At 40.2% G+C, this 72,089-nt stretch overlaps 2 non-coding genes across 2 annotated transcripts; both read left to right on the top strand.

Moving 5' to 3' along the window:
• Nucleotides 1-22,916: 22,916 nt before the first annotated feature.
• LOC130030006 (U6 spliceosomal RNA) lies at nucleotides 22,917-23,023 on the top strand. Its single transcript, XR_008793438.1, has one exon. It is a non-coding gene; the product is annotated as a U6 spliceosomal RNA (small nuclear RNA).
• A 24,262-nt stretch (nucleotides 23,024-47,285) lies between these two features.
• LOC130030001 (U6 spliceosomal RNA) lies at nucleotides 47,286-47,392 on the top strand. Its single transcript, XR_008793433.1, has one exon. It is a non-coding gene; the product is annotated as a U6 spliceosomal RNA (small nuclear RNA).
• Nucleotides 47,393-72,089: the final 24,697 nt, after the last annotated feature.

The following is a 72,089-nucleotide window of genomic DNA, read 5'->3' as shown; positions in this document are numbered from 1 at the left end:
ATGTTCCATCCTTGCCCTTCCCTGCCAACTTTCTGCCTTCACTTTGCAGAGATTCCAGCACTAGATATAGTTTGGGGACTCATAAGGGAAGAAAGCTGGACAGAATTCCTCAAATAGGTGAAAATTTATTGCATGAATCATAGGCAGGTACTTGGTGCCATATTCTGGCCAGAGCACATTTAAAAGAGCAGAAGCAGAAGAGCTGGTATTTTGATGGTACTTACTATCTGCAAAGCACTGTTTTAAGTATTTCTGAAGAAGCAAATTCTGCATTTTATCTTCATGACAGCTATTGAGATAGTTATCTGGGTTTTCTTTAAACAGAGGAAATTGTGGCAAAAGAGGTCAAAGAACTTCTCTAAGTCAACAGTGATAGTCAGACACAGTTACAGTTTGCTCCAAAGTCTGTACCTTATTACCAGGAATAACACAAAGTCATTAAAGCTTTCCTGGTGACAGAATCAAGATATCGCCATATTGATGCTCTTAGATACACTTATGGCATAACATGGACTAAAACACTTTCTCAGGGCAAGGTCTGTAAGACTCAGGAGCTCATAGCATGATATTTTTGATACTTCAAGAGCATTTCTAGCATTGAGAAACCCAGGAGAGAATTCTTAAAGATGAAATGCATGTCTTGAATGTCCTAAATTTAATCTCTGGTACCACATGCCTCACTACAGCACTAATGTGTGTAATCCTAATAACCTCAGCTCCACAAGATTCTATGTAGCAATGCATACTATGCCACAGCACTGAACAGTCTGGTTCACACTATGAGTTCCCCAGCTCCCTACTCTGGGCTCCAGAGAACAAGGGAAACTCTCTCTCACACACGCACACACACACACACCAGGGAGTCAAACACACACATACACACACACACACAAATAAATAGGACTGAGTCATTAAGAAGTATTTTTTCTTGTTGATGCTTTTGGGGGTTCAATCTTCAGTGCCTCAGAAAATAAGCAAAGAAAAAAAACCCTAAAGATCCTTTTAGTCGTTATTTTTCTCTTGTTTCCTAACTTTTCTGATAATGCTAAAAGGAAAGTGTAGTTGTCAAGGACATACTGACACTGACCATTACTTGCTAACCTCACTTTGGGCGAGTGAAAAATGACTCCAGGGACAGATTTCTCTGCTGGTTCAGATTCTGTTTCGAACTAAAGAACATCATCTTGTTTGTGTCATGTTTGTTTCTATTGCTACTTTATGTCATGGGAAAATTATGTTAGGTTTTCATTGATGACAGTAATACCATTTTAAAACACACTTGTTTAAGTAAAAAAAAAGTGAGCTCATATAGTCATTGGACAATAAATAATATTGGTGACATTTAAACAACCCAAAGAGAGCAAATGGCCAATAAAGGACAAGATCTGGGAAGATATGTTCTACAGAGATGGAGATCCGTGGTGGTGCGAAATGGGCACTGGTGGAGGGATGGGTATACGAAATAAACAAATAAATATAAAAAAAGAATATCTCCTCTTTCTCCTTCCCACTGATGACACAGAGTAAAGTGTTTCCAAGGCCTGTGATACTAAAACTGAAAGATGAAATAAGCCCAAGGAAGCAGTGAAGTGGAAAAAAGAGGGTGTTGGATCCAGTAGGCTAAGTAAGAAGTGGCCTCAACTGAGTAACCACCTTTAACACTCTCTGTTCCGTGTGCACTGGAGAAGAATGTGTATTCCTTCTTTTTGGGTTGTAAAGCCCTGTATAGGTCTATAAGCCCTTTCTCTTCTATTTCTTCTTTTAAAGCCAATGATTTCTTGCTGAGTTTTGTTCTTGTTGATCTATCCAGAGGTGATAAGGTGATGTTGAAGTCTCCAACTACTATTGTGTTGCCAGCAATGTCCTCCTTAAAGTCTGTTAGCAGTTGTTTTAAATATTTAGCTGTTCCCGCATTAAGTGCATATACATTTAAGAGTGTGATTTCTTCCTGTTTTACATATCCCTTGATGAATAAAAAATAACCTTCTCTGTCCCTTCTAATATTTTTCAAATTTTCAATATGAAATTAATTTGTCGGACACTAGAAAGGCCACCCCAGCTTTTTTTTTATTAGTGAAACACCATGAGGTACAGTTAGAGACTTACAAATTTTTGTGCTTGGGTTTCAGTTATACAATGATCAAGTACCCATCCCTCCACCAGCGCTCATCCTCCACCACCACGGGTCCCAGCATCCCTCCCACCCCCCATGCCTCCCATCCCACCCTGCCTCTGTGTTTTTGAAGGAGCTGTTTGCTTGCAGGATTGTTTTCCATCCTTTGACTCCACATCATTAATCATCAGGGAGATGCAGATCAAAACCACAATGAGATATCATTTCATACCACAGAGACTGGCCCACATCCACAAGAACAAAAGCAACCGGTGCTGACATGGATATGGCAAGAAAGGGACCCTCCTTCACTGCTGGTGGGAATGCCGAGTGGTTCAGCCCTTTTGGAAAACAGTATGGACGACTCTCAAAAAATTAGAAATTGAGCTCCTATTTGACCCAGCAATACCACTCCTGGGAATATACCACGGAGAGGCCAAAAAGTATAGTCAAAGTGACATCTGCACTTGTTTGTTCATTGCAGCACTGTTTACAATAGCTAGAATATGGAAAAAACCTGAGTGCCCAAGAACAGATGACTGGCTAAAGAAACTTTGGTACATCTATACAATGGAGTACTACGTAGCAGTTAGAAAAAATGAAGTCATGAAATTTACATACAAGTGGTAATACATGGAAAATATTATGCTAAGCAAAATGAGTCAGAAATAGAGGGACAGCAAGCGTACAAGCATCTAATCCTCTATAAGGGGCCAAGAAAAGTGAAGTGGAGCAGGGAAAGCCTCTTTAACAAATTATGCTGGCCAAACTGGACAGCTACATGCAAAAAAATGGGCTCAGATCTCTGCTTAACTCCATGTACAAAAGTAAGATCTAAGTGGATTAAAGACCTCAACATCAGACCAGAATCTATACATTGAGGAAAAAGTTGGCAAAACCCTTCATGACATAGAAGCTAATGGTGTCTTCAAAGATGTCACACCACTGGCCAAACAAGTGAAAACAGAGATAGACAAATGGGACTATCTTTAACTAAGAAGCTTCTGCACCTCAAAAGAAACATTGACCAAAATACAAAGACAGTCTACAGAATGGGAAAGGATATTCGCCAACTACATATCTGATAAGGGGTTAATTTCAAGGATATACAAAGTACTGGTTGAACTCTACAAAAAGAAAACATTCAACCCCATCAAAAAATGGAGAGATGAAATGAATAGAAATTTTCACAAAGAAGAAATCCGAATGGCTAAAAGGCACATGAGAAAATGTTCCACATCATTAATCATCAGGGAGATGCAGATCAAAACAACAATGAGATATCACTTCACACCACAGAGACTGGCCCATATCCACAATAACAAAAGCAACCAATGCTGGCGCGGATTTGGTGAGAAAGGGACACTCCTTCACTGTTGGTGGGAGTGCCAACTGGTTCAGCCCTTTTGGAAAACAGTATGGATGATTCTCAAAAAATTAGAAATTGAGCTCCCATTTGATCCAGCAATACCACTCCTGGGAATATATCCCAGAGAGGCAAAAAAGTATAGTCGAAGTGACATCTGCAATTGTCTGTTTATTGCAGCACTCTTTACAATAGCCAGAATCTGGAAAAAACCTGAGTGCCCGAGAACAGATGACTGGTTAAAGAAACTATGGTACATCTATACAATGGAGTACTATGTAGCTGTTAGAAAAAGTCACGAAATTTACATACAAGTGGTACTACATGGAAAGTATCATATTAAGCAAAATGACTCAGAAAGAAAGGGATAGACATATAAAGATTGCATTCATCTGGGGAACATAAAGTAATAAAATAAGAAACTAACACCCAAGAATGGCCAGATTAGTACCAGTAATTTTACTTCATGACTTGGAGGCCAACCACACATACTAGGGGAAAAGGGAGCTCAGATAAAGAGGGAAACACCAAATAAAGGTGTTGGGAGGATCCTCCCAGGATGGGAGAAGCATGGCATGCTGAAAGTAGACTATAGACCAAACATGATTGCCGCTCAATGTTTCTTTTGCAAACCACAACACCCAAAAAGAGAGAGAGAACAGAGGGGAATGCCCTGCCACAGAGAGAGGGTGGGATGGGGGGGATGGGGGTGGGAGGGATACTGGGATCTGTGGTGGTGGGAAATGGGCACTGGTGGAGGGATGGGTATTTGATCATTGTATAATTGAAACCCAAGCTCAAAAATGTGTAAGTCTGCAACTGTACCTTATGATGTCTCACTATTAAAAAAATTTTTAATAAAAAAAAAGAAAAGAAATAGAGGGACAGACATAGAAAGATTGCATTCTCTGGGTAACATAAAGTAACAAAATAAGAGACTAACACCCAAGAACAGCTGTGATAAATACCAGGTTGTTCACTCCATGGCTTAGAGGCCAGCTGCACACTCTAGGGGTAAAGGCAGCTCAGATAGAGAAGGGAGCACCAAATAAAGGGTGCTGGGAAGATCTGCCCAGGATGGGAGATGCCTGCTGAAAGTAGTCTATGGATTGAACATGATTGCCACCCAATGTCTCTTCTGCAAACCACAACATCCAAAAGGAGAGAGAGAACAAAATAGAATGCCCTGCCACAGAGGCAGAGTGGGATGGGGAATGGAGGGTGGGAGGGATACTGGGACCCGTGGTGGTGGAAAATGGGCACTGGTGGATGGATGGGTACTTGATCATTGTATAACTGAAACCCAAGCACAACAACTTGTAAGTCTACAACTGTACCTCATGGTGTTTCACTAATAAAACAAAACAAAACAAACAAAAAAAAACAATGAAATATTATTGGACATAAAAAAATAAGAAAGAGATAGACATAGAAAGATTGCATTCATCTGGGGAACATAAAGTAACAAAATAGGAGACTAACACCTAAGAATGGCCGAGATTAGTACCAGGAATTTTACTCCATGGCTTGGAGGCCAGCCACATATTCTAGGGGAAATGGGAGCTCAGATAGAGAAGGGAGCACCAAATAAAGGGTGTTGGAAAGATCCTCCCAGGATGGGAGAAGCATGCTGAAAATAGACTATAGACCAAACACGATTGCCACCCATTGCCTTTTTTACAAATCACAACACCCAATAGGAGAGAGAGAACAAAAGGGAATGCCCTGCCACAGAGGCAGGGTGGGATAGAAGGGATGGGGGGTGGGAGGGATACTGGGATCCGTGGTGGTGGGAAATGGGCACTGGTGGAGGGATGGGTATTTGATCATCGTATAATTGAAACCCAAGCACAAAAATTTGTAAGTCTACAACTGTACCTCATGGTGACTCACTAATAAAAACTAAAAAAAAAAAATCCTCTTGTTGAATTTCAGGCCCGGGGTGAAGCTTGGTTCTCTAAAGCCACCACCTAGCTACAGCCCCAAGTGTGTGACCCCTGCTAGTTATAGCACAGCAGGGGACGTGGCCTCAACATCAGGGGGCGTGGCCTCTACGGTAGTGGGCATGGCCTCATCTTGGCCTTAGTTATTTTTCCCATTCTGGGCAATCTGGAGTCACATCTCAATCTTCATCACCTAATTCCATGAGTAACATCCTAGCTATCTCAAACACAATAGGCCAATAGTCCACTAGTCTATTCCAATTTCACCAAAATACTAGTGAACACAAGAAGCTGTACAAGCCCAGTATAAAAGATCACATCCTCTGAAAGCTTCACTAGAGGCTCCACATAAGGCACAGAGGAACAACTGAGAGGAAGGACAATTCTAGGAAGGAATCACTGTATCACTGTATCACTGTCCTCCCGTTGTTCATTGATTTGCTCGAGCAGGCCCAGTAACGTCTCCATTGGAGACTTTGTTGTTACTGTGTTTGGCATATCGAATACATCATGGGTAGCTTGCCAGGCTCTGCCGTGCGGGCGAGATACTCTCGGTAGCTTGCCGGGCTCTCCAAGAGGGGCGGAGGAATCGAACTCGGGTCGGCCATGTTGGCTGCATGCAAGGCAAACGCCCTACCACTATGCTATTGCTCCAGCCCACTAGGAAGAAAAAAAAAGAAAAAGACTCTTGGTGAATTTCCTACTGACCCAGTGCCTCTCCTAGCTACATTTTACAGACCAGGAAAAATAAAGATCATCTCCATGTTCTTGTGATTGTTCAGTCATATAAAGGGGAAAATACTTTCTGGCCTACCTTGCTGGTTATTTTGATGTAGGTGACCTGAACTGCTCACTAATTAGTATTGGAGTGTTTGCTGTGTTGCCTAATGCTCTCAATAGGGTAACAGGATGGGTGGCAGGTGGTAGCTTGAGAAAGGGGGAGAGATACTACCTTCCTGCTCATTGTGCCTCAGTGTTTGTAGGGAAGTGTCTGGGGCAGGGCTGAGTGTGGGAGTGTGCAGGGCTGATAGGGCTGGGGGAGGGGGGCAAGCAGTTAGGACGAATACTGACTGCATTAACACCTGGCTGGCAGGGGGTAAAGTGTCCCACCAGCCCCATAAGACCACCATTAAGCTGCACCTAGGGTTCACTTGATCTGCTCGGCTCACAAACTAATTCTCACCACTGGAGTTCTCAGGGATCCCTAGCTCAAACTAGAACAAGGAATTGCCCTTTGTAGTAAAAGGAAAATTATTCCTGCCTGATCTCATTTCCAGATCAATCATCTACCTGCACCAAAGAATATCAGGAGGAGATGAACATGAAATAAGACAGGTTTATTTAAGGAATATTAGTAGAAGAGGAAAAAGGGGGACATAGGGAGACAGAGAGATAGAGAAGGACAGAGACAGAGAGGAGATGCATACTTCTCCAGGCCAGATAAAGCTCAGTGTATACATCCCCACATCCCAAGTTCAGAGATACATGTGACCCCAGAATAATATGTGTACCACTTACCTTTGCAAAGTTGGATCTTAATGAGTTTTCCCAAACTGCCCCACTTGAGAATTTCTATGTAGATCAGAGTGTGCTGCTAGGGCTTTGTCAAGAGGAGAGCTTTGAACTTTTGATGGGCTTCTTTCATATTCTTGGGAAGTTCATCACACTCATCTGTTCTTAAGGCTTCCTCCTGACTCTGTGCTGAGGGACCACCACCAGCACTGCACAGGGAACCTTATTTAGTGCTACGGATCAAATTCAGGCTGGGCACAAGCAAGACAAACACCTCAGTCACTGTACTATTTCTTTAGCTCCTTTTTTGATATTATTGCAGTCTTTTGTTTATCTAAGCTTCCCCTCTTTTTGAGGGGAGAGAGTTTTCTAGTCAGGCGTTGAGCCAGTTACATTCTTAGGGGTGTGGAGGGGAGGGGGAGAATGGAGCTGCCCCATATGGAATTGTCACTGTCACTGTCCTCCCGTTGTTCATCGATTTGCTTGAGCAGGCCCCGTAACATCTCCATTGGAGACTTTGTTGTTACTGTGTTTGGCATCATAGTGATAGCAGAGTGGTAGGGCGTTTGCCTTGCACTCAGCCAATATGGTCGACCCGAGTTCAATTCCTCCGCCCCTCTCGGAGAGCCCGGCAAGCTACTGAGAGTATCTCTCCCACATGCAGAGCCTGGCAAGCTACCCGTGATGTATTCGATATGCCCATATGGAATAACCAGGATTATTCCTGGTTCTGTGCTCAGGAGTGACCCCTTAAGATTCTGGAAGACCATATATGGTGCCAGAATCAGACTGGGGTGAGCCTATATTACTTTTTTTTTCTTTTTTGGAGGGGGAGGCATTCCTGGGCAGTGCTCAGGGCTTCCTCCTGGTAATGCACTCAGGAATTACTCCTGGAAGTGCTCGAGGGACCGTATGGGATGCCAGGGATCAAACCCAGGTCTGCAGTGCACAAGGCAAATGCCCAACTCACTGTCCCATCGCTCTGGCCTCTAAGCCTATCCTACCTTTCTGCAGCCAGTTAGAATTTTATCTGGCCTTCATTTCTTTATCTCAAAGCGTATCCAGCTTTCATATTTTGGACTGAGAACTTCTTTAATCCATTATCTTTGATTTTATACTTCCAATAAACTCATTGCCAAGCTATTCCCACCACCATCCACTGTCCCTTTCCCACACACACCTATAACTGCCTGCTTCGGATGGAAGGTCAAGCACTCATCCCACAAATTTTAACTACTCTACTGTGTGCCTAAATCAGGAAACAGTCTTAGTTTTATGCCTTGCTAAGCTTAGTTTAGTAAGAAATTAGCCTACAACTGACAACAAAAGAAACAAACTCAAAGAAATGTCATTTATAAAGGGTGTTGAGAGTATCCTCCCAGGATGGGAGAAGCATGCTGAAAGTAGACTAGAGACCAAACATGATTGCCACTCAATGTCTCTTTTGCAAACCACAACACCCAAAAGGAGAGAGAGAGAACAAAAGGGAATGCCCTGCCACAAAGGCATGGTGGGATGGGGGGATGGGGGGTGGGAGGGATACTGGGACCCGTGGTGGTGGAAAATGGGCACTGGTGAAAGGATGGGTACTTAATCATTGTATAACTGAAACCCAAGCACAAAAATTTCTAAGTCTACAACTGTACCTCATGGGTTTCACTATTAAAAATTAAAAAAATAAAAGAAATGTCATTTATGGAGGATATTGAGAGGATAGGAGGATAGGAAGCTGAGCAGATTTAGCTCAATTCCATGTTCTCCCCTTGCCTCCCAGGATTGCCAGACAGGGAGTCATTCTTCCCTTTGTATAGATGAGGATCCTTTAAAGGGATAAAAGAATGTAGAGAAGGCTGTGGAATGAATGAATGTCAGAACCAGGCCTCAAACCCACAGGTATCCAGGAAAATTGAGGTGTGGTGATTTTAACACATGGGATGTGTTAGATTGTGTACAAATATGTAAGAATGTGTAAGAATGGAGCAATAATAAAAGCTCTTGTAGAGTCTGCCCTGCATTCACCCCAGGACTTCGAGAATAGCAGGGCATTTACAGGAAAACTTGTTGGTACTTATAATCCTTGCTGCATTATTTTTAGAGTTAAATTTCCTCTCCTCCCTCCCCCCACCCCCCCAACCCCACTCCACACACACACACACACTCCTGCCCTGGGACCTCTGAAGTTGTCTGAATGGCATGCAAGCATGCAGGGGAATTCCAGTCCTAGAGCAATGTTCCCAGATCCTTCTCAAGGTTTTACAAAGGCAGGAATCACTGGAGGAATCTTATTAAGACAGATTCTAAGTCTGGATCGGGGCCTGAGATTCTGTATTCCTAATAAGTCCCAGGTCAGTGCGGCCCAGGCCTGTGCAACATCACTTAGAGCCCAGGGGATGTAGGTCCTTTCCACAGCCCTGTATCCCTGGGAAATGAGTAAGTACCAGAAAGGTTGCCGCACAGCTCAGCAGCTTCTGCTCAGAGGGGTGGGGTGAAGCAGAGGTGGAGCCTGCATCCTCTGTGTCCCCATCAGCAATTAGTCAGGGGGAAGGTGGCCTGAGCAGCCATTAGCATTTACAAGTTGCTCCAGTAACCTTAGCACTCACCAGAGGGCACTGCAAAGTGTTTGTGATTGAGGCTAATGAAAAAGCTTGCAAAATGCTCAGTTAAATTGCCCTTACAAAGAAACAGTAGGAAATAGCAAATGCCCAAAGGCAATGGAGACCAAGAACTGGAGTTCAGTAGCAAGTTTACCACAGGGGAAGAATGGTAAGGACCCTGGGACTGGGACTAATGTGGAGGGAAGCAGACTGCAGGAAGATGTGATGCTAGAACGTTTTATGTGTGAAATCCCAGAAATCACAGTTTTGTAAACCATGGTTCTCATCTTGTTTGCATAGGGCCCAGGTCTCTGAGGCATATGTTAATGCAGGAAGAACAGTGGAATCAAAGAGATGTGCCCGGAGCCGGAGGTTCTTTGTCCTCTTAGCTATTTCTTCGATGTTCTTGAAGGCATTCCAAGCCGCTCTCTTCCTCCTGTGCAGCTCGGGTGCCAGGTCATTTGTCATGTTGACCTCTCGACCTAGGTACACATAGATGAGAACGCTATTCGGGTCTCCCAAAGAAGAATAGAAAGAGCTATGCTTGGAATATCACGTTTCACTCAAATGAGAGAACGAATCCGGAGTTCTGACATCCGTTGACGATCAAGGATCAGGGACGCTGTCTCATTTGCCAAGGTGTCGAAAATCAGATGGGCTGGTCACGTAATGAGATTTAAAGACGACCGCTGGACTAGAGCTGTTACTGATTGGATTCCACGGGATGTCAAGAGACCGCGTGGCCGCCCACCTACCAGATGGTCAGACTTCTTCGTCAAGATCATGAACGATCGGTTTGAGGCCCTTCATGTTCCCGGAGCGAACAGATGCCATTGGGCTACACTAGCACGCGACAGGAACAAATGGAGACGTTACTGGCGCCCGCTCGAGCAAATCGACGACTAACGGGAAGTTAAGTGATTAAGTGATTAAGTAAACCATGGTGCCTAAATAAAATTAATTGCTGGGGCTGGAGACATAGTACAGAGGGTAGGACACTTGCCTTGCTTATGTCCAACCCAGTTCAACTGACCGGATTTGATAACAAGACATTCTACATGGTCCACCCCACCCCCACCACAGCACCCCCAGAGTAATTCCTGAGCACAGGAGTAATTCCTGAACATTGTTGGGTGTGCCCCCCAAAAGAACTTAAAAAAATAAATAAATTGCTAAGTGGTTATAAAATATTTTTAAAAGCATTATTCTTTCTAGGATGGCTCATTGGGAAATGGGCACTCTCTCCCCCGATAGTGTTCAGTTTTGCTTAGTTTCCGGATTGTTCCCCTAACTCAAGACGTTCAGAGGCTAGACTTGTGCATGTGGAACTGGAAGGGAAGTGGGTGTCTTTGATCGTCATCTACCCAGATTCATAGATGAGGATGCTGAACTTCAGACAAGTGAAATAGGTGATAACTCGGGTGCCACCCCAGGACTGAAGACTCCAAATTAAAGTCTGGAAATAGTGTGTTAGAGAGCATGAAGGTAGGCCACAAGAGATAACTGTTGTGAACTACCTGAAGTTTTACATGACATCATGTAGGTTATTTTTGAACCCTTCATTGTGAGTATAGTGGTTATGTTTCAGCACAGGTGTCTCAAGAGTCTCAAGTTCTACCCACAAATTCTCAAAGTCAGTTGTGTGTCTTCACCAAAGTAGAAGCTTCCCATTGAGAATGTACAACTAAAAACAGTGCATGGACAGGGTTCTCAGTAATAGCATGACTGGCTTTTACTGTCACATTTCACTGCATCCTTTCAAGACACCGGATTTCAGAACCCAGTGCCTGAGAAAACATGTAATCACAAAAGGAGCTCAGGGTTTTTTGGGCAACTTTCAAACTAGTTTGGATTCCACCCCCAAACTTAATTTTAATAAAGCACCATGACTTACAAAGTTATTCATAGTTTGGTTTCAGGCATACAATGTGCCAGCACTAATTCTACCATCAGTGGCAAATTTGGGTCTTTGTAATTACACCAGCACCAGGACTTACTTGGCAAATGGGACTAAGTGAATGTCTCAAATAATGTTTTCTTTCTTCTCCCTCTTTTTACAACTAGCAAGTGGCAGCTCTATGTCTAAAGTGACATATATTTCTACCTCCCATCCCAAACTCATTTCAACATAACAGCACTATAGAGTCTTCACAGTACTCAAGGTTCAAATGGATTTAAAGATCCTTTGCAAGAATTTGGAAGGCAGGAGAAATGAATCAAAGCTGAGTAAAGATTTAGAAAGTTGATTCAGTAGCCACCTTAGGTTCTCAGATTTCCCTCTGAGATACAAAAATGTGAGAGAGTAGAACAGTGATACAGAGGTATTGCTGTTACCAGAATTTTCAACTTCTGCTGGCATCATCAGGTATCACTTCATGTGTAAAGCAGTAGCTACTTCAAGGCTACACTAGAGTCTCTGTATATTCCTGCTGCCAAAACTCAGACCTGCTTCTTGGTGAATGTCAAGAGACTTTGGGTTTATTTCTGAGTCCATAACAACTATCCGGGTATCCAGAGAGAAAATGCTGGTAGAGATCTCCAGAGTAGTAGCAGAAGAACCAGTCATGCCAGAGTGATGATGGTTCTAGAGCCTGGTCTGCAGATTAAAACATCCCTGGAGCATGAAGTATGCTTGTGACATAGGCCTTGGCAGTGTCCCTCCAGGAGAGTGTCCTTGCCTCCTCTGAGGACTTACTCTAATGCTATCTCTCCCAACTTTCTCACTCTCCCTTTATCCCTTTATGAGTCGCCATCCTGTTCAGTCTATAGTCTACTTTCAGCACTCACCTCGCATCCCGAGCAAGTCCTCCAAACACCCTTTACTTGGTGTTCCCTTCTCTATCTGAGCTGCCCTAGCATGTGCTGCTGGCTTTCAAGCCAGGGAATAGGCCTCCTGGAACTTATCTCAAATATTCTTGGGTGATTGTCTCCCATTTTGTTACTTTATATTTCCCAGATGAGTGCAGTCTTTCTATGTCTGTCCCTCTCTTTCTGGCTCATTTCACTTAGCATTATACTTTCCATGTATAACCACATGTTTTCCAATTTCATGATTTCATCATTTTGAACAGCTGCATAGTATTCCATTGTGTAGATGTACCAGGTTTCTTTAACGGTCATCTGTTCTCGGGCACTCACGTTTTCTCCAGATTTTGGCTATTGTAAGCAGTGCAGCAATGAACATACAAGTGCAGATGTCATTTCAATTATACTTTGTTGCCTCTATGGGATATATTCCCAGGAGTGGTATTGCTGGGTCAAATGGGAGCTCAATTTCTACGTTTTTGAAAAGCATCCATACTGTTTACTAAAAGGGCTGAACCAGTTGGCATTCCCACCAGCAGTGAAGGAGAGTCCCTTTCTCCCCACATCCACACCAACACTGGTTGCTTTTGCTCTTTTGGATGTGGGTCAGTCTCTGTGGCGTGAGATGATATCTCATTGATGTTTTGATCTGCATCTCCCTGATTATTAGTGATATAGAGCATTTTCTTATGTGCCTTTTAGCCATTTGGATTTGGATTTCTTCTTTGAGAAAGTTTCTGTTCATTTCATCACCCCATTTTTTGATGGGGTTGAATGTTTTCTTCTTGTGGAGTTCAACCAGTATATCCTTGATATCACCCCCTTATTGGATGGGTATGGGTGAATATCCTTTCCCATTCTGTAGGTTGTCTTTGTATTTTGGTCACTGTATCTTTTGCAGTGCAGAAGCTTCTTAGTTTAATATAGTACCATTTGTTTATCTCTGTTTCCATTTGGTTGGTCAGTGGCATATCATCTTTGAAGATAAGTTAGCCTCAATATCATGGAGGGTTTCACCGATCTTGTCTTCATGTACCTTATGGATTCTAGTCTAATGCATTTTGATCTGACTTTTGTTCATGGTGTTAAGTCGAGGTTTAAGCCCATTGTTTTGCATGTGGTTGTCCAGTTATGCTAGCATCGCTTGTTATAGAGGCTTTCCTTTCTCCACTTCATTATTGCCATTATTTAATGTTCCCTAAGAATATTTGTTGAGGGTTTAAGAGATATAACTGTGAACAGGGAATTTGCCTTGCATGTAACTGACCTTGGTTGGATCCCTATCACCACATATGGTCCCCTAAGCCAGGAATGATCCCTAACGCAGAGCCCATAATAAGCCCTCAGTAATGACAGATATGGACCAATACTTCTCCCCCTCAAAAAAAATATTCTTTATTGTGGTGAAATACATACAATAAAATTTACCACTTAAATTGATATATAAAATGATTATATTTATATGCACTGTAGCACTGTCCTCCCATTGTTTATCGAGTTGCTTGAGTGGGCCCAGTAATGTCTCCATTGTGAGACTTGTTGTTACTGTGTTTAGCATATCAAATATGTCACGGGGAGCTTGCCAGGCTTTGTCATGCGGGCAAGATACTCTCGGTAGGTTATCGGGTTTATATATATATATATATATATATATATATTACATACATAGATACATTATATGTTATATATATATATATAACACATATTCCGTTTCCCTAAATGACTCGTTTTCTGCACAGTCCTTGTGGCCTAGCAATAAGGGGAGAAGAGGTATCCTGTGACATGCACCGAGAAAACATGTTCAGGGTCTGTTAAACCAGGATGCACCCATCAGACGCCTATTCAAGGCCACTGAGCTAGTGTGTACCACTCAAGAGGAGGCAGGCATCAGTAAATGATTTCCAACAGAAGACAGCACAATTGTCTGGTTTGCTTTTTCGCACTGCCAGAGCCAGATTTTCCTGTCATGTCATGACAGCTGGACAGTTGTTTCCAGGGAGGAGAGAAGAGGCGCAATCCAAGCCAGGGTCAGCCTCCCACTGGAACCATATGTGATCCGGGGTTGGCCAGGCCACTAGCTTGAGGTAATCAGGCCACACAGACTGTAAGCAGCCACTCCCTTGGGAGGCATTGCCAGCAGTTACAAAATAGTGTCCTCTGGGAACTAATGGAATAAGCCTCCAGGCTTTCCTGGTGATTTATTTTCCAAACTACACTTAGGGATCAGAGCAAGTAGATCTGTTTCCCCGAATCACCCTTCTGTTTCCCAAGCAGAGCTCTCATTGGAATTAAAGAAGCTGTAATTAAAGTAGCTTCTTTGGGAATGCTGTAATTAGTCACCAATTCAGTGTGCCATCAAACCTAATCCAAATATAAACACCAAGGCTGCAGGTGCCAATCCCCTGGGGAGTTCTGGGAAGCTAGTGAGCCCTGACTGCTTCTTTCTTAATCTGTCACCCCTGACACCAGATGAGGCAGAGATTGACCTGGACTGGAAGAGGCAGTCAGAGGAAATCTCTCTGCCCTAACCTTGGGAGCTGGACATCCAGAGAGCAGACTTTGTCTAAACTCCACATAGAGAAAGTTGGGGCATAAGCAGCTTCCTCAGTCTATTTTGAAGGGGGAAATATGGCTTCATGATTCAATTCGAGCTTTGGGATCATTTTTATCCACTCAACAAGAGTTTACTGAACAGTGCTTACCCACACCTCCACGTTCAGAGCAGTGGGACATTCATGAGGGGGGAAAGCAGAATGATCTGCTGGAGTTTCCACAAGGTGGAAGCCAAATCCTCAAGTTGTGTGACCTGTGTCAATGAGTTGACCTCTGAGACTAAAAATGCACAAGAGTACTGATAGCTTTCATCTCAGTGTTGTCTTAAGGACTAAAAGTGAGATGAAAATGTCTAGTTCCTTGCCCAGCTGAGTATGGAAAGTCAGTCTCTCTGCTTGCATGCAGCCCTCTCATTCTGATCTGCCCCAGTGGCTACCCTACCACCTTTGTAGCGCTCTCTAGTGAGAAGAGAAAAGGACAGAACTGGACTGTGAACCAGGGGTCTATAATTACTCCATCCCCATTTGGAGCTTAAGCTTTTTTGTAGAACAGAAAGGGTGTGAGGTCATCTCTTCACGTAAAAGGAGGATCAACTTAGTGTTAAGAATACCTCCACCTGACATTTTTATGGGCATGGTTATTTCAAGACCTTTCAATCCATGAGCCATTGCCCTGTCTTCTAATTCATTTTCCAGCTCCCCACAGAATCAGAGCAAAGCTCTGTGCAGAAGGAAATTGAGCTGCATTGCAGTAAAAAGGGAGCATTGGTTTGACTGAGGATGCATCCGAACATGTATTTATAGCACTTGAGAAACCTTTTTGTTCCCACTGAATCTTTTTTCCCACCTCTCTTATCCATATGGATATGGATTAGGATGACAGCTATGCTAGACACTGCCGAGATTGTTTTACATACATTATTTGATTTCTTGCTGGACACATGGCACAGTCGGCTGCTGTTTGCTGAAGGTACAAACCCAGAATTCCATTCTGTATTTCTTTGTCCTCAAGCAGCACATCTTATCAGTATGTCCTGGGGACTTGACCTCCACAATGTGGTTCTTAATCTGTCCACTTACTTCTACCTTCACAACTACATTCATCCAACTAAGAATTTAGTCACTGCCAAGTCAGGCTCTCTGCTTCAACTTACAGGACATAGAGGTAAAATGGGGAAACTTTGACAAAAATGAGGCCTTTGAGTTTTAATCCCAGCTCACCACTTAAGTTTTTCATCATTCAACCCTTCTCTTCCTCTTCTTTATACTTAAAACACTTCTATGTTCCACCCAGTGCAAACCTTTTTTAGACTCTACACTAAATCAAAATTTGAACAAAACCAGTAGCGTTGCTAGAGAGATCCTGTGGTCTGTAGAGGCAAGAAACTCCTCTCTCATCCAGAGACCGACAGAGAGCTGTCCCGATTAAGCTCAGCTTCACCACTTGCTGGAGCGATAGCACAGTGGTAGGGCATTTGCCTTGCGTGCACCCAGCGTGGCAGAGCCCAGCAAGCTATCGAGAGTATCTCGCCTGCACAGCAAAGCCTGGCAAGCTCCTCATGACATATTCGATATGCCAACGACAGTAACAACAAGTCTCAAAATGGAGACGTTTCTGCGCCCATTCGAGCAAATCGATGAACAACGGGAGGACACCACTTGCTTATTAAGTAAACTTGGAAAAGTCACTTACCTTGTCTGTGCATGTTTTCTTCAATGCAAATGATGTTGTAAAGATTATAGTAAAGATTATATAAATTAATATATGGAGAATACCTAGAACAATGCCTGATAAAAGCCAGATCAATTGTGTTTGCTGTTTATTATTTGCACATAAATATTTGACAGAATGCTCTACCCAATATTGAAAGGCCTCAGAAGAGAAAAATTGCTTATTGTATAATAAACTTATCCATTCCTTGAATTCTCTGATAAAATTTACAACACATGTTAATCTGCATTTCAGATAAACTATTGTTATTCCAAGTATATCCTATGGAATATTTGGGATATAGTTATATAAAAATGCTTGCTTTGTTCATCTGAAATTCAAATTGGGTAGTCTAAATTTTTAATTTTCTAAATCTAAGAATCTTATCAACTTGGTATCCCTTCGAACAATTCCAAACCATGAAAAATAGCACTGTAGTACTGTCCTCCCATTGTTCATCGATTTGCTCAACCAGGCACCAGTAACATCTCCATTGTGAGACTTGTTACTGTTTTTGGCATATCTAATACCTCAGGGGTAGCTTGCCAGGGTTTGCCATGGGGGCGAGATACTCTTGGTAGCTTGATCGGCTCTTTGAGAGGGGCAGAGGAATCAAACCCTGGTCAGTCACGTGCAAGGCAAATGCCCTGCCTGCTATGCTTTCGCTCTGGCCCACCATGAAAAATATCATAATTTATTTATTGCCATGGTTCCTTCACTAAAATATAAGCTCCATGTGAGCAGGGTCTTTTCCATCTTATATCTGTGTTCCCAGGGCTCAGGAGAGAACTTAGAATTTAAATTAAAGGTCACGTTGACTGAACAAGGAGGTCCCAGCTGGGCATAGGAAAGGAAGCCTTGAAAGTGCCCGCATCATGCTCTTTTGATCTTTCTCAAAACCAACTTTTTAAAAAAACTCTCCAAGGAGCATTTTCATTCATGTACCTTGGTCTAAGCTCTCTGTTCACTGTCTGGGGACATCAAACCTCAGAGCTGTGACATCGATCTGAGTTTCAGCATGAGGTTCAGAAACACGTTCTATTTTTCCTTTGAACTGTGAACAATCAATTCTCTGCATTCCAATTCTGTCACAGTCCTGGGCTCCACGGACTACAAGAAATGGACTTGCCTTATGCTAATGGCATTCCATTTATCATTATGAAGCCGAATGAGGGGAGACCATTAAGTTGAGTGTGATGTTTTATTAGTGTGTTTTTCTGAGGTCTGTGACTTTGCAGAACACAATGAATAAAAATGATCATGTTCTTACCTCATGAGACATTTTCTGGCTCCCCTGGTTGAACTGGAGGAAACTGAAGATGTCTTTGGTCTATAGTATCAGCCTTCAAGTTTTCCCAGGGCACGGGCAACTTTAATGTAATTTGACATTTAAAAATAAATTTGGTAGACATGCTGATTGCCCATGAAATGTAAAGGGCTCTATTCTTTTTGCTTCTTAGGTTAAAACAATACGAGGATTAAGGATTTGTATAGCAGAAAGCATACCCTCTGCCAGAAATTGGCAGCATTTGCCACACAGTTAAAGATGCTTTTTTTTTAGCATGTCTGAAATTGTTCATAGTGCTTTCTGATTTGAAGTGCCATATCTACTGTCACTGATGCACTACATGTAAAAAGAAATGGCTCTTTGCTTTGAAACGGAGTACTAAAATGAATGTGATTATTTGAGCTGCACTGTTCTGTGGTTTGTGCGGGACTTGATACAGAGGTGAAAAAGGGTTGATCTGTCTTGTTTCCTGAACTGGACATTATAGGAACTTCAGCTACAAAAATGAGAGCTACTTTGCCCTCAAACTCATGTAACATCCTTTATTAAAGAATAAAAAGGAACAAGAGGGACAATGATATAATTAGGCCAGTCCAAATATCACTGGTGTTTTCCACAGTTCTCTTCCAAAGAGGCAACTAGTAAGAATTGTGCCCCAAATATTTCTTTCTTTTTCCCATAGAAATGCCACAACTTACACATAATCTTTTATTTCAAGGATGCTTCACTTTTGCAGTTAGTTTCAACACCATAAGGTTTTTTTCCCTGTTAAAAGTCAATAACTCATGGCGGGGAAAGCTATATGCATAAGGATGTTAATTAACAGCATAATCAATATGAGCACAAATTAATTTGGAACAAACTCTATGAGCAGAATTTTAGAAAATTGTTAACTAAATTATTATGTGCTTGCTACGGTTAAAGGTAATCTATTCACTGAAATGGTGATTATTAAAACTATCTAGACACACGGAAAATGTTTTAAGCATCCAAATGATAGAAAAAGCATCAAGTAAGCATTGTGATTACAACTATGCCAGTCTAATTAGATTAATGGATCCCAACTAGAAGAGGGGGCAAAAGAAAATGGTAGCCAGGAGAATTCATTAAATTAAAAGTTACTCATTTTAAACTATAAAAGTTAAACAATAGGTTTTTAAAAAGCAGTAACAAAACCATTCAATCCGTTTAAATTTTTGAATCTAAAGTCTACGCTTTAGTTCATCTTGGACTCATTAGTAAGTTGACATACAACTTATAGAATGATGTAGAATTTCCAGATACTTAGAAAGATAGAATAAAAATGAGTCAGATACTTGCAATATGGAGGAATACCGCCTACTTTAGGATGGAGGTCTTGGATATTACCTTTGATAGGTTCTTTGTCTTATGAGGAGGAACCTTGAAATACTTAGAAGGATTGGGGACTTGGCCAGGGATACAGAAAGTAAGTAGTAGAGCTGGGACCAGACAGAGCTATCCATGTTGTGGGAGTTACAGAAGCATCTTTTGCGTATGTGAATTGCAGCAAAGTTCACCCAATGTACTGAAAATCCAAAAGGGGCCAATCTTTGTCCCTTCTCCTCTCCTAGTCTCCTAGTTCAATCTACATCACTGTGATCGGCCCTGCCTCAGATGAGAAGGCTGGATGATGCACTGTTGTCTTTTTCTCTGTGAGAGTAGCGATTTATATTCCTTTCAAAGCTAGTGACCTATCAACCTTCAGTCTTCTTTTATAGGGATTGCATTGAATCTCTAGAGTTTCTGAATAGGATTGTCATTTTCACAATATTAATCCTTCCAATCCATGAATATATGTGTTTCCATTTCCCTGTCTCTTATTTTATTTCTTTTAGTAGTGAGTTACAGCTTTCTGTATATAACGTTGTGTTACTTTAGATAGACTAGTTCCTATGAACTTGCTTTTTTGAGGTTCAGTTGTAAAAGGGGTGCTCTTTTAATCTCTCTTCTATTTTATTGGTTACATTTAGAAATTGGTTACATTTAGGAAATCAAATTCTGTCTCACTCTCTACAAAAGTCAATTCAAAATGGATTAAAGATCTTACTATCAAATGTGAATCCCTAAGTTATATTGAGGAATACATAGACAGAACTAACCTGACATTGAATCAGAGGCATTTTCAATAATTCAGTGCCACTAGGCAAGCGAATAGATACAAAAATAAACCAATGAAATGACATCAAATTAAGAATATTCTGCATCACAAAAGAAATGATAACCAGAAAAAAAAAGATGCCTCATAGAGTGGGAGAAAAATATTTATTCACATTTTGTCATTCACCATTGACAAAGGATTAATATGAGACTCTAAAACACTTGTAAGACTTAAAAAGGAAAAAAAAGCAAAACAATAATAAAATAGGTAGAATAGATGAATCAAAGATTCCTCATGAAATACAGAAACATAGCCACAAGGTATATAAAAAAATGTTCCCCATCACTGATCGTCAGGGAAATGAAAATCAAATAACATCATATCTCACCAATTAAACTCACACCCATCATAAAGAGACAAACAACTAGTGTTGACATGGACGTGGGCAAAAAGAACCCCCATTCCCTGTTGGTGGGAATGTAGCTGGTTCAGACTTTTTGGAAAATTACATGGACACTTCTTAAAATTGAGTTTCCATATGACCTACCAATTCTGCTTCTTGGCATCTATTCTCTGCATAGATGCCAAGCATCTTTCCCAAAACCTCTATGCCAAGCATCTATCCCAAAACCTTTGTTCAGATAGCCCAAATCTGGAAATCCAAATGTTCCAAAGAAAACTAAATAAAAGAGAACTGAATAAATAAATAATGAGTAACTGAATAAAGAAAACATGGTGTACATATATACAGGATGGAATACTACTCAGTTATTCAAGAAGATAACATTATGCAATTTGCTACTGCATAGAAAGAACTGGAAGGTACCATGCAGAGCAAAGTTAGTCAGAAGGAAAGAAACAGATACAGAATAATCTCCTGTCTATATGATATATAAAAGAGGGAATAACAAATGGCCCAAAGCAAAAGAATCTGTGAACTGGCAGGGAAATGGAAGTTGGGGAATAGAGGGGAGACTCTCATACTGGAGGAAAATAGATTCTGGTGTGGGAAGGTGTGGTTGTTGGAATGTTTATACATGAGACCCTATCACTGACAGTACCACAAATCATGGTTACTAAAATAAAATTAAAATAATAATAACAAATTCCTGTTAATATCAGGGTATATAATGCCTGCCTATATAATGTTCTATTATATGTGAGTATTTTTTGGTTTTGGTTTTTCTTTTTTATTTTCAGATGATTTGACTCTGCTTTCTCTTTATATATTAAAATAGAGGATGGGTGTATGCATATGTGACTGGGAAGAGGTTGGAACAGGGAGTGGTATGTGGAGGTGGAGGTAGCCGGTTTTCCAAATCAAAGAAGTCTTGGTTATTTAGAATTCTTAGGTCTGTCTTTAATCCATCTTACAGGGTCCAGGTTGATCACGTCTATACAACTGTTAAGAGGAAGAGTTTTTTAAATTTGGGTATCTAATTAACTTATCATTGTTTTATTACGCTATAGAATTTGAGGGATTTAGTGTCACCTCTATTTACATGTAATTGTCACCACTCTTATCACTAAAATTCAAGTTCCATCCTTTTATAAAACCACCCCTTTACTCATTCCTCCAACTACCTCTTCTTTGCCTCTTAAAACCACCATAGTTTTAACTGAATCTTCAAGTAATATTTTTTCCATTTTTTTAGTTATTCATATTTCACGTGAGTGAGACCAGTAACTGTTTCTCACTTCCCTACTCATTTCACTTATCATAGTCATTCCAAGATGCAACCATTTATGATGTTCTAAAAAGGACATCATACTGTTTTAATAGCATAGTAATAGTCCACTGAATATATATACCTCAGGATTTTATTGGATTTTTAAAAAAAATTGTTTTGGAGCCATACTCAGTGGTGTTCAGGGCTTAGTCCTGGCTCCATACTCAGAAATCATTCCTAGCAAGTTGGGGAACCATATGGAGTTCTGAGTATCAAACCTGGGTCAGCTGCACCTAAGACAAACATGCTACTGTTTGATATCAACTCTAAGTATTTTAGGCTTCATCAGTGAATTACCCCGTTTCCTCTTCCCAGAGAAGCTAGTCAAACCATGCTAGCATCCCTAATTTAAAGTTTATCTTTAGCCCTTCCTTTGTGTTAGATATTAACCCTAAAGTACCTCCTCCCAGAGAAGCTTACCATGCTTTTGCTAGCATCCCTAATTTAGTTAAAGTCTGTCTTTAACCTTTGCTTTGTATTTTACCTCTCAGTGTCTCAGTTCCCCAAGTCAGTCTTGACTACTTAGGAGCCAAAATTTTTTCTGGTAATTCTGGACTTTGTAGGGATTTTTATTTTAAGTGCTGTGTATTTGCACCTGCTTTTCTCTTTCCCTATAGCCTTCTTATATTTTACTATAGAGCAATGTTCTTTGGCCAAAGACAGAAAGACCATTAATACTATGCTCCTAATATTTGGGAGTTGATTAACTCTGAAATATATCTTCTCCTGGGTATAATTACTTGGTCAAAATTACTTGACTCAGGCTTCAGTTGCTGTAGTTCCTAACACCCCAAAAGGGAGGTCCCGCCGTGGGACTGGAATGGATCCAAGGAAGAGTGGCAAAGCTATCCTAGCATCAAAATGGGATTTAGTCTAGAAAGAATAAATGAATGGTTTTGTTGCAAGCTGTTACTAAATAAGAGACAGGACACCCATGGGGAAGGACAAGCTGAACTGGCCTGAAGACTTAGTCTGAGACTTATAGTAAAAGCCTTGCTTGCTCTCAGAGCCCAGAAAACTAAGTTTTGTCTCTTACTGTGTTTATCCAAACAACTGCAAACATTGATAACAAATACTACTAAAGGGAAAGATAAAAAGCAATGTAGATGTCCCTGGGAGACAAAGTATCTCCTTGCATTAATCTCTCCAAGAGAATTTCCTCTGCCAAATGTTTATCTATGTTGTGCTCACTTCAACAGCACATATACTAAAATTGGAACGATACAGAGAAGATTAACATGGCCCCTGCGTAAGGATGACCCACAAATTCATGAAGCGTTCTGTATTTTCACAATACCCATGACATTCTTCAAAGAAATGGAGCAAACACTCCTGAAGTTCATATGGAACAGTAAGTGCCCACAAATAGCTAAAGCAATTCTTGGCAAAAAAAATGGGAGGAATCAACCTCTCTAACTTTAAACTCTACTACAAAGCAGTAATAATTAAAACAGCATGGTACTGGAAAAACCACAGAGCTGCAGACCAATGGAACAGGGTTGAAAATACTGACATTTCCCCCCAAGCATATGATCATCTACTCTTTTATAAGGGGGAAAGAAGTGTGAAGTGGAGCAAGGAAAGCCTCATTAACAAATTGTGCTGAGAAAACTGGACAATACATGCAAAAAGTGGGCTCAGATCTCTGCCTAACGCCATGTACAAAAGTAAGATCAAAATGGATTAAAGACCTCAACATCAGACCGAAATCCATAAGGTACATTGAAGACAAAGTTGGCAAAACCCTCCATGATTTTGAAGCTAATGGTATCTTTAAAAATGTCATGCCACTGGCCAAGCTAGTGAAAACAGAGATAGACAAATGGGTATCTTAAACTAAGAAGCTTCTGCACCTCAAAAGAAACAGTGAACAAAATACAAAGACAGTCTACAGAATGGGAAAGGATATTCACCCAATACCCATCCAATAAGGGTTTGATATCAAGAATATACAAAGCACTGGTTGAACTCCACAAGAAGAAAACATCCAACCCCATCAAAAAATGGGGATGAAATGAACAAAAACTTTCTCAAAGAAGGAATCCAAATGGCTAAAAGGCACATGAGAAATTGCTCTACATCATTAATCATCAGGGAGATGCAGATCAAAACAACATTGAGATGTCATCTCACACCACAGAGACTGGCCCACATCCAAAAGAACAAAAACAACCAGTGTTGGTGTGGATGTGGGGAGAAAGGGACTCTCCTTCACTGCTGGTGGGAATGCCAACACGTTCAGCCCTTTGGAAAACTGTATGGACAATTCTCAAAAAATTAGAAATTGAGCTCCCATTTGATCCAGCAATACCACTCCTGGGAATGTATCCCAGAGAGGCAAAAAAGTCTAGTCGAAGTGACATCTCCACTTGTATGTTCATTGCAGCACTGTTTACAATAGCTAGAATCTGGAAAAAACCTGAGTGCCCGATAACAGATGACTGGTTAAAGAAACTTTGGTACATCTACACAATGGAGTACTACGTAGCTGTTAGAAAGGATGAAGTCATGAAATTTACGTACAAGTGGTTCTACATGGAAAGTATCATGCTAAGCAAAATGAGTCAGAAAGAGAGGGACAGACACAGAAAGATTGCATTCATCTGGGGAACATAAAGTAACAAAATAGGAGACTAGTACCCAAGAATAGCTGAGATCAGTACCAGGAGGTTTACTCCATGGCTTGGAGGCCAGCCGCACACTGTAGGGGTAAAGACAGCTCAGATAGATAAGGGAGCACCAAATAAAGGGTGTTGGGAAGATCCACCCAGAATAGGAGACACATGCTGAAAGTAGATTATAGACTGAACATGATTGCCACTCAATTTCTCTGTTGCAAACCACAGCACCCAAAAGGAGAGCGAAAACAAGGGGGAATGCCCTGCCACAGAGGAAGGGTGGGATGGGAAGGACGGGGGGTGGGAGGGATACTGGGATCTGTGGTGGTGGAGAATGGGCACTGTTGGAGGGATTGGTATTTGATCATTGTATAACTGAAACCCAAACACAAAAATTTGTAAGTCTACCACTGTACCTCATGGTGTTTCACTAAGAAAATTTTTTTAAAAAAATGTTTATCTATGTAAATGATCAATCACACCTATGTCCTTACCTCAACCCCTCTTCAGATATACTATAAGTATGCTAGCAGCTCTACATTATACGGGCCATTTTCACCATCAGGCTGTGGTTCCCCATCTCCCTGTCTCTCTGTCTCTCTGCTGGTGAGGCCTGGGGAGATGGAGAGGCAGCTTTGGGCCCCCGAATGCAGCACTGCCGCAGGTATCTTTGCAGCAGCACCCTACATTTTACTTTCTGAACTCACACCCTACTATCTGATACAATGCCTCAGTTTTCGTTATCCAGGGATCTCTTGATGGATGTTTTAGGCTAATTTTATGTTTCATTACTGTGAATGCAGCTGCTATTAACATAGAAGGAAAACGTAGTTATTTTTACAAATTAGTGTTCTTCCTTTGTAAATATGTGTTTATGTGTGCATGTGTGCGTGTGTGTGTGTGTGTGTGTATTGAGGAGTGGTGTTGCTGGATCATATGGATGTCTGATTTTTAAACAAATCTCCAGTGACCGAAGAGATGGTTTGCGGGTAATGTGCTTGCCTAGTTCAACACCTGGCGCCTCATATGGTCTCCTAAGCACCACCAGGAATGGTCCCTATGCACAGCAGCAGGAGTAAGTCTTGAGCACAGCTGAGTGACCCAAAACCAAAAAAAAGAAAAAAGAACTTTTCATACTGCTTTTCATGACAACTGCAACAATTTACATCCCCACTAACAGAACTTATGAATGTTCCATTTTCCACATCTTTGTTAAGTCTTGTTTCTTTTTGACAGAGGTCACTATCACTAGTGTGAAGTGAAATCTCTCTGTGGCTTTGATTTTCAATTCCCTAGTAATAAGTTATGCCGGATATTCTTTTATGTGTCTCTTGACCATTTGTATCTCTTCCTTAGAGAAGTTTCTATTCACATCTTTTGTTCTTTTTCTAAACATCGGGTCAATTACTTTTGTGCTGCTGAATAATGTGACTTTTTAATCTATTTGGATGTTAACCATTTGTCAAACGTAAATGTAAAAATATCTTCTTTCAAATAGCTATGTTGTATTTGCATTTGTTTGTTGGGGGCGGGCCCACCCAGAAGTGCTCAGGGATTACTCCTGGCTGTTAGTGGAGATTACTTCTGCCAGGACTTTGGAGGACCATATGAGGTCCCAAGGATTAAACCATGGTCAGCAGCTTGCAAAACAAGCTCCTTACCAGCTGTACTATCTCTCAGACCCTAGATTGCCTTTTTGTTTTGTGAAGATTCTAAGACAAAAATGTATTCAAGAACCCTAATGGTCTATGTGCCCAACTGCCATATCCAATAGGTCAACAATTACATTAAGTGAATCTTCTTTGCATCTATTTTAATGCATTGTTATCATTATAGAATGCTTTCAGGATCTATCACTCTGAGTTTATATTTAAAGCTATCACAAATCATAAATCACAAATCATCCTGTTAATCGTCGATTGCCTCGAGCAGGCCCCAGTAACGTCTCCTTCATCCTAACCCTGAGATTATAATCAAGGCTCTTTAGGAGAATGAGACCCATCATTGTTACTGGTATTTGGCATATTGGGTATGCCACAGGGAGTTTGCCAGACTCCGCCGTGTGGGCAAGCTACATTCGGTAGCCTGCCAGTTTGTCCAAAGTAGGAATGAGATAATAAGATGTTATAATAGGATGTCGCGCGGCCGCAAATGTTCCAGGAGCTGGGTTTTATAGTCTCTGGGTCTTGGCCGTTGATGGGATTACACGGCGCCAGGGGGCCAGTTGGTGGGTGTGACCCCCGCCTACTGGAGTTTGGAGGATCTGGGTGGAGGATGCCCGGCCCCAATCCGAGTAGGCTTGGAGATCTCGGCCCCGGAACCCGCGTGACTTTGTCCCTCTGCCAGTACCTTCATCTTATTATGACATCTTATTATCTCATCTTATTATCTCATCTTATTATCTTATTATCTCCTGCCCCTGCACCTGACTGTCCTCACCGCCGGGGCCCCTTGGAGGGGAGCGGGTTGAGCTTTCCTCCCCGCCCTGACCAGGGCTCCGGCAGCCAAAGACCTCCAGGACCAGCCACCACCATGCTGAGACCACTCTCTGCACACATGAAGGTTCTGGCAGAGGGACAAAGTCACGCGGGTTCCGGGGCCGAGATCTCCATTTAAAGCTATGATTCATGAAAATTTTATTTTAAGATTAGGATAGGAAAAAATACGTATACTTGTCTTAAGGGGAGCAAACAATTGCAACTTCACCTACATATTATGGTTGGGCCTCGGAGTCAGTGAGTTCTGGAAGGAGATGGAAACATAGCAAATATGATTCTGGGTATTGAATAATAAGGATTCTGTGTCATTGTGAAGATAATGGACAGAAAGACATAAGCAAAATAAAATGATTTTCTGATCTTAAACTTTCTGGCACTGCTCTCATAAAAGGAAACTGAACTATAGAGTAGGGACAGCATACTTTATATTTGAAGTATCATGTTTTAAGCCAAATTTTGAAAAAAATACAAATCCAGGTACATTTCAATTTATAGGATTAATTTTCTGCCTTTATTCCAATAACAAGTGAATTGAATCTTCAAAACTATGTTCAGTATTTTATTTTCAACTGTGTTTATTGTTTAAAGATACATGTCTTCAATTTCTTGTTTCCTTTTGAAACTCACGTCCATTTCAAATCTTTTGTTAATAAGCAATTTAGTTCTCTGAAATGGTCTCTTTGTGTGGGTGATTAAGTGTTATATTTACAAAAAAGGAATAATGAAACACAATCTCTTCCTAAAAGAACACTCTAAAACATTCCACTAAAACCAACAAGCATGATCCTGCAGGGTCACATTTTCTTTTTTTTCATGTCACTCAAAACCTTGAGCTATTTTACAATAAAATAAAAAGAAAATTCTATTCCTTTGAATGATATGTATCTTTTAGGTGCGACTGTTGAGAGGGAATATTGAAACAACTCAATAGCAATTCAAAAGTGAATCTCTAGCAACTACAGCTTTATTTCCTGGTTCTTTAGCACTCGATCTTGCCACTGTTGTATGAGTTTGCACAAATACTATAGGGCATGAGTGTTTTTCAGTACATTTAATATTGCTATATGTAATTTTTTCTAAGGTAAAAGATGAATGGCAATAATTTCATCAATGAATATGGCACTAGTTAACAGGGGACATCCTATGACCATTTGATGGATAAATATACAGAAAGCACAAGTCTGAGTAAAATAGGCTCACCATCACAAGAGTCCAATCTATTCAGAGAAATACAATGAATAGGATTTTAATAAACTAACAGGAAGGTAAAAAATTCCGATTTTGTAGCAATGGGATGATAGAGGAAGGGGGCCTAAGTCCCTATGTGAGGAATTTTAGGGAAAAATGAAATGATATAAAAAAATTATAGGGGCTGGAGCGACAGCACAGTGGGTAGGGCGTTTGCCTTGCACGCAGCCAACATGGCCAACACAGATTCGTTTCCCAGCACCCCATATGGTCCCCTGAGCACCGCCAGGAGCAATTCCTGAGTGCATGAGCCAGGAGTAACCCCTGAGCATCACCAGGTGTGACCCAAAAGCAAAAAAGAAATTTATATTTTTTACATTTATTATGTGCCACACAGTGTACAATGCTTACAAACACTGTTTTATGAACATCTGAAATACATCACTTAGTGCCATTCCTGTTTCTATAGGATTTTCCTGTTTTTGCACTAATAGCACAAAATCCCAGTTTGCCTCACAATTCTTTGTAAACTAGAAGTTATAAAGTGCCCCCCTGCCTTTCAAGTTCTAATCTACTTTTTTTTTTTTGCTTCTTGTGTCACACCTGGCAATGCACAGGGGTTACTCCTGGCTCTGCACTCAGAAGTTACTTCTGGCAGTGCTCAGGGGACCATATGGGATGCTGGAAATCGAACCCGGGTCCGACTGCGTGCAAGGCAAACACCCTACCCGCTGAACTATCTCTCCAGCCCCTCAAGTTCTAATCTTTCCATCTTCAGTTTACAGGTGAGGGGATAGAAGATTTTAGAGGCAGAGGGAATTATCCAAGATTGCATAGTTCTTCAATAAGAACTGAGCTATGAAACAGTGTTCTAATAATGAGTGTCAGGAAATCTACCTTTAGGCTAAAATGAACTTTTATATGGAACTGTTCTATATCCAATAAAGGAAGTTAATGCAAAGTTGTGTGAGGATCCAACTTTAAGTATTTTGTTACAGGTATTGGAGGTTTCTTAGTAAAAAAAATACGTGGAAGCTTTCCTGATTAATTTGATACTAATGGCTTCAAAGCAGTTATTTCAAATCATTGATTTGTACAACTGTTCTTATTCTAGAAATATGCTGTATCTTCCTTAATGATATATCTCCTAAATGAAGATCCGAGATCCATTTAAAGAGTTTCTCCCCTTCCCTTGTTAGTGGGCTGAAGTGATAACACAGTGGGTAGGGCATTTGCCTTGCACGCAGCCGACCTGGCCAACCCAGGTTCGATTCCTCCGCCTCTCTTGGAGAGCCTGGCAAGCTACTGAGAGTATCCCGTCCATATGGCAAAGCCTGGCAAGCTACCCATGACGTATTCAATATGCCAAACACAGTAACACCAAGTTTCACAATGGAGATGTGACTGGGACCGCTAGAGAAAATCGATGAACAACGGGAGGATAGTGCTAATGCTTCCGTGTTAGTGTTTTCCACCAAATAGCAACTGCAAGAAAGATTTGGAAGCTTGTAGGCAGTTTAAAAGTACAATTTTTCTCCAATTTATCAGGCATCAAATAATAGTTTCTTAAAGAAACAATAGATAGAAGAGATGCTGAGTCTATGTTTTCCTCTGATAGAAGAGAGCAGAACTCATGCAAATGATACATACCACAGATGTGTCTTGTGATATAATTCAGAGCTCATGTGTATACAACACATATTTTGTCCTTACCGGTTTCCTGTGAATCTTTTATTCACTTTCATTATCTTTTATTCTAAAATATTATGTGGGTTAGAGAGAGAGAGGAGTTGAATCTGCACATTCTATCTGTTGAATTTTATGCCATCTGAGATCAGCTGGTGTAAGACATGACCTAGTAATAAGAAACCAAGAAGGAAAGAAAGTCCATTTGGATAAAAGGTTGTAATTTTTATGAATTTTCTCTCCCTGTTCATCCAGGAAATGTATTATATATACAGTTCAGATGCCTGGAACAGTTAGCCTGTGTGTTGGGAATCTCCATTTATTTGCATTCTTTAGTGTTTCCTACCATGTCGCCAGGTCTAAACATTCCTGTTTATTCGACATAACTTATATTGCAGAAACAACAAACGGTACGCACCATTTATAGACGTTTTGAAATAAAGTACAAACAACACAATCTTCAATAGACTCAATGAATAGGTGAACTTAAACAAGAGCAAAATGTTATTTTTCTAAATACAACTACAGGCAAATAAAGGAATTGTTCAAAATGGGAACAATTCAGAGTTCTACTTTGGCAGAACGATTCCATCAATAGTGGACTATAATAACAGTCCATTATAGTGGTTGTCTATTATGGTTGTATATTAAAATCACCTAGAAAGTTTTGATATGCTCTGAATTTGTCCACAATAGCACTTGTAGCACTGTCCTCCAGTTGTTCATCGATTTGCTCGAGCGGGCCCAGTAACGTCTCCATTGTGAGACTTGTTGTTACTGTGTTTGGCATATCAAATACGTCATGGAGAGCTTGCCAGGCTTTGCCATGCGGGCAAAATACTCTCAGTAGCTTGCCGGGCTCTCCGAGAGGGGCAGAGAAATCTAACCTGGGTTGGCCAGGTGGGCCGCATGCAAGGCAAACACCCTACCACTGTGCTATTGCTCCAGCACAATAGATCAATTAAATCAACATTTGCTTATAGGAAAATCAGATATTAGTATATTTATTAAAGAGACTACCATTGGTGTCTCCTGTAAGAACACAACAAATAGAAAACTTGATGAAAACAATTGTTTTGTTTGTTTATTTGTAGTGTTTGGGGGACCATGCAGTATTGGCTTTTGAACCAGGGCTCCCACATGAAAAACATGTGCTCAAAACCTTTGAGCTATCTTCTGAATTCAACTGAAATAATTCCTAACAAGTTTGCCAGTTATTGAGGAACAGGATGTACATTCTGCCTGCAAGTTGAAGGAAACAAAGGAATAAAGTTAAGAGTATTAAAACTTAGAAACTTAGAGAAAAGTTCCAAGACTCTGACCTCTGGGTGCATGCTTCCAGCTCCTTCTGGAGTCTGAGCACTCTAGCACTGGATGGGACCCAGAGTTGAGAAGCAGTGGTTCTAGCTAGCTAGAGCTTATAACAATACTCTGGGACTATGCCACAACTGAGAAGTAAAATCAACTGTTGCTATAGGAACCGACTAGCTAGGTAGACACTGATCAGAATAGAAAACAAAGAGACTGGGGCAAAAATCCCTTTCCACAATTGTGTCCATTTGGCCTTCTCCTAGTGCCCCTTATCTGGAAAGCAGGTAAAGGAGGAAAGCTGTTGGCAGAATCCCAATTCTGGCCTTTCAAAAAGGAACACAGAAGAGTAGATTTGAAGTGAAAAAATAAGGGCTTAAAAACCAGCATTGCTCCACAGGTGACTCCATTAGGGAGGCATGTTTGAGAGTTATTGTCTAGAAAGCTATGATTCAGGACTCTCCACAGACATTTATGGCTTGTTTCAGTTTTTCCCCAGACTCCAATCAATTCAGCTTCCCCATTTTCAGCCTGATCCTTTGTTCTTGATGTTTGCCTTTGGACTCTTGACCTTCGATTTCACAGTTATGACTTGTATTTGGTTCAATGTTTCTACCACATTTGAAGAACTTCCATCTCTATCACCCTTACAGAACACAAAGCTACATAATGAGTAGGGAGAGATTATATTTCAATTTTCTTGGAATTTATTTGAGCTCATAATCTTAGGGCTCTATTTCCATGGCTTAAGTTTTCAGATCTAATGGACCATTACTATTTTATATTAGTGTCTAGATTCAACAGCAGTTTGCTACCATTACCTTAGGTGAGAACTCAAATAGGAAAACAATTGTTATCCTAAAATGCAGCTAAATAAAAACATCATCTTTCATGCTTCTGCTTTGTTCCCTGGAGATTCTACTAGGTGTTTCTCCTATTTGTCAATTTAATCACCTACAATACCCCAGGCAGTAAGACAAGAACTAGGTAAAACTAGTCTTTCTCATCCTGCGTACTTCCATCATACGTGGAGAAGCTAGAAATCCTCACTCAAGTCATTAGAATGAACGTCAGCAGGCTCAATCATTCATAGACAAATTCAGAACATATACTGTCTATGTTGTGTTCTAGGCACACACTGGAAACAAAGGAAATTTATTGCTCTACTGAATTATGCTAGAAGAGAGACTATAAGTAAACTAATAAGTAAACCTAAATATACCAGGTAAGGTAAAGGTAAGGTAAGGGCCCTCCCGTTGATCATCGATTTGCTCGAGCGGGCCCAGTAACGAGACTTTGTTGTTACTGTGTTTGGTATATTGAATACTTCATGGGGAGCTTGCTAGGCTCTGCCCTCTGCCGTGTGGGCGAGATACTCTCGGTAGCTTGCCGGGCTCTCCGAGAGGGGCGGAGGAATCGAACTCGGGCCGGCCATGTTGGCTGCGTGCAAGGCAAATGCCCTACCGCTGTGCTATCGCTCCAGCCCTTAAATATACCAGAAATAATATTAAATATTTATCACTCTACAATATTCCACTAATTTAGCACCTTAATGTCAAGAGCGTACAATAGAGAGAGGAATATCTCTTCAATAAATGGTTCTGAGAAAACTACAGCTACACACAAGTAGCATAGTCATGAGATTTTGTTCTCACCACAAACTGGCAGCTGGTTTTCCCTAGAGAACAGAGTGAAGGCAAAGAGAGAGAGACAGAGAGAAATATATATAGAGAGAGAGACAGGTAAATATATATATATAGAGAGAGAGAGAGACATATATACAGAGACAGAGACAGAGAGTCAGAGAAAGAGAGAGAGAGAGAGAGAGAGAGAGAGAGAGAGAGAGAACACTTAAGATGGAAAGTAGGAACCTATGGTATTCTTTATATGGTATCCTTTATATGGTATCCTTTATAACGCAATGATGTGGTTGAAGGGTCCTACCACAACTTTCATCATATTCTTTTGGTCTTAATCCTGATAAAATGGGAAGAAAAAATGCACAAGAGCATGAATACAAGAGCCAGGGACCTTCAGGACTGCCTTGGAGTCTGGTTACCATGAGTGGTTAAAAAGTGTTCTGTGAAGGGACTGCAGAGATAGTAGAGGGGGTAAGGTACTTACCTTGTGTGTAGCAGAACTGGGTTGGATCTCTGGGATCCCATGTGGTCCTCTGATCCTGCCTGGTCCAGAAGTAATCCCTGAGTGCAGAGTCAGTAGTAAGCCCTGAGCACTACCAGATGTTCAAAAACAAAAAAACAAACAAACAAACCAAAAGTACTCTGAAGGAAATAAAGTGAGAGAAGGTTGGGGACAGCAGTTGTTTGGGGAAATGGTAGTTCTTGATGGTATTACTAGATGGTTATAGTAATTTTCACTGGCCTGACACCTGAAAAGAGTGAAGGTACAGCTTTCTATCACACTTTCTGAAGGAGTCAACCTAGATATCACCACTTGTAAAAAGAGTTTGCTCTGTGTAATTTTAAAAACTTAAATAAAGGAATGAATGTTAGCTTTCTCTGAAGTTTTTTTTGGGGGGTCGATATATTTTAGGAATATATATATATATATATTAGTATACATTAATTATATTTTCTCTAAAGCAAAAATCCAAATAATGTATTCCCATAAGAACTTTAAACATATAAACCTCTCCATCTGCTTTGAAGTCCCTTGTACCACCTACATACATTGTTAGTTTATGAAACACTATATGGAACAAAAATATAAGGCAACTTATTGAATGGAAACATTTTCTCAGGAAATACTTTTGTTCCCATGCAGTAACATTTCTATTAAATTGTTTCTAAATCTGTAAGAGGAAAAAAACCTCAAGAGTGGCAATGAAATACCCTAAGGACCCTAGAAAGTATGTAAAAGAGTAATATTATTTTATAATGAAAAACAGAGTTGATATTATTTCTTCATACCATCCTCCCTTTTGGTAATTGTTTTCTTTCTAAATATATGTCATGTCCCTTGTCCGGTAAATCACATGCTCTGATTCACCCAAAGCCCTGGGTCAGAGGCAGCCTCTTAATACAAAAGGACAGTCACAGAAACTTGTGGCCTTTGTCTTGGGAATAAAACCATATTCAAAGCAGCATCCGTCTCTCTCAAAAGGTCTTGTCTGGAACCTAATTTAAAACTGTTCTCAAATTCATCTTCTATGAACTCAAAAGTACCAAAGTCACAGAAACTTTAATGTCCATAGGAGTCATCCCGTATTCTGTAAAATGCAGATTCTAGTTCAAAGGTGGGGCCTAAGATTAGCATTTCATTTAAAAATAAAATTTCATTTTCCCCTTACACCACGGTTTATAAAGTTGTTCATGACTTTTTTTTATAGACATTCAATATGCCAACACAAAGATCACCACCAATGCCCCTTCCAACCACCATTATCTTCAATTTTCCCACCACCCCTTAAGCCTGCCCCCATAGCAGACCCTCAAAAATTTTATTTTATATTGTTTTTTATGATTTTTCTTAAAGAATGATCAAAAAGCGTTTCATCAGAAGAAAGCTAGTGAAGATTGTGTATCTCACCAGGGAAATTTTAAGCCCTTATATAAGAGATTATTAAGCTGTAATAGGTTAAGCCTTTGGTATTGGTATTTTGTAAATCGGGATTGGATGCCTTCCCATCCAATCTGGTGTGCTACTCCTGTAGTTTGAGGTATCATTCCAGAAAGTCCAAAATTTTTAACAAGGTGATACGCCTGGAGTTAAATTTTTAACTGGATGGTATTTGGGGGCATGCGTGTAACTGCCAGGACTTCCGGGAGTATAGGGAGATGGAAGGAGGAGCCCATGCCTGACTCCGTGAGAGCCAGGAGAAATCAGTCACAAAACCTACATACCTGAATTCTTCAACAGATTTATTTCCCCATGTGGCTTGTCCTGAACAGTAGACTCCAGCAGGGAGCATGGCAGTGATTGTGAAGTGTGGAGATTTTAAATTGCCAGGGGTCCTGGGATCACCCGTTCCCTCTAGGGGACCCTGGAACAACTCAACCTTTGCAAGGGTTCAGAAGAACCTATGTACCTTGTTAATCTCTCTTAAGATTTATTTGTGAGTATCTAAACATGGTCTGTGAAAGAGCTTACATGACACTGGAGGTGGTTTGTGAGTATGACTAGGATTCAGCATTTTTAATAAATTCCTGGGTGATTCTTTGGGGCTGATCCTTCCAGCATGTTTTGAAATAGCTAAGACCAAGCTAAATGTTCAGAGGGCCTTAACTATATTAATGTTCCCACATCTGTAGGCACATATTCACATTTCGTTTCCTTTCATTTTATTTATTTTTATCATCTCGATATGAAAATGCCTGGTAATCAAGATAAAAATGTTTCCTTTTCTTTTTTGTCATTGTCATTGTCATGGGACACACCAAACAGTATTTGTGGCTTACTCCTAGCTCTGTGCTCAGGGATCACTCCAACAGTGCTAAGAGGACCAAAGAGGTTTCTGGGGATTAAACCCAGGTTGGCTGCATGCAAACCAAGTACCTTACCCACTGTTATATTGCTATGACCCCAAAACATGTTCTTTGGTTAATTTGAAAAGTTGTGAAATAGTTTATTTCCCCACAACATAAGCTATATTTCAGGTCTCTGTCCCTTCAAAAACTCAGTTTGATAAGCAGTATGTTCCCCTTATATTTCCATTTGAATAAGCACATATGCCAATGTGTTGGAGTACACGGAGCTTAGGTTTATCAGATTGTACCCATCACAGTGCTCCCGAGTCACTCCCATTACTTTGTCTGTCTGTAACCTCTTCTATGCTCTCTTCCCCAACCAATTTGTAAGGTCTCATCCTTCTTAGACACTGAAGCTCTACTGTAAGTTAATATTGCCTTTCTCCTCTCCTTATGTCTTTTGAGCAGTTTACTTTAATGCAATGTCCTTTTGTATAGATACAGGAAGACAATTAATTAATATTATGCTTTATAACTTAGGAATTGATTGGCTTTGAATATTATTCACTCCTGGGCATCTGCCTTCTCAACTTAAGCCTCAGTTGCCCTCACTTCCTAGCATCCCAAGGGCAGGGTCCCGACGTGGGACTGGATGGAACCAGGGCAAGCGGGTAAGTTATGTGCTACCCTGGCATCGCGATGGGTCAGGCCAAGGTGCCACGATTCTTAACTATAAGTTAAGAGTTTGATCATAGGCAAATGATGTCATGATCCAAAAGTAACGACAAGACTAGGGCCCTGCTGCTAGAAATAGGAAAGATATCTGGGCTGAGCACTGCAGTCTGAGATCGAGATGGCCCTAGGAGAGCAATTCTATAAGCTCAAAGTAGTTCTTACTGTGTCCATACGAAATGATTAATATTATGTATGCTTATATGTTGGTTGGACAAGGAGAGGAGAAACACGTCCTAGAAGCAGTTTCCTGTGTGTCCTGACTAGCTTGGATGAGACTGCTTTTTTGGAGATGTAGATTCCAAGCTCTAGCAGACTGGTCTTTGTTGTGCTAATCTAAGTGCTTGTAGCTTGTGAAAAGGTGAGGCCAGGATTACTGGCCTGTGGATGTAAGGAAACAATGTATGTTTGCCGCCTCAATGTTCTTTCTGTAACTCCTTTTGATGACATCACTATATTGCGCCCTTTAGAGGTACTATGATCTATATAAGGGAGATTTCAGGGCTCTCTGGGGGACACGTGCATCAGAGAACCTGGGAAGATGGGGCTGAGGACAGAAGCGGAGAGAACAAAGGCGCACGTGCTCGAGGATTCCTGAGGCCTCCATGACATACATCTCTTCCATGTAATAAACGGCTACTAAGACCAACTAGCTTGGCCTCGTTTCCTTCCTTCACCTGACCATCGCCATCGACCTCCCTGGAGTGGGGAAATGGCAAGACCGCCGGCCTTTTTATTTTTTGTGTGTTTACACACCAAAGAACCAATAATGTAGATTCCAAATTAAATGTTTACTTCTCACCCCCACATCAAATGTGCTGTGTTTCAAACATTTCCAAATTGTCAGCAAGTGAAAAAATATATAGTCATTAAAAATAAAATTGAAAAGCTTATTGATCACCCCATGTAAATTTTAAGGCAACTCAATTCTTCTGCACTCCAGCTGCAGGGGAGGAATAGGGAGGTTTTACCCATGATTTATTTTATATACTTAAAATGTATTTTTTTCCAATTTGAAGATCTGTTATATAAAAATACATAAAAATACATAAATGTTTTGTGTGGTGACACCAATTTTTCTCAAAATAGCGCACAGATTGTGCTGGGTAAAGTACTAATATTTAACCTATGTCTATTCAAGTTTTTATGAAGATAAACAAATATTAAATCACACTGACAGAAAGTTGTTGGTATTTGCTCACTTTTCAATGATTTAGCAAAGCTAAAAATATAATAGGACACCCTTAGTCCGTGTTTCTTAAGAAGCTTTCTTAATCATGCTTCACTCTCCTGTAACCCCCAGTCACAGTTTCACTTAGGTAATGTTCACTGTTGTCAAAGTAGAAAGGTAGGTATTCCTTGTGCCTGAGATCTCTGAAACCCATTGACTCAGTCTTTGCAGTAGCCCAGCCTCCATCAGCATTCTCCCGTGAGTAAGCTGCCAGGTAGGAATCATTACAGGTAGAATTTATTTCTAAGTCAATGAATTTCAAAGCTCTCAAAGCAAATATTTTTTCAGAAACAATTGACAGGTGAATTTGGATGTTTGAAAATGTCTATACTTGGGGCCTGGAGCAATAGTACAGTGGGTAATTCACTTGCCTTGTATGTTGCCATCTGGAATCAGTTCCCAGCATCCTATAAGGTCCCTCAGGCACTGCTAGGAGTGATTCCTAAGTGCAGAGTTAGGAGTATGCCTTGAAAATCAATCGCCAGATTTGACCCCTGCAAAATATAGTCTATACTGAGTGACTCTGGTATAAACACATTTTCTCCATATAAGTTGTGTGCTTCATTGCTACTTCAAAGATGTGGAAAGTTCTTCTAACTTGAATATAAAAAAAAAAGCAATTGCAGAGCAAACCTAATGGATTCTTTTCTTTGGGCATTGAAAACAGACAGCTATTTTCCTTCTCTAACAGCTTTTAACCCACCTGCCAAATCTTCTTTAGATAGGGTGAACTAGAATACAAACTAGATTATTACTGATGTACTTAATAAATTTATTAAGAAGGAAGATTGAAGATCAGCACCATCTAGAAGCCAACTCAGTCACTTCAAAGGACAAAGTGGCCATAGCAGTAACAACACTTACATGTGAATACTTAACATTTCATAATGCTTTCACATCCATGATTTCTAATAATCTTCACTATAGCTCTGATAGAGTGAGGGTGGGGGGATTAGTTTCACAGATAAGATACTGAGACTCAGAGGTTCAGCAATATTCTTCCAGCTACCCAGTTAGTAGGCTGGAGCAATAAGCACAGCAGGTAGGGTGTTTGGCTTGCATGCAGCCAACCCGGGTTCAATTCCCTCTCGGAGAGCCCGGCAAGCTACTGAGAGTATCCCACCCACATGGTAGAGCTTAGCAAGCCACCGTGGTGTATTCATATGACAAAAACAGTAACAATAAGTCCTACAATGGAGACAGTACTGGTGCCCGCTCGAGTAAATCAATGAACAACAGAAGAACAGTGCTACCCAGTTAATAAATGGTAGTCACAATGTTATTTGGGTTATTTTCACTCCAGACTGGAGCAATAGCACAGTGGGTAGGGTGTTTGCCTTGCACACGACCAACCTGGGTTCAATTCCTCCCTCCCTTTCGGAGAGCCTGGCAAGCTACTGAGAGTATCCTGCCCCCACAGCAGATCGTGTTAGGCTACCATGGTGTATTGGATATGCCAAAAAACAGTAACAGCAAGTCTCACAAGGGAAACGTTACTGGTTCCCACTTGAGCAAATCGATGAACAAAGGGAGGACGGTGCTACAGTGCTATTTTCACTTCAAAATTCATACTTTTCACACTAAATCACTTGGCCTTAAGTAAAGCTAGACATCAAACTTTTCAATCTAGAATTGATGAGATTAACTCTACAAATTAGAGAGACATCCAAAAGGAAGTGCCTGCCTTAAAGACGGGGTGGGGAAGAGTGGGGTTGTGGGGGGGGGATACTGGAGACTTTGGTCGTGGGAATTTACACTGGTGGAGGGATGGGTGTTCAATTATTTAATGAATGAAGATGAATCATAAAAGCTTTGTAACTTTATCTCATGGTGATTCATTTTTAAAAAAGAAGAAATAAAAGTAAAATAAAAAATAGAATTGATGAGTTTGGTTTGAGTACCATTCTACTTATTATATTGTACATCAATTTTGAGACCTTTTTCTTGGCCCCAAGATTCAGACTTAAAAATAAGAAAATAATTGAAAATTCCCAACAGCCTAGAGCATGGTAGAACCTGCAGGGAAGTTCCCACAAAAGTCCCCAAGGATCACCCTGTCCTGGGAAAGTGCTGGTATGGTCCTGCAGAAATTGGACCCTTTTCCTGTTCTCCTTTAGGAAAGTTCGCGTCATCTAAAGAAATAGACTCTTTGGGAAAAGGAAGAGTCTTTGCCCTGTTAATTTTCATCTCTCTCCCAGCAGGACTTATGAGAAGACCTTCGCAGAATCTCCTGGGAATAGATGAGAGAATGTTTCCTACACTGATAGGAAGTAAGCAGGACATCAAAAATTGGCTGAATTGTATCCATAATTCACGGCAACTGGGATTACATAAATTGACTCTGAGAATTAGTTTTCTCTTTTGTCAATATAATTCCAACTAAGAGTATCATAGGGGAGTAGAAAGAAGGTGAGAAGTCTTGGTTTAATCTTTGAAATTTAATTCTGGTATAATCTCTACTCTTAACATTTACAAACAGAACGAATTCAAATTCCTCAAATTAAAAATGGAAATATGTTGAAATTTGAACAATTCAATAAATAATGATTTTTCTCTCCTGCCAAATAGAAATCGTAATCAATTTAATTAAAAGGATGAAGGAGGTAATAATGTATAAACTTTCAGTTACAAAATAAAAGTTGCTAGGGATATAACTTTCAGCATGACTTTTGTTAATAAAATTATAATAGGGCTGGTGAGATAGTGCAGAGATTCGGGTGCTTACCTTGCAGGCAGTCAGCCCTGCTTCAATCCCTGACACCACATACAGTCTCTTGAGCACTGCCAGCAAAGAAATCTGAACACAGACCCAGAATCAAGTCCTGAACAGCAAGGTATGACCCCAAATAGTAAAAACAACAACAATAATAATAATAACAATAATTTGATTTGAAAGTTGCTATAAAATTTTAGAAAAAAATTAAAACATTTAAATTTTATTTTAGGTCATATGTTTAAAATAGTGCTTGATGGTTTTGATAACCACAGTTATCACACTTCACCAACATTATGGCCAGACCTTTCACCAATGTCATTGTTAACTTCCAGATTGTCTTCTCATCCCTGCCCTCCCCAACCCTTTTTACTCCCCAACTTGCTTGGGGTCTTCAGTTTTGTGATGTATATGAAGGGTTTATTGTCTACTCCTTTGTTATCTTTAAAAGCTCTCATCAAAATAACAACAACAAAGAGTCCTCATCACATAAAAATAGACATAAGTTTAATTGAAGTGTCAACATCCGCTTAATAACTGGTACATCTGGGGACTGAAGATCTGTACTTCCTGATATTCCTAATGCTTTGGATTTTTTTAGGGATAAACCAAACTCAGTTGTTGTATTTGGGAATTCTGACCATCTACCTTCCCCCAAATTATAGAGAATAAGAAATTAGGTAAAGGAGATTAAACATATGTTAACATTTCCAACAAAATAAGAAGAAACAGGAAGCCTACTACCTAAATCACCTAATTAAAAAAAAAAAGCCAATGAAGATGCCAATCTTGAACAGTCAGAAAAAGCAGCTCTCCAGGGTGAGGCAGGGACAGGGATGTGTATGAGAGAGACTGGTCTGGTTTGGGATGGAAGGGAAGCTAGGAAACGAGGACTGAGGAATGAAGTTCCCAATGAAATACCACCTTGCTTTGCTGGGTTAGCAAAAGAACTAAATGAGATCAAATAAATATCAGCATGCCAGGAACACTAGTGGCTATTCTCTTCCATTTCCTCCTCTCTCCCTCAGTCTGCTTCAGAAAATAAAGAGGGCCAGGTTCTAAAGCAGTCAGCCAGAGAATGGATCCTCAGGGACAAAGTACCTACTTTAGCCTGAGGTTATGTCAAGTAGGAGATTGATACACACATCCTGATTCTCTGGGCCCCACTGGGGGCACACAGCCCTGGTCCCCCTGGACTGTCCTATGAGGTATTTCCAGAACAAAGGAGTCTCAGTTGGGTGAGACTTCTCCAGCCATGTTATTTTTAGCAAGACATTTTTATTTGTTTGGGGGGTCACACCTGTTGATGTTCAGGGTGTATTCCTGGCTCTGTGCAGGGATTACACTGGGTGGGGTTCAGGGGACCAAAAGGCAATGGAATCTCAGGTGGGCTCCATGCAAGATATTACCTTACCCACTGTATGATCTGCCCACACCATTTTTAAATCGAGAAATATGGCAAAGTATCCTTATGCCTTTGCATGCATTTTCTTCACACTTCACAGAGGTGACTCAGTTCTTATATTCTTCTCCTGAAATTACTTCTTTCTTGTGCTTTCTAGGTTTTTATTCCCTTTTTTAAGCAAACATGTTAGACTTTCCTAAACTGCTCGTTTCTTAACTCATTTAACTCTACCAGTGAGACTTCTGCTGACCACCGTAGCTGTCATTACTGTCAGTGGCATTCTTACCACCACCTACCTCCTTGGCATGGCCTCCTAGGTGTGATCTCCCCACTTCTACAGATAAAGTCATTGGCAAAAACTATTCCTCATTCTGTCTTTCCCCACCCTACCCCCATAAAACACACAAAAACCATTTGACACATGAAACACACAAACTTGAGACTCTTGTTTGTTTGTTTTGTTTGTTTGTTTTGGGCCACACAGAGCAGCAGTTAGGGCTTATTCCTGGATCTGTGCTCAGGGATCACTCATGGTAGACTTTAGAGGAGTTGTATGGTTGGACACAAGACAAGCACTCAACTCGCTGTCTAACTACCCATCTGTTCTCAAAGAACTTGAAATTCTTGACCTTTTCTTTGCCCAGTTTTCTGAATCCAATCTTCTTAGAATGACCCCAAACCCTCTAATGACTTGTCTTTCATTCATCTACTCTTAAAACCTTAGAAACCCATAGCACTGAATTTAATAACCATTCCCAGAAAAATCTAGTGTTTAAATTATTTCTCTGTACCTCTACTATGCACTCTACTTTAAATGTCATTTTTCATTACGTATACCTATTCCTCAGCTTGTTAACAATATTTTCCTTTAAGGAAAATTTCAGATGTCTCTGCCTTCATAAAGCCATGATATTCCTGGCTGTGCATCTCTGTGCTCTCAATTATTTAATTTCTGTAACAGAGTTATCCCTAGTCAAATTGTAGATAATCCATTGGCATTTATGATTTTCTCACTACAAGGCAGGTCTCAAAATAAAATATCACTTTTATTGCTTGTGTCTAGTTTTGGAGTCACACTCAGCAGTACTCAGTAGCCAGGGGCTCCTCCTGTCTCCATGCTCAGGGCTTCTCAGGGGACCATGCAGTGCTGTATGAAACTTTGGCCTCCAATACATAAAGCATGTGCTTAGGCCCATTGAATTATCTCTCCTGCAAGAAGCATTTGTTTTTGTCTTTTGATTTTCTGTAACTAGGTATTCACTCATGCTTTAGATACAAAGGCCATTACTTGCCTATAGAGATACATGGAAAAATGACTGGTTTACTCTTATTAGGGCTGGGGCGATAGCACAGTGGTAGGGCGTTTGCCTTGTATGCAGCCGGCCAGGCTGAGCCAGGTTTGATCCCTCCACCCCTCTCGAAGAGCCTGACAAGCTACCGAGAGTATCTCGCCTGCACAGCGAAGCCTGACAAGCTACCTGTGTCATATTCGATATGCCAAACACAGTAACAACAAGTCTCACAATGGAGACGTTACTGGGCCCACTCGAGCAAATCTATGAACAATGGGAGGACAGTGTTACAATGCTACTTTTATTAATCAAACAATTTATTTTAGATAAAGGTCTAGGAATCTAGAAACAAATTCCTGAGCATTGGTGTTGCTGCTACTTAACTTGTGAATTAGGCAGGACTCTGTGTCAAACTATGTTTTGCTTCAAGAGTCTGAACAACGTTCAAATAATAAGCAGCTCCCCTAGTGGGTAGTAATGACAACATGAGAAATTACTTCTTTCAAAGTATATTCATATCTAATGTATAAGCTAAAAATAATAAAATATATTACTGTACTACCATGAATTAGATTTTCTGGCTAAAAGTTCAGATGACTCATCTAAGAAACTTTGTAATAAATGAGAGAAAATATGATACATATGCAGAAGAAGATTTCAAGAACTAAGTTTACCAAACTCAGTTTATATTTATTTTATTAAACCATAAATATCATCAATTGATGGTCAGTAGAATCCTGACTTCATACCCAGACTTATACATTTTTCTTTTCATAAATTGCTACTTTGAATATATGAACCCCTGAGGAATATAGTTTTAGATAATTTGTCTTCAAAAGCTCTTCTAAACATTTTGAGATAGTGAAACAAAAATTGAGAATAACTTACATTACCTTGGTACTAGAATTCAATCTTTATTAGAACTACTCCTAAGAGAATGATTCATTCATATAAACTCTTCATACACTGAGACTTCATTATAATTTTTTCACAAAAGAAAATAAATAGAACCCTAATGTCCAACAAGAGGGTGATTGTTAAATGAAATATAGTTTCTTGAGATGGAAAACAATGCCATCATTATTTATTATAAGAAATTTTTGTGACTTGTGTTATAATGTTACATGAGAAAGTTAAGTCAGAAGAACATGGGTGTCAATGTCTTGAAAATAACAACAAGGAACTATAATATTTGTGTGTGTGTGTGTGTGTGTGTGTGTGTGTGTGTGTGTGTGTAGACTCTTTGCTTATTTCTATTGCTTTCCCTCTGCCAGAGGTAAAAAAAAAAGTGGAAGTGGTAAAAAAGAAGAGAAATCTTGGTGTCAGGAGTGGGATCTTCCACCAAGAATTTTTCTCCGTCAGAATTTCCTCTGACAATCTGTCCTATGGGTATCACTGTATCACTGTCATCCCATTGTTCCTCAATTTACTCAAGCAGGTGCTAGTAAGATTCGTCTCTATTCATCCCAGCCCTGAGATTTTAGCAGCCTCTCCTTACGCGTCTTTCCCAATCATTGGAGGCTCTTTTGGGGTCAGGGGAATGAGACCTGTTATAGTTACTGGTTTTGGCATATCAAATACGCCACTGGGAGCTTGCAAGGCTCTGCCTGTGTGGGCAGGATGCTCTCTGTAGCTTGATGGGCTCTCCAAGAGGCAAATATGTATATATATATATACATATATATCACTGTCCTCCCGTTGTTCATCGATTCGCTCAAGCGGGCCCAGTAACGTCTCCATTGGAGACTTTGTTGTTACTGTGTTTGGCATACCGAATACGTCATGGGTAGCTTACCAGGCTTTGCCGTGCGGGCAAGACACTCTCGGTAGCTTGCCGGGCTCTCCGAGAGGGGTGGAGGAATCGAACTCGGGTCGGCCATGTTGGCTGCGTGCAAGGCAAATGCCCTACCACTGTGCTATCGCTCCAGCCCCATATATATATGTGTATATATATATATATGTATATATATATATATATTTCTCTCTAGGATTTGTTGCCTACATGGTATGGTAATTATGGAAAATGATTAAGAAGTGTCTTATGATGTCTTATGATGGTCTGGAAAGCAGCCTGGATCATGGCAGCGGTTGGGTAGTGTAGGTTGGCTGCAGGGGCTGGGTCCCTTGGGGCTGGGAGGGCTCTTGCCTGCCCCCCTTTGGGGCACCCCAAATGAAAACAGCCTGGCATGGAGTCCTGTCCTATGGGTAAAGGATTTTAATGCTCTCTTATTTCCAGTCCTACTGTTTTTCTATGAACTATTTTTTCAGTAACTTACATTTAATTACCAAAGTAATTTATGTTCACTTGAAAATCTCCCTTGATTTTCAAGTTCCTTAACCATGTCTCATTTGAAATGAAATTGGAAAATGATTGTTCTTTCAGCCACCAACAATTTTTTGCAGCTTGCCTCCAAAAGATCTTGAGAATTATATAACTCTTCATTTATTAGAACAACTTTTCTAAGGACCAACTTCTCTTCTGAAGCCATCATTTGGGGGGAAAAAGGCATTTAAGGAGTTGTGAGTGGATTATTCTACCACTACAGTATTTCAGCGCACGTGTGCACACTCACACACACAGTACCAGTTATTACACACCTGCTATAAGTACTAAATTATAGACAAACAAGGGGTCTCTTGCCTTGTCCCCAAGAGGACTATTCCAACTTTGGGGAAGTAAAAAAAGACAATAAAGACCATTTAGTAGAAGATGTATGCTGGAAATAGCTTTGTCTATCTTGTGGGGAAGATAGATGAAGGTAAGGCATATCCCAGGACCAGAACATATACCAGATGATCTTTTCATCTCTGCCTCATGTTCACAGGCCTCTGTGTGGTCCTCAATGTTCCAGAGAAATATCTTCGGGAATTTGTTACTAACAGCCTTTTGTGCATCTAGTATAGATTTCAGTGAACATTGGAGTGAAGCACTAGGCTCTTTTAATGGGATTTCTTTTCTCAATGTGTCTCTTTAGAGTTCCCCCAACAATTCATTTAAGTAAATTTAAATGACATATTCTTAATTTCAGTGTCTCTTTTGTAAAATGAAGGATGAGACTTTCCCATGGTCTCAAAAATAGCAACTATCAGGAAATAGTCTTAAACCCAGTACCCCTAAAAGTCAAATTTTCACATCTGTGTATCCTTTGTCTTCTCTTTCTTTTTCTTACTTACATGCATGTCACTCAAATGGTCAGCTCTATCCTGGAGATCTCATCCTATTTTTAACAGAAGACCCAGGGCAAGCTGATACCAGAAGTTGATACAAACTCACTAAAAGGTGATCATATTATCCCAGAATAAGTGCATATCAACATTTACTTGTCCTCATGACAAACCTTTTGATAAAGGGTTAAGAGTGAAAACTTTTTCACTGAATGACAGGTCAATTATTTATGTAATTGAATTTCCTCTCTAAAGATGTCCACGTAGGTAATTGCCAGATGGTAGAGAACAGAATAATTTGCTGAAGTTTTCCTCTGTCTGTTACCAATGGGTACGTTTTTTAAATTTATTTATGTATTTTTGGGTTTGGGGCCACCCCCTGTGATGCTCAGAGATTATTCCTGTCTCTAACCTAAGGAATTACTCCTGGTGGTACTTTGGGGACCATATAGGATGCCAGGGATTAATGCCAAGTAGCATTGTGTGCAAGGCAAGCATTCTACCAGCTGTACTATCTTTCCAGCCTCACCAGTGGGTGAATTTTTTCACAGATATCTTATATCAGAAGTATCCCTACTACTATTGTCTCCTTAAAGGACGGACATCATTGTAGAAGGGAATGAAGGCTGAAAATGGAAGCATGAGTTATCATACAATGACCTTAGGGAAACAGTCAGTGGTGTGTGATAGTGACTCTGGAAAAGTATACAAAGCTTCATTCATCTCTTTGTCTCTCATATTCATACCACCTCTAGTTCTCAAGCAATGGTTGTGAACAAATTAATAAATACATGAATTAACTCTCTGGTGCTGGTGACTTACCACCATGGTAATAAACCATCATGATGATTTTGGAGACTTAATAGAAGATACTCAATATACATAGAGTTTATATATATACATGTGTGTATGTGTATCAAGATGCTCACAGAGCAAGAGTCACTTAAAAGGTAAAGGTAAAGGTAAAGGCCCTCCCATTGATCGTCGATTTGCTCGAGCGGGCCCAGTAACGTCTCCATTGGAGACTTTGTTGTTTGTGTTTGGCATATCGAATACTCTCGGTAGCTTGCTGGGCTCTCCAAGAGGGGCGGAGGAATCGAACTCGGGTCGGCCATGTTGGCCGCTTGTAAGGCGAACGCCCTACCGCTGTGCTATCGCTCCTCTCATATATCTCATTGTATAGCAGATGAAGTTGATTTGTCTGTCAGTACCCTAGGGTTAGTTCAAGGAAGTATAGGGATTCATTTTGACTTTACCAATCTATTTTAAGCTTCAAGAAAAACCATGTTGTGCTCGCTTCAGCAGCACATATACTAAAATTGGAATGATACAGAGAAGATTAGCATGGCCCCTGCACAAGGATGACATGCAAATTCGTGAAATGTTCCATATTTTTAAAAAGAAAAACCATGTTCTTTCTTTCTTCCAACATCATCATTGAAAACTCAATAAAGACAAAGATTTGGGGGCCTAAGAGACATGTCATTTGCCTCACATGTAGCTGATGGGTTCCATCCCCAGGACCTTAAACATCAGCTGAAGTGATCCCTGAGAACAGAGCCAGGAGTAAACCCTAAGCAGAGCTGAATGTGGAACACGCAAAACAAAGAAATTTTTAAAAATTAAGTCTTGTTTTCTTTTATTATGTTTTAAAATTTTTATTAGTGAAACACCATGAAGTTCAGTGGTAGACTTACAAATTTTTGTGCTTCAGTTTCAGTTTTACAATGATCGAGTAGCCATCCCTCCACCATTGCCCATTCTCCACTACCACAGATCCTAGTATCCCTCCCACCCCCCATCCCCCCCATCCCACCCTGTCTCTGTGGCAGGGCATTCCCTTTCGGTCTCTCTCTCCTTTTGGGTGTTGTGGTTTGCAAAAGAGGAAGGAATTGAGTGGCATTCATGTTCAGTTTATAGTCTACTTTCTGCATGCATCTCCCATCCTGGGCGGATCTTCCCAACACCCTTTATTTGGTGCTCCCTTCTCTATCTGAGCCGCCTTTACCCCTAGAGCGTGCAGCTGGCCTCCAAGCCATGGAGTAAACCTCCTGGTACTGATCTCGGCTATTCTTGGGTATTAGTATCCTATTTTGTTACTTTATGTTCCCCAGATGAATGCAATCTTTCTAAGTATGTCCCTCTTTTTCTGACTCTTTTCCCTTAGCATGATACTTTCTATGTAGTACCACTTGTATGTAAATTTCAGACTTCATCCTTTCTAATAGCTACATAGTACTCAAATGTGTAGATGTACCAAAGTTTCTTTAACCAGTCATTTGTTCTCAGGTGCTCAGTTTTTTTCCAGGTTCCAGCTATTGCAAACAGTGCTTCAATGAACAAACAAGTGCAGATGTCACTCCAAATATACTATTTTGCCTCTCTGGGATATATTCCCAGTAGTGGTATTGCTGAGTCAAATGGGAGATCAATTTCTAATTTTTTAGAATCATCCATACTGTTTTCCAAAGGGCTGAACCAGTTGGCATTCCCACCAGCAGTGAAGGATGGTTCCTTTCTTGCCACATCTGTGCCAATACTGGTTGCTTTTGTTCGTTTGGATGTGGGTCATCTTTGTGGTGTGAGATGATATCTCATTGTTGTTTTGATCTGCATCTCCCTGATAATTAGTGATGTAGAGCATTTTCTCATGTGCCTTTTAGCCATTTGGAATTCTTCTTTGAGAAAATTTCTGTTCATTTCATCGCCCCATTTTTTGATGAGGTTGGATGTTTTCTTCTTGTGGAGTTCAACCAGTACTTTGTATATCCTTGATATCAACCCTTTGTCAGATGGGTATTTGGAGAATATCCTTTCCCATTCTGTACATTATCTTTGTATTTTGGTCACTGTTTCTTTTGAGGTGCAGAAGCTTCTTAGTTTAAGACAGTCCCATTTGTCTATATCTGTTTTCACTTGTTTGGCCAATGGCATGTCATCCTTGCAGATACCATTAGCTTCAATGTCATGGAGGGTTTTGTCAACCTTATCTTCAATGTACCTTATGGATTCTGGTCTGATGTTGAGGTCTTTAATCCATTTTGATCTTACTTTTGTACATGGTGTTAGGCAGAGATCTGAGCACATTTCTTGCATGTAGCTGTCCAGTTTTCTCAGCACAATTTGTTAAAGAGGCTTTCCTTGCTCCACTTCACATTCCTTGCTCCTTTATCAAGGATTAGATGATCATATGTTTGGGGAGACATGTCTGTTATTCAACCCTGTTCCATTGGTCTACAGATCTGCCTTTGTTCCAGTACCATGCTGTTCTAATTATTACTGCTTTGTAGTAGAGTTTGAAGTGAGGGAGGTTGTTTCCTCCCATTTTCTTTTTCCCAAGAATTGCTTTACCTATTCATGGGGGTTTATTATTCCATATAAATTTCAGGAGTATTTGCTCCATTTCTTTGAAGAATGTCATGGGTATCATTATAGGGATCACATTGAATTTGTTCAATGCTTTGGGAAGTATTGTCATTTTGACAGTGTTAATTCTCCTGATACATGAGCAGAGGATAACTTTCTATTTTCTCGTGTCCTCTTTTATTTTCTGAAGTAGTGTTTTGTAGCTTTCTTTGTACAGGTCTTTTACTCTGTAGTTAAGCTGATTCCTATGTACTTGATTTTCTGGGGCACAATTGTGAACGGGATTGTTTTTTTCATGTCACTTTCTTCTCTCTCACTATTTGCATATAGGAAAGCTAAGGACTTTTGGGTATTGATTTTATAGCCTGCAGCTTTACTATACAAGTCTATTGTTTCTAGGAGTTTCTTGATAGAGGTTTTAGGGTTCTCTAATAGTATCATAACATCTGCAAATAGTGAAAGCTTGATTTCTTCCTGTCCTACCTAGATGCCCTTAATATCTTTTTCCTGCCTAACGGCCCTTTCAAGTACTTCTAGTACTTTATTAAACAGCAGTAAAGAAAGTGGGCGTCCTTGTCTCATCCCTGATCTTAAGGGGAAGACTATTAGTTTTTCCCCATTGAGGATGATGCTTGCTGTAGGCTTGTGGTAGATGGCTTTAACTATATTGAGGAAAGTCCCATCTATACCCATTTTGGCGAGGGTTTTCATCATAAACGGGTGCTGGATCTTGTCAAATGCTTTCTCTGCATCTATTGATATGATCATATGGTTTTTATCTTTTATTTTGTTGATTTGATGAATTATGTTGATTGATTTCTGAATGTTAAACCATCCTTGCATCCCTGGGATGAATCCCACTTGGTCATGGTATGATCTTTTTGATAAATTGTTAAATTCTATTTGCTAATATTATGTTGAGAATCTTCACATGTGTGTTCATCAGGGATATCGGCCTGTAGTTTTCTTTTCTTATATTGTCTTTGTTTCCTTTTGGTATTAGAGAGATATGGGTTTCATAGAAACTGTTTGGGAAGAGTTTCTGTTTCTTCAATTTCCTGGAAAAACTTGAGAAGAACTAGCAATAGGTCCTCTTTAAATGTTTGGAAAAATTCACTAGTGAATCCATCTGGTCCTGGGCTTTTGTTTTTGGGAAGACTTTTGATTACAGTTTCAATTTTCTTGATGGTAATAGGTCTATTCGGTACTCTAGATCTTCTTGATTCAGCCTTGGGAGATTATAGGAATCCAGGAATTTATCCATTTCTTCTAGATTCTTTGTCTCGTGGCATACAGACTTTCAAAGTAGTCTCTGATGATCCTTTGATTTTCTTTGGTTTCTGTTGTGATATCCCCCTTCTCCTTTCTGATGTTGTTTATTAGGGTTCTCGCTCTCTGTTTCTTTGTGATTCTTGCTAGTGGTTTATTTATCTTATTTATTTTCTTGAAGAACCAGCTCTTGGTTTCATTGATCGTTTGGATTGTTTTTGTTTGTTTATTTTCATGTCGTTGATTTCTGCTCTAAGTTTTACGATCTCTTTACTTCTGCCTGATTTGGGCTCCTTTTGTTGGTCCTTTTCTAAGATCTTGAGTTGTGAAGTCAAGTTGTTTATGTGGGCCATTTCTTCCTTCCTGAGAAAAGCTTGCAAAGCTATAAATTTTCCCCTTAACACAGCTTTAGCTGCATCCCATAGGTTCTGGTAGCTCGTGTCTTCATTCTCATTTGCTTCCAGGAATCTTTTGATTTCGTCCTTGACTTCCTTCCTGACCCACTCGTTGTTCAACATTGCGTTGTTCAATTTCCAGGTGTTTGATTTGGTTCTCCGTGTCTGTGTGTGATTCACTTCCATTCTCAGTGCAATGTGATCTGAAAGGATTGTTGATACTATTTCTATCTTCCTGATTCTATTGAGGTATGTTTTGTGTCCTAGCACATGGTCTATTTTGGAAAATGTTTCGTGTGCACTGGAGAAGAATGTGTATTCTTTCTTTTTGGGAGGGTAAAGCCCTGTATAGGTCTATAAGCCCTCTCTCTTCTATTTCATTTCAAATCCAATGTTTCCTTGCTCATTTTTGTTCTTGTTGATCTATCCAGAGGTGATAAGGCGATGTTGAATTCTCCAACTACTATTGTGTTGCTAGCAATGTGCTCCTTAAAATCTGTTAGCAGTTGTTTTAAATATTTAGCTATTCCCTTATTAGGTGCATATACATCTAACAGTGTGATTTCTTCCTGTTGTACATATCCCTTGATGAATAGCAAATAGCCTTCGCTGTCCCTTTTAATCTTTTTCAACGTGAAATTTATGTTGTTGGGTACTAGTATGGCCACCCCAGTTTTTTTGAGGGAGCTGTTTTCTTGCAGGATTTTTTTTCATCCTTTGAGTCTGTGTTTGCTCTGACTGTTCAGATGAGTTTCTTGTAGGCATCAGAATGTTGGGTTCTGCCTTTGAATCCATTTTGCCACTCTGTCTCTTAATTGATGAATTTAGACCATTTATGTTGAGAGAGATTATTGCTATGGGGTTTCGTGTCATCTCTCTGTAAGGGTCTGTTTTGCTTGTAGGGTTTGTCTTGTCTTATAGTAGCCCCTTTAGCCCTTCTTTTAGGTTTGGTTTTGAGTGTATGAAGTTCCTGAGCTGATGTTTATCTAGAAAATAGTGTACTCTTCCTTCGAGTTTGAGAGAGAGTTCAACTGGATAGAGTATTCTTGGTGAAGTTGTTCATTTCAGTGAGTTTTTTCACTATATCCCACCATTTCCTTTGGGCTTGGAGGGTTTCCTCTGATAGGTCTGCTTTGAATCTAAGGGGTGTTCCTTTGTACGTGATTTCCTTTTTTGACCTTGTTGCTTGCAATATTGTATCTCTATCGGTGGCATCCATCATTCTAACTATGATATGTCTTGGAGTGTTTTTGTTAGGGTCATTCTAGCTGGCACCCTTCAGGCTCCTTGAATCTGAATGTCTGCATTTTCCAGCTCTGGGAATTTTTCAGCAATTATTTGTTTAACCGTGACTTTTTCATTGGGAAACTTTCCCTGAGCTTCTGGTACTCCAATGATTCTAATATTGTTCATCTTGGAATCATCTCCTAGGACTCTGATTTACTCGAGCTATTTTGAGGTCTCTTGTCATTGCTTGTTGTTGCCTGTAGGCTTCTTGCAGCTAATCTTCCAGCTCACTATTTCTGTCTTCAGCTGTGGTCATTCTACTGTTGAGGGCACAGACTGAGTTTTTTATTTCATCTATGTAATCTTTTTATTCGTGACATTTCTGTGCGTAGTTTTCCAATTTCTGCTCTCATTTCTTCCCTTAATTTCTCGATTGTTTCTGTCATGTTACTGGATATTTGTCTGACTGTTTCATTGAGTTCATTGAACATCTTTATTACTTCATATCTGAATTCTTTTACAGAGAGGTCCTTCAGGTGAGTAGCTCCTACTGAGGCTTCTGGACTCTTCAACGTCCTCCCAACGTGATGGGGATTTGCGTTGTTTCTTCATGTTGGTGTGGAAGTATGGGGACTGAGATGTTACACTAGATTTCTTGGTATGACTAAATTACCTGTGGCCACATGTCTAAAATTAGGCCACTCACACTTCTACAGAAGCCACGCCTACTTCTGAAAAGGCCACACCCCCCACGGATACCTGGTGTGTGGTGGGGATACTAGCTGGGAGGGGAAAAAGACTGGCACAGTGTTGGGGATGAACAGGAAAAGGCTCAGGGATGCTGTCGTCCCAGGGTCCTAGAGGACGCCAAGAAAAGCCAAGTCCCGGGTTCAAATACTGATGGGTTAACTGACCTGGAATGGGAAGAAGACCCAAATCTTGTTTTGTTTTTTTTTTAAGATATATCATAAAAATTCAAAACAGTTTCTGACAGGTGTTTTTTTTTAATTCTCAGTGAATACTGAGTAATCATTATAAGCATTAAGATTTAAAGCAAGTATACTTCCTTCTAGGCGCTCTGCCAAGTACTTTATATGCATTATTTCAACAACATGAAGAAACTGCAAACCCACAGCATAAATTGGTATTAAAATGCCCTGAGTTAATAGAGCCAAGTTTCATACATAGACAATCTGACTCCAGAGAATTTGTTCTAATCCATATCTTCAGCTACATTCAATGCTTTTCTTCATAATTCTATGTTGGTCACGTGGTAAATGTTTGTTAAAGGAGAGAACCAGATTCTAAGTCCAAACTATGTATGTTCCAGGATTTTGACAGTCGCTAATAGCTCTGAGATTGAAGGAGCCAGGGCTTTAACTGCCTAACATCAATGCAGGGTTAATAAAAAATAAAGAAAGGATTGGCCAATGAACATGCCATAATTTAAAATCTGTTCATTCCTAAAGATAAGAGCATTATTGCAGACAAGAAAACAAATACTTCAGCGAGAAATATGGTTCATACCATCCTATCATTAGTGAAAAATGAGTTGAGCTGGGATCTAATGAATCACTTCCCTTTTCAAAGATGCTCTTTATCTTTTCACCCATTGATACAAATGTGACCAAACAGAAGAGTCTCTGATTCAACTACCACACAAACCACAAAGCCAAAAGCATGTTAATGGAGGAACAAAGAGTAGCACTTTTACCCAAGGAGGGAGCCATTCAGAAAGTCATTTCTGTGAAAAGAAGTGTGCTAATTTCCCAAATAAAATGCAGACATAAATATTTACAGGGTATTCAAAGAGTACTAGAAAGAGTCTCTTATTCTTAAGTATAGTACTTTATTCCTCTCAAAAGATATCCATTGCAAAATTCCTACTCTGTGCCTATGCCTGAAGAGTTTCATTTATATCTGCCTTGACTAATATTGCACAATAATGTGCTTTCAACTTCCATTTCCATTTATTTTAATTTGGTGCCCAAACAAACATTACTGTGAGATAAGGATGGCAGGATTCATTATGCCTGTTTGATAATTGAGTAAATAAATAACAGCCACTAAGAGTTTTTATTTATTGAGTGCTACCCTGTGCCAAGGACTGTGCAGGTAAGTTTGACATACTTTATCTTAAGAAGTCCCATAAGAACAATTTTGTCTCCAGTGTACAGATTTAAAAGTTGATGCTATTGGAGACTATGTCATTCTCAAAGTTGTACCTATGTAACATTTAAATACACACATGCACACACACACACACACGCACACACACATCCTGAATGCTTACTCTGAAATTTAAAGCCATTGAGTCTTCAGAGGTTAAATAATTAGCCCACAAACTGGCAACTTGCTAGAGATAAAGCACTGCTCATACCCAGAGCTCTTTATCCCTGCAGTTTAAGGAAGTTATTTATTAATATTGAAAGGTACCTGATTTAAAATCATTTATCATCTGGTAATTGAAACAAGACAAAAATAATACAAAGTTAATATCAAAGCAAGGCCACAGTCTGGACTTCAGTCAGTTATACATCTCAAGACATAAAATATTGTTTGTATTTTGAATAGAAAGGAAATCAATTGATACTGCATTCCACTATGAACAGATTTTATTGAGAATTTGGCATGCACTAATATTTCACTGTGGAGTTCACTGCTTATAAAAATTTATGTGCCCATATCTTCCCATCCCTTTGCCCTTAGGTGAGCTTTGGATTAGTTTGGGACAGTAGGTGTAAGTAGAGGTGATGTGTCTTGCCCCTGGACTTAATAAAGAATATCATTGAACTTGTTACATGATTTTCTTTCCTCCAGAATCATCCCAGTTTCAGGAGCCTTTGTTAGCCTGATCTATTACGTTTCTTTAAATAGAAGTGTATTCCACTAAACTGTACTGGGTATGTATAATGGAGTACAAACATATATTTACTGTGCACTTAACCACTACAATTAGAGGTAAATTTATTACTCTTTGTTACTGGAGCATATAAATGGTCTATCCAAATTAACACAATGTCCTACTACCACTCAACAGATGAACATATTAGGATAAAGTTGTCAATTCTAGCAAAAATACATTAAGATAAATGATGGGAAGCCAGAAGAGAAAAGAGACTCAAAGAAACAGTGACCAAAATACAAAGACAGCCTACAGAATGGGAAAGGTTATTCACCAAATACACATCCGATAAGGGTTTGATATCAAGGATATACAAGGTACTGGTTGAACTCCACAAGAAGAAATCACCCAATCCCATCAAAAAATGGGGCGAGGAAATGAACAGAAACTTTCGCAAAGAAGAAATCCAAATGGCAAAAAGGCACATGAGAAAATGCTCTACATCACTAATCATCAGAGAGATGCAGATCAAAACAACAATGAGATATCATTTAACACCACAGAGACTGGCCCACATCGACAAGAATAAAAGCAACCAGTGCTGGCGCGGATGTGCGGATGTGGCAAGAAAGGGACCCTCCTTCACTGCTGGTGGGAATGCCGGCTGGTCCAACCCTTTTGGAAAACAGTATGAACGATTCTCAAAAAATTATAAATTGATCTCCCATTTGACCCAGCTATAGCACTCCTGGGAATATATCCCAGAGAGGGAAAAAGGTATAGTCGAAGTGACATCTGCACTTGTTTGTTCATTGCAGCACTCTTTACAATAGCCAGAAACTGGAAGAAACCTGAATGCCCAAGAACAGATGACTGGTTAAAGAAACTTTGGTACATTTACACAATGGAGTACTATGTAGCTGTTAGAAAAGATGAGGTTATGAAATTTACATACAAGTGGTACTACATGGAAAGTATCATGTTAAGCGAAATGAGTCAGAAAGAGCGGGATAGACACAGAAAGATTGCGTTCATCTGGGGAACATAAAGCAACAAAAAGGGAGACTAACACCCAGGAATGGCTGAGATTAGTACCAGGAATTTTGCTCCATGACTTGAAGGCCAGCCACACGTGCTAGGTGAAAAGGAAGCTCAGATAGAAAAGAGAGCACCAAATAAAGGGTGTTGTGAGGACCCTCCCAGGGTGGTAGAAGCATGCTAAAAGTAGTCTATAGACCAAACATGATTGCCACTCAATGCCTCTCTTGCAAAACACAGTACCCAAAAGAAGAGAGAGAGAGAACAAGGGGGAATGCCCTGCCACAGAGGCAGGGTGGAACGGGGGGGGGATAGGGAGTGGGGGGATGCTGGGACCCATAGTGGTGGAGGATGGGCACTGGTGGAGGGATGGGTACTTGATCATTGTATAACTTAAGCCCAAGCACAAAAATTTATAAGTCTATAACTGTACCTCATGGTGTTTCACTAATAAAAAAATAAAATAAAAAAATAGTGATTGTGTGCTGTTGGAAACCAATGGTAGTGCCAATAGAATTTTGAAAGTTGAGCAAGGACAAAAAGGGTTCCGTGGTACATCCATGAATTGGAATTGTATCATAACAAAGCTGAAAAAGGCCATGAATATCATTTTCTATTTTAGGGAGGTGATACTTAGATATGAAATTAAATTGTCCCCCGTGAGACTCCTGAGGGAAAAGCACAGAAGACTTCAGAGGCATCAGAAAAGAACATGCTTTAGCTTGTTGAACAAAGAGCCTATGAGAAAATGTCAAGCTGAAAACTGTCCTTGGTGGGTTCCATCCTCTATGTGATGATCACAGATCATACAACTCACCTTATACAGAGACTGTCAGATCAAAAGCTCTGCATTTTCAGAATGCAAATAGCAGCAGGGTAAAGGTATCTGGAATTTGGAGAATTTTGAGGCCACAAAGACAAGTTAGGAGGTTATTTGTAAGACAAACACTAGAAGCTTGATACTAAAAGTTGAGGTCCAGAGATCGTTCAATGGGTCAGTGTGCATTTTCCTTTGTCTACTAGAGGTCTGGGTTAAACCTGTGGCAATATATAGACCCTTGAGCACTGCCATGAGTAACCACTGACCACTGCAAAGGGTGGCCTCAAATACTAAAAGTTGGACCTAATACTCTTAGGGTTTACTGTGATAATATGGGAAGTACTTCTGATAGAAGTGCTTAATCTGAGGCAGACCTCATAAAGACCAGATGTTGAAATCTATGAAGAGAAGTGTTCCCATATGTAACCCCATCATTCAAAGTGTTCTGTCCCAGGGCTTGAAATGCACTTGAGTATTTTTTGTTTTGTTTCTTTTTTTTTCCAGTAAGTATCTTTTACTATCCTAGAAAGACCTAAGGAAAACTAAAAGAGAAACAAAATAAATAGAGACCAATCCAACTGACAGCCTTGCAGAGATGCTTTGGTCCTAGTTTATAACTATGTGGTCCATTTGCTTATGCATCAAACAATTTATTCATTTATTCATAACACAAAATGCATTGAACACCTGTTGGGTACTGGAACAGTTACATGTCCTTGGTATACAATAATGATAAACTAACTAATGAACTTTAACTTCCTGAAATGGTTTCTATAGAGTAGAAATGATTTTTTAAATGTCATTGATCAATGTCTAAGTTAGTCTGTGGATAAAAGTGCAATGGGAGAAGTATGGGGGCACCTCAGAGATATGAGAGAAAGACAAAGTCTAAATTTTAAGATTAAAGAAGATCCTAGAAAAGAAGACCCTAGAAAATTGTAAGCTGAAAACTAAGATCTAAGTTAAGCTAAAATCAGATGGACATACATCTTTAGCAGAGAAAAGGGCAGTCTGCAAATGCTGTGAGGAAAATCCACCGTATTTGATGTTCTTTTTTTAAAAAAATTTTATTAGTGAAACACCATGAGGTACAGCTGTAGACTTACAAATTTTTGTGGTTGGGTTTCAGTTATACAATGATCAAGTACCCATCCCTCCACAAGTGCCCATTCTCCAACCCTAGCAATCCCAGCATCCATCCCCCCCATTCCCTCTCCCACCCTGCCTCTGTGGCAGGGCACTCCCCCTTGTTCTCTCTCTCCTTTTGGGTGCTGTGGTTCTTAGAGGTAATGCAATAATCAGGGAACATTAGAATGCAGAGGCAGAATGGTTTCTAATTATCTTTAATAATCTACAGATGCTGCCTAACTGGGCCCCTTCCTGAAGCAATAGGAAACCAACAACTAGCTTGGGGCAGTATTGTAAAAATTTTGTGTAAATTAGATATCAGATTAGCTGACAGTAAGAAACAGATGTGAGGAAGGCAAGACAAAAGTTAGGTGCTTCTTTACAATAGCCAGAAACTGGAAGAAACCTGAATGCCCAAGAACAGATGAGTGGTTAAAGAAACTTTGGTACATCTACACAATGGAGTACTATGTAGCTGTTAGAAAAGATGAAGTCATGGAAATTTTTTTTAATAATTTATTCATTTATTGAATCACTGTGGGAAAAGTTACAGAGCTTTTGGGTTTAGGTCTCAGTCATGTAAATATCAAACACATTTCCCTTTACCAATACTTATTTTTAACCCCGAACCCCAATAGACCCCCACCTCCCACCCCTCCCAATTCTTGTGAGGCAGATGAGTTCTAGTTAATACTCTATCTACTTTGACTAGATAGATTGTTTCGATAGAAGATGCACAATTATTGTTTAGAGTTTACGACCCATCCCCCACAATCAGACATGCTGAAACAGCGTTGTGAAATGATTTGCTTTCTACAACTTGGTTTAAGAATAAAATGATGTCGCGCAGCCGCAATAGCGGCCGTGCGGTTTTGAATTTCTGCTATTTTACTTATTGACCCTGGAAGAATTTCTATTAAAAGTTAGCTAGTTAAGAGATTGGTTTCTGTGCCCTGGAGTCGTGGCCGTGCCAGAGAGCCGCTCGTGGGGGGCAGCTGGCGACCTCGGTGGGGCGTGGGGGATGGCCCACAAAGACCCCCTTCCCATGAGGTCCCTGCCGCTCCCGCCAACCCCGGCTCAAACCCTCTGTCCACAAGGCTCCCGTGCGGCCGCCATCTTTCTTTCCAGAGAGGAGCGGGCGGGCCGGTCAACACCCTTTCCCCTCCGGGCAGGCTTGGTGGTGCGGTTTAACACATAGTCCATTTGCTTTTCTGCTCCAAGCGGCTGGTTCTCTGTGCTAAGTCCTTGTGCCTCCAGGGCCGTGGCCGTGCCTGAGAGCCGCTCATGGGGGGCAGCTGGCGACCTCAGTGGGGCGTGGGGGACGGCCCACAAAGCCCCCCTTCCCATGAGGTCCCCGCCGCTCCCGCCAACCCCGGCTCAAACCCGCTGTCCACAAGGCTCCCGTGCGGCCGCCATCTTTCTTTCCAGAGAGGAGCGGGCGGGCCGCGAAGTCATGAAATTTACATACAAGTGGGACAACATGGAAAGTATCATGCTAAGCGAAATGAGTCAGAAAGAGAGGGATAGACATAGAAAGATTGCATTCATCTGGGGGATATAAAGTAACAAAATATGAGATTAATACCCAAGAATAGCTGAGATCAGCACCAGGAGGATTACTCCATAGCTTAGTGGCTAGTCGGGCATTCTAGAGGAAAGGGCAGCTCAGATAGAGAAGGGAACACCAAATAAAGGGTGTTTGGAGGATCCTCCCAGGAGGGGAGATGCATGTCGAAAGTAGACTATGGACTGAACATGTTTGCCACTCAATGCCTCTTTTGCAGACCACAACACCCAAAAGGAGAGCGAGAACACAGGGGATTGCCCTGCCACAGAGGCAGGGGGGATGGGGGGATGGGGGTAGGGGGGATATTATCCATGGTGGTGGAAATGGGCACTGGTGGAGCGATGGGTATCTGATTATTGTATAATCAAACCCAAGCACAAAAAATTGTAAATCTACAACTGTACCTCATGGTGTTTCACTTATAATAAAAATAAATTAAAAAAATAAAGGAAAAAAAAGTTAGGTGCTGATTCCATTATCCAGAGAGGAGACTTGGATTGGGTTGTGAAGAGGTGGTGAGGAGGAGGAGGATAGTAGATACACGGGACAGGAGGATTGCTCCATAGCTGGAAGCCTGCCTCATGAGCAAAGGGGAGAAGGCAGCTGGAATAGAGAAGGGATCACTAAGAAAATGATGGCTTGAGGAACCGGTCAGGATGGGAGATGTGTGCTAAAAGTAGATAGAGGACCAAACATGATGACCTCTTAGTGTCTGTATTTAAAACCATAATGCCCAAAAGTAGAGAGAGAGTATGGGGAATATTGTCTGCCACGAGGCACAGGGAGGGTGGGAAAGTGGGGGAGGGTATACCCAGGATATTGGTGGTGGTAATGTGCACTTGTGGAGGGAGGGTGTTTGATTATTGTGTGATTGTAACCCAAACATGAAAGCTTGTAACTATCTCACAATCATTCAATATAATTTTTTAAAAAAAGGAGGAGATGGATTTGAATGATCCACTTAAAATCACAGAACTTGAGCTTAGATTGGAAATATGGGGTTATAAAAAGTCCAGACCAAGGATATCTTTTGCTTTCTGAACTGCTCAAAGGTGTAAATGTAATCTTGACTAAAATAGTATGAATAAGAGAAACTGATATATTTGGAATGCGAATGGGATCAGGATGTGACTGCTGTTTCCATTTAAGCAAGCGGGAATAACCCAAACTGATGCTTTCAGTTCCTGCGCATTGGTAAACTGGAGGACTTCTTGTTTTCCAGATGAAACGCCTCCTTTTCCATGCTTTCAGACTGACTGTCCCTTCCCAGGCCCCCATCAGAGAAGCTGGAACAATGTGGTCGCACTCTCACCCGATTGCCCATATTTGCAATAAGTGGATTCAAAGTTCAGAACTACAGTATTTGACCCTTTAATCTTCTCTGCTTTATACATTTTATGCTTATTACAATCCAGTTTGGCAGTTGACGTAAAAACCATAATAAGACTTTTTTACAGGAAATGACACCCAGAAAGCAAAAAAAAAAAAAAAAAATGGAACCAGAGGCACAACTACTCATTGGGTGTTTTCCATTGTTTACAGGATAATACCATCAACAACCCAGAGGAACACAGGATCTAAGGTGCTAAAGAAGGAATGGTAGTTTCTGGCAGAGGACATTCAGGGAGGATTTCTGGTGAAACTTGAACTCAGTTACATCTTGGCAGCTCAGTACAATTGGTGATGCAAATAGGAAGAAGCATTAGAACAAATGGAAAGCTTGGTCACATGCAATAGATCAGAATCTAGAAAATTCCTCCTGTCTGAGGTGTCTTCCAGATCTCTCCATTATCTCCTGTCGTGATCCTGGAGTACCTAGTCATCCTTTTGATTCAAACTTGGCAAAAGTATTTGCCCTCTGTGAAAAGATTCCAGAACAGCTGTCTGGATATGACCAGTCCGGCTAACTGGAGGAGCTGAAAGACCCTACAGATGTTAGAGTGTGTACCTGCAATGTACCTGTTCTGGGTTCATTCCTGACACCACATAGTCTTTTAAGAATAACTGGCTGCCACCCTACAGGCCCATGCAGCAGTGGATTTGATACTGGAGTCCTCCAGCACTGCCATTGTGGTTGAAGTATCCTCAGAATCACAGGGCACAAATAACATCACATTCTCATGCCTTGTCATTGGAGCACTAGTCTGGTGGTCTGAGAATCACCATTGGGGTCCCCAGGCCTCCTGAGCATCACTTGGCAGTCTCCCTCCAAGAAAGCAAAATGAAGCTATCTAGAATGATCTGTTCGGTATCCCCTAAACACAGCCCCTTTATCCCTCCTTTATCCATTTTCTACCTCTAATTATGCCAGATACACCCCTATCCATTGTAATCTTCTTTTCAAATCCACTCCATGATGGAACTCAACAGCAAAATCTCAGTGCCTTCTACACCACCCCCAGCCCATGGTGCCATCTCCTTACCTCTGTTTCTCACCGGATGACTCCTCTGAGTTTATATTCTTCTTCTCACCATTTGTGCTCATGCTTTATCCATAAACTGGGTCTCGATTAGATTCCTCCCCTCAGACTCACATCGGTGAGGGTTCACAGATGGGAAACAGAAGATGGGGCCTAATAAAGAATCCCTGGATATCAGGGATCAGAACTCAAGTTGTGACTCTAAATTGCAAAATACACTAGAGTCACACAAAAAGCCAGAAGTAACTAGGAAATACCTTTATTCCATAGCCTGAAACCATAATAGCAAACTGAGCACCTAAGGGCTTTAGAGCTGGATTTCTGTTGACTTAGAATGTTTTAGCTTTATCTTGTGGAGAAAATTGCTTCCGACTGTAGCTTGGTAGCTCCTCTGGGCCCTCATGTCTCTCTTGGAGGTAGAAAGAAGAGGACGCTGGCAGGAAAAGTCCCTGTCCAGCTGAGGTCCCAATGCCACAGAGCACATATGCCTGTGTATGCACTGCACACAAATATGCACGCATGTGCAAGTGATTACCATTTGATGTTGGACAAATAGCAAGGATTTAAGAACAGGAGCATACATTACGGCCTTCCTGGCTAGTCTCCATTTGGGAACATTTGGGGCATGGGTTGATACACTAGATGAGAGAATGAGAGACACCAAAAGTAGAGAGAGCTCTGTTCCCAACAGTAATCAAGTGACTGAAAATCACTAGCAATCATCGTATTTATGTTTCTCATTTATCTGAACCCCAAACAGCCCATTGTAGCAAATCACATTCCAGCAGGGCAGATTATGCTATTTGTGGCATGGACTTCTCCTCACATCTCAGGAACAGCCTCTCTAGGTAAATATAAACCTCATTCTAATAGCAACATTTGGAGAAATATTGTTATTTGCTCTGATTTTGAAAAATTGCAGCATAGGATCTGGCAGTGCTGATTTTTTCCTTTAGAAATTAGTAAGAACTACATAATTCAGAAGAAGCATGAATGTTCCTTTAATAGAGTGATGCATATGTGTGGTGCATGCATGTGTATGTGTGTATGCGAGTGCTATGTGTGCATGTGTGTGTGTGCGTGTGTGTGTGTGTGCGTGTGTGTGTGTGTGTGTATGTGTGTGGAATGAGAGAGGTCCTGGGTGAATAATTCATCTAACCTCTTCTCTGGGGAAGACCAGTTCTCTTTCTTTGATTTACTTCCTGTCACGCAAGTGGTTTCCAGACCCCAGTTCAAGAGATTGGTGCAGAGTTGAGAGAGATCAAATGACTATTTTTCACTGCTCAGCTGAGAAGCTACAAGTTCTTCCACAAGGGAATAGAAAAACTCAATCCAGTGTTGACCTTCTGTGCCTTTGCGGGGAGAGTCTGAGAAAGCAGCCCTGCATGGTACAGGCAATTATCTTCAGGGGAGAGATGGGAGCTCAAGGTCCACCTCACAATGGGTGGGGCCAGGCAGGGAAGTCACTGGCTTCCTGAGTCCTGAGGCTAGGGAGAAAGGATTTGTAATGGGTGGGTTTTAATGGCAGTACAGCCCTGTTCTAAATTGCCAGTGGGCACACCAAGGGGGAAGCCATCAAAGTGGAGAGCAAGGACTCTGCATACAAACATCCTGCCTTCAACTGCCAACTCTAGGGAGCCTAATTACTAATTACTTAGTCTTTCTATGCCTGTTTCTTAATTTCATAAACTGATTTGATAGGCCTATTTTGAGGATTAAGTAAGCCAATATGTACAAAAGACATTAAACAGCATCAGACACAGTGAGCATATGTTAACTATCATATCATTATTTGCAGTGTTAATTAAACCCTCCATGTGAAGTTCATTCTGACCCATGTTTCTGCACAAACAACATTATGGGGCAGGATTGGATGTATAGATTTATAAATCTGTTTGCTTACCAAAAGGCTGCAAAATATTAGGGAAAGAAGAGGAGGCACAGTTCATCCATTCACCCCTACAAAGCCTAGGATATGTCTCAGAGAAGAAGCATTCCTCTCACTACATTTAGGATTTTAGAAAGTGAAAACCTGGGAAATCTAGTTCAGAGTTCACATCAGTGAGCTGTGTGATTTGTACAAGTGCCTTCTCCTTGGTGGGTCTCAATGCACAAGATGGGAGATATCAGTGACCTGCTGGTTATCACCCAGCATCACTATCCTAGTTCTTTTATTTACCTTGGCAAGGTAATTGAACATCAGCAGTGGAAAAGCAGTTTCAGAGAAATTTCACATTTAAAATTCAGTAGAGTTACTATCTAGGTAAGGCAAAGCATATGTTTTCAGTTTTTACAATCGATCATTCAATAAATCCTTCAACAAGGATGGTGCTTATGTTAAAACAGTACATTGACCCTTGATTTTACACTAGCCCTAGATATTGTAGTACTGCACTGTAGCACTGTTCTCCCATTGTTCATTGATTTGCTTGAGCGGGCCCAGTAATGTCTCCACTGTGAGACTTGTTACTGTGTTTGGCATATCGAATATGCCATCGGTAGCTTGCCAGGCTTTGCCATGCAGGTGAGATACTCTCGGTAGCTTTCTGGGCTTCCGAGAGGGGCAGAGGAATCAAACCCGAGTCAGCTGGGTAAGCTGCATGCAAGGCAAACACCCTGCCCACTGTGCTATCGCTCCAGCCCAGCACTAGATATTATAGGAGACATTTTACACACATCATATCTTTTAGTATTTATGATAATTTTGTCAAGAAGTTATGAGTCTGGGACTCCTTCTACTACTCAGAAACCTGAGGCTCTATGTGCTTTAGAGACAGTATGTGGATTCAGTTTGGGTTGCTATTTGATGTGTTAATACTCCTGATAGATAATATAATAGAGTGTACAGATGATGAGAGTCAGTTCATTCTGGCCCAGTGGAAAAATGAAAGTTGGCTGGGCTTCTATCTAGACTTTGGAGGATAAATAGAGGGAATCTCCAAACACAGGGTGATCAGGCTAGAGGACATTAGACATTATAAAGGATACCCAACTTTGAACTGATAATATCCATGACTCATTATGATAATTAGATGATTGTAAGAAATAATTTAAGAAACAAATGCTGCTGTATCTCCTTACTCAGAATGCAGCTAAGCTACAGACTTGGTGGTAGCTGTCTACTTGGAAATAAGGTTAGGAAAAGGCATTTATGATACATGGGGAGGTACAAATTGAATTCAAGTTTTGATATTCCTAAAGGATGACAACATTTTTACCAAATATCATTAGTTGGAGAAAATTTGAAACCTCATAACCATCATATTTCCACTGTTTAACTTTAAGCATTCATGTCATGCTTGTATAACGTTATAACACATTCCGATTTGTTTCTATTTATGTAGCAACTAATATCACAGGTTATCTGTTGAGGCAGACTCTCTCTCATAGTGAGATAACAGCAATGATCAATATAGTCTTTATCCTCATGAAGTTGCAGTCCAGTTTCTTCCCACATTTGGTAGAAAGTTGTAGTTTCTTGGAGTTGTACTGCACCCAGGAAGGTTCTGGAGCTCCTGTACCCTTGGTCTATTGCCCATGGGGGTTCCAGAGAATGTTCATGCCCAAAAAACAGTACTCTCAGGGGATATACAAGACCTGGGAACAGGAAGCACTTCCTTATTTTTATGACTGTTCTACAAAATCTTGGAGGGAGAAATCTTTCAAAGCTATGCATCAATAATATAGTTCACTTCTCTTATTAGAGACAACATTAGGAAGAACTGGAACCTGTTTCTATGATACTCATTGCTGCTACGTGTGCCTCTATAGGTATTAGGGTTTGGGCTGAGAGTAACAAGAAATCCAACCTCAAGAAGCTTGAACAGTGAGAACCACATCCATTATTGTGTCTAAAAAGAGGTATATGGGACATGGGCCCAGTGTTATCAATCTAGTGTCCCAGCAAGCATTGTGAACCCATATTCCTGTTCCTTCTATCTCTCTTGCCACACTCAATCTGCTCGCTGGCTTGACCTTCATGGTTCTTGCATTTTCAATTGCCAGCATTAGTAGGTAATGTGATTTGTTTTCCCTAGATGCCTTCCACTTGTTTAGTTGTTTTGAAAGTAAAATTTCTTTTTCAGAGGTTATTTCTCATCTGATCTCTGTCAGAACTGAGCTACATGATTTTCCTTAAGGTTAATCCCTGGCAAGGTAAGTATGATTGTCATGATAGGCTGAGACTACCTTTCTGGGAGAAAAATTTCAGATTAAAAGTGCCAATGGCAAAGAAGAGAGGCAAAATAACCAGTAGGTGTATAATGAATAACATCTGAGGTGTTGATTTTTCTGATATGTTGAAATCAAAATAGCACTAGTTGATATTATATAAATTGAAGCTGCTCAATAGCGATTTTTTCCAACATAGTGGATACTGTCCTTGGCATCATAAAAGTCACTCATTTCATTTGACCCCAATCCTGTGTATTTTTTCAAAATCTTTTTTATAACATGCACTGTAGCACTGTAGCACTGTCCTTCAGTTGTTTATCAATTTGCTCGAGTGGGCACCAGTAATGTCTCCATTCTGAGACTTGTTGTTACTGTTTTTGGCATATCAAATACACCATGGGGAGCTTGCCAGGCTCTGCCATGCAGGAGGGATACTCTAGGTAGCTTGCTGGGCTCTCCGAGAGGGATAAAGGAATCAAACCTGGGTCAGCTGTGTGCAAGGTAAACGCCCTACCTGCTGTGCTATCTATCGCTCCAGCCCTTTTTTATAACATATAATTATATAATCTTATTATTCATTATACATTATAAATAATAAGACTTGTTCACTTTGTATCTTACTATTGAATAACAAATTAAATTAAATAATAAATCTTATTATATATTAGATAGCAAAGAATAAGTTTAATAGATATAATTATATAATACAAATTATTATTATGTAATCTTATTCTTAATTATATTATCTTATTATTAATTCTTTTACCTGCCTGCTTATAATGCAAGCTCAAAGAGGGAAGTAGCCATGCTTCCCTTCTTCACTCACCATCAACAACTAACACAGCAAAAGGAACATAATCTATACCCAGGGAAGATTTCTGAAAACATAAAAAAGTGAACCTCACATTAGATGATATGGTCATTGGGGACACTGGCTAATAGAGTTTAGGTAACTTGCTTTGGTGCACATGAGTAGCATGTGACATAATGAAATGTTAACTTCAGTCTGCCAGATTGCAATATCTGCTCTGGCCCCCGTGCTAGAAATCCTGACCGTGTGAAAAGACGGCCCTTGATTTAATGAGTTAGGCAGCTACAAAGCAATTAGATATTGATTACAGTCACTCCCTGTCACTTTTGTCTGGCTCTTCTCCCAGTCTAAAACATTTTCAAACTTCTCCCTTTTATGCTTTTCTATGCACAGAACTCTGTTCAGAGCTCTCTCCTTGAAGTCTTCACGATATTTGCTGTCTCTGTTATTCTATTTTTCTGCCTCTAGCCTAATTATCTAAGTACACCACTGACTCAGGCCTGATCTTCCCAGAAAGAAAGTAGATCCACAAGAGCAGGGAATGCCTTGCTGCCTATTGAAGGGAGGCACGGGCATACTTTATGGGAGGAAACATAGAATAATGGCGAAAATAACTGATTCTGTGGTCAGACTGTAAAATAGAGGTAATAGTGATCTGAACATCAGCAGAGGGTGATTTAAATACTGTCAATATACGTAAAATACATACAAGAAGAGCTCTGTATATGTAATAATTGTTTTTCACTTCTCTTTTAATCGTTCACCAGTAGCCCCAGGCACTCAGAAGATATTCAACAAATTCCTCCTCACATCTACTCATCGATTGTTTGACTGCTTCCTTGGTGTGTGGCATTTCTGATCTAATAAACTGCAGACTCCAAACATAGGTCTTACTAGCGTGGTCTCGTTACTCTTTCACTTCAAGGTCTATCAAAGAAGGAAGAATAGGACAGATACTTTATAAATCCACATGTAAATAAACAAACCCCAAAGACCTGGAGCTTTAGGGAAAACTTTTTATTCGAATAGTCTCCTATCATTTCTCCCTCCTCTAATTGTACATCTCTTCTTTCTTCCTGAAATAAGATTAAACTGCATTGAGCCTAAATCTATAGTATTTCAAGTCATTCTCTTAATGGATGTGAATTGACTGCAATTCTTTTTTCTTTTATGGTTACTGGCAGTTGATCAAGCAGGTGATCGAGATGGAGATTTTAATCACTCCCCAAATATAGTATTGTATTTCTTCCACTGTACTGCAGAGTTATTTATGGTTATATTCCAGCTGAAGGAAAGGCCCCCACAAACCTTAATTTGCCCTCATCTGACTTCTGGAATCAGATCTTTCTTATAATTTGCTGAAACAAACAATTCTCTGAAATAAGAAGATCAGTCATGGAACACTGCGATGTGAGTATAGAAAATGGTTCAAGGTCAGATTTGTATACTACAAATTTATTGAGCCAGAAGTTGAACCAGATCTAGTCTCCAAAGCACTTATCTTTGAGAGGATTTTCTTATCAGTACTTAGCTTTTAAAGGCCAAGGGAAGAGATACTCCCCACAATATTTTACAGCTGCCCTTTCATCCACATTCAAGTGACCCCAGAGAGGAATATAAGAGAGGGGGTAAAAAAATGAAGAAGTGATCTACTTCAGGCAAGTGATGTGTCCTCCAAAAGGTGAGTCTAAAATAGAAACTAGGGTCTTGAGCAATAGCACAGTGGGTAGGGCATTTGCCTTACACGCAGCCACCCGGGTTCGATTCCCAGCATCCCATATGGTCCACCGATCACCACCAGGAGTGATTCCTGAGTGCATGAACTAGAAATAACTCCTGTGCATCTCTGGGCAAAAATAAATAAATAAAATAGAAACTAAAATCATGAGAGTATTTCAGCTCAGGTTGTCCTAGGTTATGCCTGGGTTTACATGCTCAGAATAGACCTAATAACTTAGAAAACTGATGGAAAATTAGTTTCACTGTGCATGATATTTCTGATCAAGCATAGTGGCTATTGAGAACACTGTGTTCAGAATTGTGTTCTTACTGCCCAGGAAGAAAAAATGCTGTGAACATTCGGCAATGTCTTCTGCAGCAGAATCAGAGGCTTGCCACCCTCAACTTGGCTGTGGATATCAGCCCAAAATATGAAATATCTACAAATATTATGGCATCACTTTTGTTCTCTATTTCATAAATTAACCTAAGGCATATTTATGAATATCCATATTCAGAAAACTAATTTAATGTATAATCCATGAATTCTACTATTCCATGTTTACTCAGCATAAATGTGTCAACATTTTGATATATGTTCCAGTAGAAGAGAGCAAGTGTTCAGTGAGCATCTGTTACTAAGTAACAGGAACCAGAAACCAGGGACTAGGATTCTCATGGCAGATTTCTCCCAGAGTAAAACTCCCTTGAAGGAAACACTGCACACTCACATTCTATTTCTATGAATGAATTAAAAACACAAAAACCCATCTTCCTCATTCTCACCATTATCTAGAAGAAGTAACTTCTAATTTTTCTGTTTCCTAGAGCTCAAAGTCTATGTCCTTGGTTTAGAATAGTCAAAGGAAATCCAAATGGAAAAAGATCATGTAAGCCAAGGCAACTCCAACTTTCTTCTGCTCTAACTATTGGGTGGTTCTGACAATCATTTGGCAAATCCTCCCTCTATTGCTGTTCATGATGACAGCTTGAGAGAGGCTGGGGAAATCCCCTTACCTGGGAGGAGGGGATCTCTCTCAATATGAGAACTTCTTTGCACTTTCTATCGGGGCCTGGAGTCTAATGGAAATAGCATCACTGATAGAGCAAAGCAGGAGTTTCTGAAGCTGGAGTGCCAGAAATAAGGTAAGTGCAAAGGTTTCTAAAAATATTTCACTCTTTCCAAAAATTGGACCTATATATTTTGATGAAATTTTTAGATGCAAGCTATCTAAGATGGGTATTCTGTAAAACATCTGCCAGTGTTCCAAGTTCTGCATGACCGATCTCCTTCTGGCTATGAACAAAAAGAAACCTTCAACATCCATGAGAGATATTTGGAAGAATCCAACAGAATCAGAACAAGTATTGACTCAGAAGAATTATTGTCCTCCCTACTCTCTCCTCTCTCTGACATCAACCACTATGGAATCAGCCTTAGTTTCTAACAATCTTCTTGATGAAAAACTGAACAATTTTTCTCTATCATCTTCTTATGAAGTGAAAAATTCCCAATGTAGTAAAGAGGGTTTCCAAGGTCTACTTAAATATCATATTAAACTTAATTAGTTTACCTAAATACATCGAGATGGTTTTAATTAATTCTTGCTTTTAAAGTGGAGTTTGTCCCTGAAGATTGTATCATAGAACACATCATATGAAGTTAGTCCAGTCTGTCTGACAGCCCCATTTCAGGGCACAGGAAAATTGATTGTAAGCTCTTTGAGGACAGAGGCAAGATTAATCAATATTATTTTACAAGGAAATAAAACTGGGTTTGATAATTAAAACGATGAAATCAGGGCTGGAGCGATAGCACAATGGGTAGGGCATTTGCCATGCCTGAGGCTGAAGAGGGTTCAATTCCCAGCATCCTATATGGTCCCCTGAGAACCGCCAGGAGTAATTCCTGAGTACAGAGCCAGGAGTAACCCCTGTACTTTACCAGATGTGACCCAAAAAACAAACAAAAATTAATTAATTAATTAAAATTTAAACAATGAAGAGAGATATTCCTAAGAGCTGGTAATGAAATGATAACCCTAGCCTTCAGTCCTAGCTGTGGGAATAATGAGAGCAAAGTTCCATGATGGAAAATCTTGTCATGTCCCATAAACAAAAGATGAGCAGCACATCTGGAACCTAAGCAAAATGGGGAAAGACAAAAAAAAGAGGAGACTGTAAAGCATAAAGGAGATATGAGCATAGAGACATCATGGTTTAGAGTCTGGTTTCATTGTAAATTCAATGAGAAGCAATTGGAGGTTGCTAAATGACTGAGTGATGCGATCTGTTTTATGTTTTAAAAGATCAACATGTTTTATATTTAAATATTTAATAGAGTAAAATGGATATATTTATGGATGTATATGAATATATACAAATGTGTATATGTGTATATATGTGTGTATTTATCTATCTCTATATCTATCTATCTATCTATCTATCTGTCTGTCTGTCTGTCTGTCTATCTATCTATCTCTCTATATACTTATTCTAAATTTGTGGTGAGTGGTTAGTGTATAAATGTTAGGCAAAAGTTAAGAGGTAAACAACTATCATGTTTGGGTATGGGATAGGTTGCTATAATGAAAAGTTTCCACAAAATAGTAGCTAAAAGAAGATACAAGTTTATACCTCTGTGTAAGTATGTACTTTTGTGTTAAAAGTTAAGACTTTGCAGGATGTCTTTAGACTTACCAAGTATTAAGAATACACGTCACTGAATTGACTCAGTCATGCCTAACCTTTGGCGACCATCTCTGGATCCTAATAAAGTGATCTAGCTTTGCCATTTCCTGGTCATGAAGGTTGGACTAAAGAAGAAGTCCATGTTGTATGATTGTCAATGTTTAAAAACGGATCTCTGGGGAAGTTGGAGATGACTGACCTAATAATTTATAGTTTTTGCTGATCCCAGTCAAATACCCCTACAATGGCTGATTCCAATATATTGATTTGACTTCACTGGATACAAAGTTAAGGAAGAATCATTTAAGGGAATTTCTCAGGTTATGTTGAGCTGACTCCCACATTCTATTCTGAGTTTCCTTATGGGCATCAGGACAAGGCATGCCACCAAGAGCTATAGACAACAAACCATAAGTTTATTAGTACAAAAACAAAAACACACAAAATTTTACTAAAATTATGTTGAAAGAAATTTTAACAACAGGAGCAGAACACAGTATATTTTTACAGCACTAAACTTATTGCAAATATTGCTGTAATGAGAGATGTGATAATCATTTTCTTTAAAGCACATAGAATGTATAATACAAAGGGTAAAACTTAATAGAAATTATGGACTTCATT

The sequence above is a fragment of the Sorex fumeus genome, unplaced genomic scaffold, assembly GCF_029834395.1.
Source record: "Sorex fumeus unplaced genomic scaffold, SorFum_2.1 ptg000043l, whole genome shotgun sequence".
Classification (NCBI taxonomy): domain Eukaryota; kingdom Metazoa; phylum Chordata; class Mammalia; order Eulipotyphla; family Soricidae; genus Sorex; species Sorex fumeus.
This window is presented reverse-complemented; position numbering and strand designations above follow the sequence as displayed.